The sequence below is a fragment of the Dendrobium catenatum genome, unplaced genomic scaffold, assembly GCF_001605985.2.
Source record: "Dendrobium catenatum unplaced genomic scaffold, ASM160598v2 fragScaff_scaffold_1617, whole genome shotgun sequence".
NCBI lineage: Eukaryota > Viridiplantae > Streptophyta > Magnoliopsida > Asparagales > Orchidaceae > Dendrobium > Dendrobium catenatum.
The window spans coordinates 451,528-510,718 of NW_021320079.1; the positions used below are offsets into that span (position 1 = coordinate 451,528).

A 59,191-nucleotide genomic window follows, 5' to 3' on the forward strand; every position below is an offset into this window, starting at 1 on the left:
ATTATTTTTTTTTGCAAAGTAGAAATTAAATATAAGATATTGATAATAATTTCAAAGCAATTATACAAATTATTGATTTTGAGTTTAGCGGCTGCAATGAGAAGGCCGAAGCTTTGATTATACGCATTTTTGTTTTTGTGTTCAAACTTAGGTCGTTGGAATGATAGTGTTGTCCATTATTTTTGTTATGTTTAGTCATGTTTATCGAGCTTGTTGCGGTCTGAAAGATTCGTGGCGGTAGAGTGAGTAGATTTTTTTGTCTTAGCATTCCGAAGTATCAACAAAAACAGAAAGTAGAGAAGTACAACATCAAATCTTTTTTACGTGAAAGTCCGAATGGGGAAACAAACCACAGGGCCTTGCCCAGCGGTGAAATATATCCACTAACTTGAGTGAATACAAGGGCTTGACCCGTCCCTACCGATTTTAAGAGGAGGGGTCGATACAGTGATATGGAATGACAAGTCAAGGTTTGGAGGATGGTTGTTAGGTTGTTAATAGTCGGCCAGCGGTGGCATCCGAGCCAGGTTGGGCCGCTGAAGGGTTACGCGGCTGAAGCTGGGCAGCGCAGACGGCGAGCGGTTGTGAGCTGGACATGAGCGGAGAACTGGCGACCGGGGTCGAGTCAGGCTTGCGATATGGAGTCGTGCCAGGGCCATCGGTGATTCCAGACTCGGAAGGGAGCACGAACTGCGGCGGTATGCGCAGAGAAGGTCTGGTCCGAAGCGGTTGCAGGCAGCGGGCCGGTGCGTGGCTTGCGACGTTGGAAGGAGGCCTCGTCCGGCAGATGCTGGCGTGCGCATGGGCGCTGGGGCGCGCGATTGGGCTAGGCGTGTGGCCGGCAGGGGTCGAGCCGCAGGTTAGGTGGCGCCGGACCGGGTGAAGGCGGCGTGGTACCGGGCGGGGCGCGGCCATGGGCGTTAGGTTGGCGGCGCGGGCTGCGCGGCCCGCGCGGGCCGCGGGGCGGGGCGCGGCGGGTGGGGTCGGACGGCGGCGGGCGGGCGTGACGCGTGCGGGACGCGTGCTGGCCGTTTAGGGCATGGCGGAGGCCGGGCAAGGTCGGCCGTGTGGGTCCGCCGAGAGGCCGTGAATGCTGTCTGATTGGCGTCGCCTTCGCAAGTGCGGGTCAAGCAGACGGTCGGCGTTCTGTGGTAAGATTGGCTGTCTTATAGTTAATAGTTTTACTCAACGAAAAGCTCCTTTAAGAGGGCGCCTATTTAAGATTAATAGTTCGACTCGTACTTTTGAGAAGATTTGGGGTAGGTTCAATAGTGTCATCAAAGTATGGCTCGTATTGATTCCCCAGATGTAAGATTGGTTCAATGTTTAGGTTGCTTACAGTGTCGAATTCAGAGACTTGGGCTCGTTGGAGTTCGTCTTGCGCCGGACGTCCGATTGATTATAAGCATGCCATATTGGACATACGGATTTCATGTATTCCATAATGAATACGCTTATAAACTCTCGCAAATGTGTCCGAGCCCCGATCTATGGACCATTGGGGCTTGAGTTGGTACCTAATTTCGGAGTGTGTTCAGTTCGTCCCTTGTAGGATGTTCAATTTGATTTAAGTTTGCTAAATTGGATTCGATTGATCCAAATTTAAATTTTAAGAAATTCTACACTTGACTATGCTCGAGTATTCGTACTTGATAAGGCATTTTGTGGACGTATCAGTTGCCCCCCTATTTTGGAACTTTGAATTGAATATAGCTCAAAAAATAATATTCGTAATTTCATTAGGCATTTGCTAAATCAAAGCCATTAATCGGAGCAAAAATGTTGAAAAAAAGTTCTACCCCAAATTTTTTTTTTGTATTAATAAAGCCCAAAACTTATATTTAGAGACTCCTGCCACCTGTTACTAGGCGCTATCACACGGTGACATTAGGGACTATCCGATCCCCCTCTGGCGCGCGCCTGCCGCCGGACCACCACCCGCTGCTTGCCTGCCAGCCGGACACCGCTTGAGCCGCCGCATGTCCACCGTATACCGCCGCACTCGCTCGTGCCTTTTCGTCTGACATCCTGCCGGTCTTTAGTCCTGTGCCGTGCGCCGGAACATTTAGACCGACTGTCCGTCGGACTACCGTCGCTGCCGCCGTTCTGCCAGACATCGCCCGATCGCTCTGCTGCCGGGACTAAGACCGCTTCGTCGGACTACTGCGCGTCGCCTACGCCGCGCTACATCGTACAAGACCAACTCCATACCTTTGGCTGTCTTCCAAATCAGTGTAATTCTGACCGCCTCTAAATGGGGACGCGGTCAACCCTTTGTAGAATTTCTATCAATAGTTTATGTGGAATATTTTCACCTGGGCAAGGCCCCGTGTTTTTCTCCTCTGTCGGGCTTTCCACGTAAAAAAAAATGATTTAGTGTTCTCTTCTTCTTTCTGTTTGTGTGTTGGATTTCGTGTTTCGTAAGTAACAAAAAGTTTACTACTCTCACCGCGCACGAATCTTTCAGACCGAACATGAGCTTATTTCAAACAAACAGGCTTATGTGATCTATTAACGAAATTTACTATTTACAGAGTTCATTGCTTAAATCAATGAACTTTATCGAGTTACTTACAAATAAGTTACGATATAGAAACTATTCAGGAGCATATCTATCAGAGGTGATTTATGAGCTACCAACTTAGCTAGTTTCAAGAACAAAGAGCTCAAAAAATGTTTTTTCTTGAAATAAAGTATTGTTTCAATGAGACATGTAACATAAAATAATCCTTGTTAGACATGAATCAATTAATATCCTTGCTTATTATATATATTCATTCCTTAATCATTATATAATTTATTTTAATTATCAGAATTACTATTAATGTTTATATTATTTTTTAAATTCATTAAATTAATATATATTATATTTATGTGATATTATATAATATAAGTATACTATTAACTTTTATTATACTTATATTATTATTTTTATAATGAGATATAACTTCTGACCCCATATCCAATTACATTAATTGAGCTTCTTAACAAGCTTGTTATGACTTGGTATTCGGCATGTCACTTGCTTTAATGCAATAATTTATGAATTAAAATTAATCAAACATATAGTTGTTCAACCTTATTTATTGACCATCACACATATCGTCGAGGCATAAAATTTGGAATTAGAAAAATCAGAAGTTAAATAAGGATGATCAAAATTGTTTCATACGTTTTTAAAATCGGGTTCATGCGGCCGGATTCAACCATAGAATAACTTTACAAGGTCGGTCACTGGTTCAGCCATGAAAAAAGATGATGCACCAAACAGTCAGAAACCAAGTTGGAAGCTCCTGCTCAGACCCGGAATTAGTCCGGGTCCTAATTTTTCTTAAAATCGAACAAATTTAAAACTTTTTTATGAGTGATAATATTACATAAGATTATTTAATATTAAATAATTGATAACTTAATAGTTAATATACAATATTATATAAAATCTAAATAAGTATTAAAGATATGACTAAATATTAGTTGAATATTCTCACATGACTCATTACTTATAAGGGCTCCTATCATGATGTAAAATTAAAAGGCATTGTCATATAACTATACAAAGTCAAAACATTCACAAGTGATGTGGACTTAAATCATACAAGCCAAAAGTTATTTTGATTTACATATATACAGCATATACAAGAAAAACATTTTTTAAAATGGTTTTTAATTAATTTTTATAATATGAGGATAATATCTATTTTTAGTTGATATATTTTTATTTTTTATCCATTTAATATTTTATAATTTTAATTATATATTATAATTTTTTTATAACATGAATAATAATTTATTTATTATTTTTGGGATAAATTTTCACTTTTAGTTATTATGAAGTATTATTTATCTCTTTACTATTTAAATTTTATATTTATATTTTTATTTAGTAAGATAACATAATTTTTATTGTGAGTATCTTTTTATTATAAATTATTTTTTCTAATAGTTGTTATATAAATATATTAAATCATAAATTAATAATAATTTATATTAAAAGTGATAGGTTATATATTTATGATTTGTGTTAGTTTTTATTAATTTTTTGGATAATGATTAATCATTTATTATGTTATTTGATTTGATCAGTTCAAAACCATGATCTTTCCTTCTTCGCGGTTTGTTCTCGTTCCATTTTCAGTCTTTTCATAATCTTTGCATTATCTTTTTAGAATTATAGTCAACTCGAAGTTGCTCCAAATGATATCCACACCAACGATACAAAGAAGTTTATCCAATCCTAGCATGAAGACGCCCAAATCAAGCACCTTAAGCATATTAAAAACTTCACACGATTACATTGGATGACCAATGAAATCTTCTCAAATTCGACATGCTTATAAATTTGAGTTGATGACCGGCTTCATGAAGAATCAACGAGTTTCAGATCACAATTCTAACATACTATCTTAATACGCTTATATGCTAAATAAGAGATTATAAAACCAAGAGAATCGATATGGAACCATGTACGTACTAGAGTGCTTTTGGATTAGGGATCAAAATTACAAAAATGCTCATGCCTACATAGCCCTCATAATGTAAAATCTCATTCTTCACAGTAGGGGGGAGGGCAAATCTGAGAGAACTAGAGAGCTCTCTTGTTATTGTCAAGCCTATCTGTCATTTATAGATGTCACCACCAATACTATTGCTCACTGCGCGATCAATCATCATCCCTGACAATCGAATGCACCACCAATTTAACTTCCACCAATTTTTCATAAAAAAGTCTAACACATTTTTAGCACTGATGTTGGGATTATAACTGGTCGGCCCTATGAAACACCTAGCTTCATAATTTAATCGCTATAGGCAGAAATTAAGGGCTTGTTGTTTTGGGTGTAAATTATCTATTTAGAAAACATGATTTTGCGTTATCGCCCAATAAAAAAAATAAACACACTTTTTCAAACTGTAAGAAAATAAGCGATGTCTTATATTATCATAATTAATATAGTGGATTAATTCAACTGGCAGCCTCATAGTTTTTTTTTCTTTTATTGAATTTTCAATATAAAAATATCGAGTCTGTATGATTATTTTATACATGCAATAATTTTTGTATCAACGCGTAACGAATAATACACCATTGCTACCGTGCTCAAAATTTTTTAGCACGTAAAAAAACTAAATTTATATTTAGATATGTGGTTATTAACACATAAAGATTAAATTGATTTAATATCAAACTCTCCATCAGCATAATTTAGGTATAATCCTTTTTTATCTATCTAAATCTTTAATTCTAATTCAAATTAAATAGGAAAATTTTAGTTATTGCTTTTATTAAAGCTTAATATATCACTTGTCACATAAAAATATATTTGAATTCACATTATTCTTAAATCTCACAATCTTCAAATCCAAACATTCAAAAAAAAATTCAAATTATGTTAATTTTAAACAAAGGATTTATTTTCAAAATTACTATATTAAAAAAAAACTGTAAATTAAAAGAGATTTTTTATATACGATTTTCGATCTACTGTAATAAATTACTAATAAATTTATATAGGAATATTTAGATAAACAAATGTTCATTTACCTTTTATCTCTACCAAAACTATGTTTTCCTATCAATTAGTACCATGAATTATTTCTCTGAGTAGTATTGTTAATTATGAAGATCAATATGAATGATTTGGCGAGACGTAGTGAACGGATAGGATTCGCCCTCTGTCATCTACAGGGTTACGGCCATGTATCTTGTAAGGCTAGTGGATCCAACAAACGTAAACACTGCGTGGATATATGGGCTCGTTGTTCTAACTCGTAGTGAAAGCAAAAGAGAATATTCATATGATTTCTAAAACGTCCGAATATCCAGGGTAAATTAAAGTTATTATTTTTAAAATTTATCAATTTTGGCATATTGAGAGTTTCTTAGAAAGCTCAAGAGGCTTAAAAAATCTTAAAGCTCCATTGAACCGCAACATTGGACGACCTACCAATGAAACACCACTGTCAAATCATCAGTATCGCTCGACCACCTGCTATTGAACCATCATCATTATGACCGTGCCATTATTAGATCATCACCATCAAACTTTCCTCCCTTCTGATTCAACCATGCGTCATTCAAACCCCATCTCACCCGCATATGGTCCATTCTACCACACTTCCTCTATGTCTCTTCGACAACCATCTTCCGAATCCGTCCTCAAACAAGCGTCATTTAACTATTAGTCTCCGACTACGTTCCTTAACTATCATTTTCTTGACTTAAATCGTTTGAACAATCGGTATTAATATTTTCTAGAAAATTATTAAAATTAATGATTCAACTGCAGTCAATTGGACTAACCGACTAGTTCAATATGTTATTTAATAGTGCAAAGGACCAAAAGATATTTATTATATTAACTTTACAAGCGAGAGAGAGAGAGAGGAGAGGAGAGAGAGAGAGAGAGAGAGAGAGGAGAGAGGAGGAGAGGGACTAAGCACATGCGTGGCAAGGATGATCGATGGAAAAGGTTACACACCTTTAAATCACAAGAGAGAGAGAGAGAGTAGAGAGAGAAGAGATGAGAGAAGAGAGAGAGAGTAGACTAAGCAATGGTGCAAGGATGCCAAGCAGTGCCAATGTACTTGTGCGATCGAGAGTATAACACAAGTGTTCAGGCCTAGAAATGATCGAAGCAACTCATGAAGTTAGGCGAATTATTGTAAGTGAGGGTGAGTAGGGTGCGACATCTTGTGACCCGTTGGTGATAAAAGTGGGAATGAAAACAAGAGTCGACAGGAACTTTATTCGGTCTGCCGTGGAACGTACGCTCCTCTACGGTTCGGGCCACTAATGTTTTAGCGCCACGTAGCATGAAGAGGAGAGAGAGAGAGAGATAGAGAGAGAGAGAGGAAAGAGTGAACACACCTTTAAAATCACAAGAAGAGAGAGAGAGAGAAGACTAAAGCCAATGGTGGCAAGGATGCCAAGACAGGCCCAATGTACTTGTGCGATCTGAGCAGTATAAACACATGGGTAAGGCTAGAAATGATCGAAATAGCAACTCATGAGTTTAGGCGACATAGTTGTAAGTGAGGTTGAGTAGGTGTGGAGCTCTTGTGACCCGTGGTGATAAAAGGCGAAAACATCAGCGACAGACGAGTTAAGAAGCACGAATAACATACGGTTTTCTTTTATTTTAAATTGAATTTATATATCAGATCTTATTATTAGATAAAATTTTTGAAGTATTATGTTTTTCTTAAATAAATTGTTTATTAAGCTTTTAGGGCCGAAAAGAAAAGCAGTAGAAAGCATATTTGATAAATTTGTTTATACTATTAAAACATTTGATTATTAATTATTCCGCATGATATTAATTAGATTTTAATGACATAATTAAAATATATATTCCTTTTTAAACTTAAAAATTATATTTATAAATATTACAAATTTAAACCAAACGTTACAAATTAAAATTATTAACGATAATTTCAATATTTAAATAGTAAAATAAATTTAATTATGTGATAATAAAATAAAACAAAATTTAATAAGATTAGTACAAATAAAACTTGGCGGCTCAACGTTACACTGCAGTATCAGGAACAGAGATTTCTGACAATAGGGTCCACCATTTAGTCCCACGGCGGCTGCTTGACTTTCCCAGTTTGAAACCTCCGGCGTGAGTAAATCTTTCCCATCTAATACCCTTACATAACCTACCAAAATTACACTATCGTGCCAAGAATTCACATTCAATTTATCCTTTGGACAGAGAAAAATAATAGAAGTACAGTAAAATAATCATTTAGATATTTTTAAGATTAAAAGTCATCCACCCTATATAAATTTAAAGAGTCTTAGACGCCCAATTATTTTGCTTGTTTTGGCAATACTTTATATTAGCTTTATGGAATTAAATTTAAAGATATTATTATTTATTATGAAAGGGTGGATTAAAAGGTAATGGATTTCATGAATTTCTCATAAACTTATGTATAGATGAAATAATTTGTACTATAGTAAAAAAAATTATTTAAATTAAAAAGTCTATATTGGCAAGCATTAGGTCCCAGTTAACAAGTAGAAAATAATAGAGGTTAGGAATATTCATGTTAATCTAATTTAATCATTCTTATTATATAAGGGTGATCCAAATGATTCGAAAAGGCTTGTGCGGATTATGTCTAAAAATTAGACGTCATTCTTTGGTATTCGTATCGTTGATGTTGGTTGTCAGCTAACATCAAAATGTGTGAGAAATATCAGGCAAACTCAACGCCCCAAATCCCTCGTCTTTTTAAAAAAAAAAAAAAATCTTATGTGGACAATATTTATTAGCCACAAAATATCTCAAAATCAATTAAGACTTACAATTGACTTTCCGTGGGTCCCACCTCCAAGAGTGGGCAATCGCACAATTTGTTCACCAGCGATGTTTCGCACTACACCACACCGCACCGAACCGCCTTGTGCGGCCCATCTTGTAAATCGCACGTGGCTTACGTCATCGTAAATTACGCTAGCATGTCTGAATTTAACACGTGTCATTTCAAATTATTAAATAAATAAAATATTTTTTAGTGCGCTTTCAAAGAGGCTGCTTTAGGAGGAGAAGAAGCATACGGCGTCTATAAGTGTTGAGAAATGGATAAGCATTTGACCTAACGAGATTTGTGACAGTTGTGAGTGGAAACTTCCATCATATTTATATAATGAGCATATTTACTTTTTTTATTTTTGGCCAAAGTAAAAAATATTTTAATATAATAATAACAATTTTAGTACATTATATGAGAAAATATCAATATTAGATACTGATTTTATCAAAAAAAATATTATGATTTAATTTATATAAATATGAGTTTATATTGAGATTAGTGTATTTTTAAATAACATATCAATCATATATTTCAGTGTAAATTCAAATATTCATGATGATTAAGTAATATTTTATAGCTATTACTCTATTAGTGATATTTATTATTTAATTTACATATATTATACAAATATATTAAGCATACAGTGTTGAAATTAGCTTAAATATATAAATAGCAGATCACATAATGAACTCAGCATAATTTGAAAATTTTGAATTAATTAATATTACATAAAATTTATATTCTAATTAAAAAATAAATTCCTAATTATTCTCTCACTATATTTCTCTCTCTCTCTATCTTCCTCAAATGATGTGCCCTCAAATAATAATGATTTCGAGGGTGAGAATAGTGTGGGAGTCCTTACTCCAAAATAATAAAAAATATATATTAAAAGTTAATATGCATTAATTATCAACAATGCCCTTAATCACATATAAAAATAAAACAAAAATAAAGTAAAATATTCATATATTTATGATTACTTAAGCTTCTAAATTAACATATATTTATTAATTATTCTATCAAGTTTTAATAGAAATTTTCGTAAAGTTTTATTATTATTTTCATGATTACAAAAAATAAAAGTCTTTAATTACAAGTCAACCCTTTCCAATACAAATAAATAAAAAGTCTTTAATTTTATTAGATATAAAAATCCTATAAATTAAATTATAAATTCGATGAGTCCAAATGGAAAAATTATTTTTAATTCACGGGCAGGCAAAAAATAAATATAATAATTGAAAGAATAAAGAAAACTTCGGGCAAGCGCGTGGGTCACGGGATATCCACCATTATTTTCGAGTTTCGATGAATTTTATTTCTTATAATTATCTACGAGAATAATAAATTGGTGATTTCTTATGTCGGCGGAGGGCAATTCTGTCCTTTAAATTTTAAAACTCTTTTTTGAAATGTTTATTTATTTATTGTTTTTTTTAATTATGATTATCCTTAAGTGAAAATTTTTAATAATTTAAAGTAACAGGGTTAGGAAATAGTGACTGAAGATATTAGTTTCGTTATAATTAAAAATATTTAATTATGACTATTTTTAAATAATTTCTGATTATATATTGACTGAAAATAAGAACAAATTTAGAAATCTCATTTTTGTTGGTATTGAATTGATTTATAAATTTTTTTTTAAAATATACATGATGAGTAAAAAATGAGCTATTTTCTAAAAATATATTAATCAAATATAAGTATTTTTTAAAAGAAAATAATAGCAACCATAATTTTATTTGCCAACTATTTTATTGTTATTTTCTCTAGAAATTTATGTGGTAGAAAATTGTTTTTATAACTATAGTTGTTAAATTATTTTTCCCATAGCAATTTCACAGCTAGGGGGGTGAATATTTGAATTGACTCGAAAACTCAATTCAAATCCGACCAAAAAATTTCAGGTTTGGATCAACCAGTTTGTGAAACGGGCTTGGTTCGGATTCAAGAAATCGACCAGTTTCAAAAATCGAGTTAGGTTCAGGTTGACCCGAAAATTTGGAAATGACTCGGGTTGACCCGAGAACTAGGACCTACTCACGCCTCATCAGGCCTCAGGCTAGCAGTCGGGTCAGACCAATAGTGACTTACGTGTCGTGTCAGTCACTCTCCTCGTGTCAGTCGTCAGGCTAGCGACATCGCATCAAGCCTCACATTAGTAATATGCTCCGCACTCGACGTCGAATCAACCCCACACATGTAGTCGCAGGCTGCACCGACACCGTGCCACCGCCTCAGCCCGCGTTGGTCTCTCATGCGACAGTCCGCCGGTCCACGCTAGTCGAGTTGACCTCTCATTCGCATCAGCATGCTGCATACACCGGCACCTCGCTTGTCGCAGTCCTTGTTGTAGCACTTATAGCTCAAGCCCTAACCCGCTTGTTAGCATCTGAGTTCGCGGGTCGGGTCTGGGTCAACCCGATAACTCATGTGAGTCGGGTCTGGATTAAAAATGCCGACTCGTTTGTAAATCGGATCAGGTTTGAATTGACCCTTTTAGACCTAGGTCAACGAGTATGACCCGAACCCTACCCATCAATCCGTTTTAACACCCCTATTCACAACCAACTTTATATTAAATATTACATCGATCTCAAATAGATACTAAATTGCATAGCACCAATTTCCCAAGCACCCAAATCTAATGCGATCAAATAATTAATTAGTCATTATAATCACATTTAATTACCACTAATAATCTTAATTAAACTAATAAAAATGTAGCAATTAGTGGGTTTTCTACCCAAGAAGTCTCAATATGACACGTGTCATCTTCAGAAACAACCCTCATTATCAAAATAAAATAAATAGCAAACACTGTTGCACGACTAATTCAATCTATCAGAGTACTAATTAACAATAAATTGTCAATCATGGGCTCCCATAATCACGTGTTTATAGAAGTAATAGGCCGCTTAACGGGTCTTAATTATTTTATAAAAATGTATTAAATCAATAACAAAGTAATTAATCTATATTCTTCCTTAAACCAGCTTTAATTTATTTGATAATCATAAGATTAGCAGAACTAATCTCACGACAAATGCCTTCGAATAATGTGATATAAATTATTAATTTAAAAAATAAAAAAATTGAGGACGACACCTGAATTATTTGCACTCACGTGCTGGCCTGCTTGAATAAGTCTAGGAGCATCCAACTGACCAAGCCCATGCTTAAGTGCACGTGGTTAAGATTATTTTATTAATTAGCTATGTTTTGTTTTTTAATTAAGGGAGGATTGGATTGATTGTTAGCATATAATCATTGTAATTAGTCAATTAAATATGAATTTTAATGAGGCTTAATTAGGAGTTAGATTATGCAAATTAGGATAAATTGTGTAGATTTAGAAAGTTAAAAAAGGTTTTGAGACTTGTGTATGAGCATTCATTGTTAGAGCTTAATTAATGCAATTAAACAATGAATGATAAGTGAATTTGACTTTATATGAATGGTGATAGTTGAAATTAGAGAAATATATTAATTATTTGTTTATTTTGAAGACGTGCCGTCGTGCACGAATATTTATTTTAAATCAAAATATATTTGCTTGTAAATAGAAGACCTGAATTTTTTCTATTATAAGAGCTCATCGACCAGTCTTCTTTGTATCATGTTATCCATTTTCACGATGATATAGTTTCAGTCCATTCATAGAATGTGAAGGTTAATAATATCATTCATTAGATAATTTTGATTGAATATGGTGTTAGCACTCTAAAACCTAAACCTAAAATATTATTTGTGGATGTGTCGATTGCGATTATGTCCTATGATGAATTGAAAGTTAAAGTGTAATCCAATGTGGTTGAAAATCCTGTGGATCAAAATGATTGGCTGAATGGGTATATTTCTTCACCTTGCGAGGATGAGTTGAATGAGCTGGTGGATGAGTTTCAAGAATTTTATAGTTTGAATGTGAGTCCTATTGTTAAAAAAACCTTTCCTCATGGTCGAAATAAACGTCATAGGCGTAAATCTTTGAAGAAATAATTTGGTGTTTGGATCTCTATCTTATGTTTTGGGCCTCTTTTGGGTGTGTGTGGCTAGTTGTTTTGTTAGTTGGCTGTGTTGTTGGTTTTGCTGCTCGGTTGGAGAGTTTTTTCGACTTATGTGGTGTTTTAGTTGGTCTATTGCGTTTGTCATATCCTTTGTGGGCTCCTTCTTTGTTAGGCTTTGTCATGAATTTATTTGTTTTCTGATTTTCTCTATGCCTTTTTGCAGGACCTAGACTTATTGGTTATTGTGGCTCTTTATGGGATCTTTGATGGTTGATACTTCTCCTTATTTGGGCTTGTTTTGTTTCTTACTTGGTTATTGTATTTAGTTTAAATCTAAGGTTCATAGGTTTTGTTTCAAATATTGTATTTTATAGGGCTTGGGATTCATTAAGAACTTGTACATTTGCTTTATATTAATGGAAGCCCCTTATGTGAGTTTTATCCAAAAAAAAAAAAAAACCCAAAAAAAAAAAAAAAAAAATTACCTGCTAGGAATTTGTTAAAGCAATCATTAAACCACCTTCATCTTTAAAACAGAATTAAATCTAAATAAATAATCTTTAAATAATGATTAAATTATGTTTAAGCATGCAATTATCATATCATGATCTAATAATCTTTTAATCATCTTCAATCATGATTTGAATAATATTCAAACACGATTAAACGATCAAATAATCTTCAAATAATGATCGTATCATGGTAAAATCATCTTCTTTCATGATTCAAATAATCTTCAATCAACCTTTTAACCATGAATGAATCATCTTTGAATCATGATTGAATATCTTCAAAGATGATTCGATCATTATGTGGCTTGAAGATTATTCAAATCATAAAGAAAAATAGACTTGTCATATATATAATTTTATTAATTTATATATATATTCTTTAATTTTCAATGGAAAGATAGGGAAAAAAAGGAAGGGGAACAATGAGTGCATAAATTTTTGAAGCCATGAAAGAATTTATATTAAAATATTCTTTCATAGAATTTATTTCACTACCTTTAGATTGTTTATAGAATCATATAGTACAAAAACATGGCGATTATTTTAAAGCAAAGGATTGCCCGTGAGCAAAGTCAAACTGGTTGCAGAGATTATTTGCTGCATTTATATGATATAAGATAGATTAAGGAGCAATTAACTATCTAATCCTCATCATTACCTTAATTCCTCACTAATCACAAGATTTCTCATGCTAGATGTTAAAATTGTATCACATGTGCATGTGGACAACACATATTTATACACTCAGAGCATTATTAGGGAGAAACTTATTTTTATTTTCTTTTCATCTTAATTATCAGTTGATTTGTTCATTAAAAAATTATATTATGACTTCATATTCATAAGCAAATAATGGACTCATTATTTTATTTATTCTTAAAAATAACACTGTTGGTGTGCCGAATATACGTACATTGCTAAGATGTAATATTTTTTACTCTACTACGCGTATATTTTTGTCCACAACAATTTGTGATATAATTTAGTATCTTAGCTTTGTACGAAGATCCATCGTGTATATATTATCAAAAGAAGGCTGATAAAAGAGATAAGGCTGAAACGATCTGTTTTTCTAGGATAGATAAAATAAGAGTGAGGCATTCATAATCTTAAAGGTGAAATATAAAAGAAAATTTTTTTTCTCATAAATTTGGGCAAATACATTTATTGAGAAAGTGCAAAATAGTTAAACTACTTATTCTAGTAAGAGAAAAAAATTCGCGATGAGCAATTTCTTACTCTGAGCTCTTTCTAGATTCGCCCCTACAACAACGATAATAATATCAAGCTTTTATCCTACTACGTGGGATCAGGCGCTATATTAATTTTTTAAGACCGTTGTTATCAGATAGTAAGCTCTAGATGAGAAAAGTAAAGGGTTACGTCAGGTAGTCGAAATCTAAAATAAATCTTATCGAACAATCATGACGTGAATCATTTTTCGATCCTCCTCTAAGAAGATAAATTGGAAACATGAGGGGTTAGCATTTCATGATGCTAATGAAGAAAAACTTTGAGAGATACAATTTTAGAAAATTGTGATGAGAAATACAATTGAAAAAGACAATTAGTCCTTCTTCATAATTTTCTTGGTTCATTGCACTGCAAAAGCAGGCTGTGGGAATTTGAGCTTGCAAAGCTTTGTCTCCTGCAAATTAAATTAAGAAAAATACATATGGTCCACAACCATGTTCTGGGAATTCTGTTTTGGAGAGAATTATAATGAAAATAGAATTAAATAAATAAATAAAGGACAACCTATTTTATTCATATATGTTATTATATATATGAAGACAAACATACAAAAAAAATATTATAATTGAGGGGCTGATAGATTATGCTTTAGTCCTATTTGGTCAGCTTTTTCTCTAGATTTCAGTACAATCGGTGCTGAGAAGTTTTCTATCAAAACAAAAATGAGTTATTTAGGCTTCATTTAGAGATTATTATGTGAGGAGTACGTATGTGTCTTGAGGACGTGTTTGGAGGTTAATTCAAACATGTCACAGCAATGTATTGGATGACGTGATGCATTCGGATTGGCCTCCTGATACGTTCGGGCACCGCACGTAGTAATTTTTCCTTCATTTGAGCCAGTTTTTAAAGCTTTTTAAAGTAATTTTTTAGTACAAAAATATTTTAAAGCAATGGTCAAAAGCTATTCAAAGCAAAATATCAGTTTTGTTTGTGATAATTTCTTTTATTATATTCTAATACAATTTTCTAGTTTATTTTTTTCAAATAATAAAAAATAGTGACAAAAAATGTCCCAAATAAAGTCTTAATTGGCTACATTACTAGAGTAATATATTCTTTTTTATTTTATTTTTTAAGTTTTTGATGTGAAGTAAGAGAATTTTAAAATAAAATTTTGAGGGATTTAAAATATTCAAGTCCCACTTGTATACTTCTTAAAATTAAGAGAACATTCTTTTTCACTCATGAATGAAAATGAAGATCCTATATATACTAAAATGTATTATATATTTATTTTTATTTACATAAAAAATAAAATTAAATAATATATTCTACACACTATGAAATTCATATTAATTAATGAGATTCGAGTGTGTAAGTGAGTCAAGCTGACTCGTGAGTAGGCTCGGTCTTGACATAATAAATGACTCATGAGCCAAGCTTGATGAGCTTATGAGCCAAGCATGAGCTAGCCTTGACTCAACTCATTAGCTCGTGAGCTAGCTCATTCAAATGATATTAATATAAAATGCAGTTAAAATATATTAACATTTAGAATTTTAAATACAAAGTTGTTAAAAATATTTGAAATTTATATTTTACTTTCTTATATTCACGGATTATATTGTTTAAGTATAAAGTTGTTAAAAACAGTCAAGATTGGTAAACCTGGGCATTATTTTTATCCTTTATATTATAATGATTATTTGCATCATAATTGTTTTTTTTCTCATAATAAACAAGTTCACTCGTGAGCCGCTCAAGCTCGTAGAATAAAGCTCAAGTTCGAGCTCAAACTCATTAATTAACCGAGTTCGAGCTCAAATCAATGGTGATCCAAGCTCAGCTTGACTTATTTACACCCCTAAATACCACATAATGAGACGTCTCAAAATACCAATAATGAAATGTAATTCAATCACAATGTTCGTATATACTTTTAGATAGCACATAATCTATAATTAATATTAATATGTACGCCGCTATTAAAAACTTTTCAACGCCCAATCTACATTTAGGCTTCGTTTGGGATAGTTTTATCACTACTTTCTAAAGCAGCTTTCTAGTAAAAAAAATTGAGTATTGAAAAGGTGTTTTAGAAAATAATAAGAAAATTATCTTAAATGAAACTTAAAATCATTTTTTTCTAAGAAAAATGGATAAATATATAAAAAATAGACTAAGCAAATCTACACTTTAGAAAATATATGAAAATAACTAATATTTATTTACAAAATAATTTAAAAAAAAAATGACCCAAACTTTATGAAATTGAAGATAATGTTACTTTGTGCTAAACGAACTTTTATTTGGTCCGGTGAACGTACGTAGAGCTACGTTCGGCCGGCACTAAGATTGCAGGTACAAAACTAGAAATATCGAGCAATACCAATAATAACGAAAAATATCATTATGTGAAGACAAAATACCGAGTAATACCGAGCAATACTGAGTAATACAAAAAAATACCGAGTTTTTTCTAGAAAAACTCGGTATTTTTTGGTAATACTCGGTATTGCTCGGTATTGGTCTTCCCAGAGTGATATTCCTCTTTATTATCAAACAATACATAACAATACCGACCAAATATCGAGCAAAAATTGAATTCAATTCTTTGACCGAACGTATATCTACGTCCGGTCATAGGACGTAATAAAAGTTCGTGCTAAACCATATAGCACAGGTTTACCAATCCTTCAGATTATATATCAAAGTGGTCGGAAGGCCCAATTTAGTTGGGCCTAAAACTGTAGCCCAAAATTATTACATATGGAACTGCAATGAAGTTGGGCCATGGCATCGAAATAGTGTTGAGTATTGTAACTTGTAAAAATGGCTAAGCATATTCAGCCCATTAAAGACAAGTATAGAGCATGTCATTTGATACAAAATACACCCTAAATGATTTGCTTGGATGGAAGGAAAATGAAGGAAATCATATCAAATTCAAATAATTTATAGGTTAATTACAAGTTTTTGATCATTAATTGAACTTTTCAATTTTAAGTCTTCGTTTGGTACAGCTTTCTTACTATACTTTTTTTTGGAACAGGATATTTATTCACTGCTGCCTCCTATAGAGGCGCATGACAGCGTAACTAATCTTTCGACGAAACCTAGTTGATCCAACCCATAGGCACCGAGCCCACGTTTTGTTACTCCCCTCAAAAGAGACGAGCCGCTTGAGAGGGAATTCTAACTTGGGTTGTGAGATTCCCAACCATGCTAGCCCACCAACCAAGCTAAGCTTGGTGGGTAATTGTACTTTTCAAATCATAACTAAATTTTTATTTGACTACTATTTTTCATATCTTTCAAGATATTTATATGCATGGAAGCTACTTTTTACCACAACTTTAAAAAAAAAAAAATTCCACATTACATATTTATAATCACCTTTAAAAAAATTGCAACCATCACAAACTAATCCTAACATTAGAAATCAATAATTACTTCTTGATTAAAAAAAATCACATTAATTTTCATATAAACAACTAACATATCACTAGTTTAAAAGATCCTACTAGTGAATTTACTCGAAGATCAACCAAATTGCGTACGTGCCCCATGCTACTCGGGTCAGAGCGTAAGCTAGTGATGCTTTCGGCTACTAGACTCTCGCCATCTAGGGTGCAGCACTCCACCGCTTCGCCTAGCAGCATGACGCTTGTATTGCTCTCCACAACCCCGTAAGTAAAAAAATAAAAAAAAAGTGACATGGTGTTATAACATCTTAAAATTGGATGGCTGTCCTAAAAATTAGTAATCCAACTTTAATGTTAAAATTTACTTTCATTTATAATAGTTTGATGGGCATAAATTCTTGCACAAAACTTTAGGTCATGAAGCCTACTTTTCAATTACCAAAGAGGCAATAATAATTGCCCTAAAGACCTACACAATTCCATCACTCACATCATTAACTACTATGGGTGATTCCAAATTTAATGGAGAAAGATTGGAAATTGCTATTAGACAATTACTTTTAGAACATTTTCCAAAAAAATTTATAGAATAAATTCATTATTAAATTTATAATGATTTAATACTGAATTCTTGAGAAAGGCTAAAGTATAATGATTTCTTTAGTTCAAAAAAAAAAAAAGTTTTAGTTTGTATAAAAAATAAATTATTAGTTTGTACATATTTTTATGCTTAATTTCATCCGAAATGATATTTTCTTCATTATATTTAACTGAAAATTAATAAAATACAACAAGAAAAATGATTCATATAATCGACGCGACAATTTTTTTTCGTGGGACATTAGAGCATATTCAGGTAAATTTATACACATCACATGCAAAAACTTCAAACTTAAAACCTCTTAGTTCTAATTCTTAAAGCAATTTCTTAATTTAATTTTTTTAATTTTTGCTAAAAAACAATATGAAAGCCATTTCAAATGAAGCCTAAGGCTTCGTTTGAGACTGCTTTCTTATTGCTTCTTAAAACAACTTTTTAATACAAAATTTATAAGAAAGCTGCTTCAAAGCTGAAGGCCTTAAGACTTAGGCTTCGTTTGGGACGACTTTTCTATTGCTTTCTAATACAAATTTTTTTATTTTTGTACTAAAACTCCGTTTTGAAAATCAATGAAAAAGCCGTCTCAAACGAAGCCTTAATGTGGTTATTGTATTTGTATTCTCAAAATAAATTGATAAAAAATTAATTTCTATTAAATTTGTCATAATCTTTTGACTTAACATTTTTTTTTTCTTTGTATTAAATGAAGCCTAGAAATTAATTCTTGCTCACATGCTCATGCAAACGTATAGTTGTAAAGCAATAAAACGCCATTACTGACCTTAGACGCCTCCCTCTATTTTTGTGACAAATCATTTAATGCCTCAACCAACTAAGAACTCCTCTTTAATTCCTCCACACCAATCTTCTTCCCAACCAACAATTTTTTAAATTTATTTTTTCTATAAAAGAGCGATAATCAGAGAAAGAGAAAATACTTAAGAAATTCAATGTTTGCAATACAAACTGTTAATTCAAAGAATGGAAATTGAACTGATAGAAAGCACACTCCATTTGAACTGATTAGAATGAGATAAAGAACTGTTGGCTGATAATGGCGAGCAGAGCGAGCTGCAGAGATGTGGCTATGGCCGTGGAAGCGCCGCCGCCGCTGGCGCTTGGTGCGGCTGCGATTGAAGTGGCCGGCGCCAGCGGACCTGACCCTGTGGAAGAAAGAATCCATTTCACTGTTTTATTCAATGATATCTGATCACATTAAAATAAAATTTAAATGTAATCTGTAAAAATTAAAATTTTTAAATTATTTTATGATCAATCCATTTTCATCTTAAAATAAATTTCAACAAAATGAAAAGCAAGGCTGAAATTCACCAGCAGAACAGAACTAAGTAAACTGCAGAGAATCAGATCAGAGCAACAGAGTTACAGAGCATGTATTTACCAGAAGGTACAGCTGCGCCGCCGCCGCCGCCGCTAGGCGATAGAGCTCCCGGACTCGCAACCGGAATCCCCAACGCTGCCGGGAAATCATCTAAAGTTAGAAACTTTATAACAAAATGTTAAAATCAAACAAGAAATAAATCCTGATCAGTACCACTGCAGAGAGAAACAGGGGGAGTCTCCACATGGCAGACAGTGGGAAGCATGAGAGCCTTAGTATCATCGATCTTGATTCCAAAAGTATTTGAGGTGGAGAGAAGCTGGCAAAGACAGATTGGGTTGCTGTCGACCAGTCCGGCGAGGGAAGGGCAGCAGCCTTTCTCCGGCACCGTCAAGTTGGCGCCTTGCACAACGAAGCTGAGGCATGAAGTAAGGTTTAGAAGGGCAGTGGTGCAGTCAGGTCCAGTAAACGCCGGAGACGGTGGAAGGGGGGAAGTCGGTGGGAGCGCCGGCGGGAGCGGCGGTGCGGATACCGGCGTGCGCTTTGATGCGTGCTTCGGAGGGTGCGCTGGTGCTGTCGCCGGAGAAAGGGCTCGCGTGTCGGAGATGAGAATGAGTAGTAAGAGTGGGAGGATGGTAGCTCGGCTGGTCGGCATCTTCATTTTCTTGTTCTGCTTCGGCTTCTGCATCTTCCTGATTTAACATAGATATATATGGAGTGAGGGTCGTTTTGGGCGAGTTGGGTCGGGTCGGGTCGGGTTATGTCTTGATAAGATTTTTAAGTACCGTACTAACTATTTTTTATAATTTTATTTTTCATACAGTTGTCATGATAATTAAGAATCATTAGCTTCAAGAAAATAATTATTAATTTTTTATTTATGATATATTTATTAAAAAAAATATTTTTAAATAACAATTCAACACTTATTTTAGGAATAATTATTAGGGGTGGATCCAACTTTTTTTAGGATAGGCAAAAATTTTTTTTTTTTGTAGGAAATGGGAAAAGACATTTAGGATTTATAAAATTAAGACAAATTTTTTTTTGAGAGAGGACAAAATACTCAAAATATTTCAAAATATACCCTCTAAAATTTAAAAAAAAAAAAATAAGGGTAGCATTTGCTCCTCGCCAAATCCAATGGGGATCTGCCCATGATAATTACATTCATCTCAAACAAACACTAAGTTAAAAGAAACTATAACAAAAATTATAGTTTTTGAAAACTATTAAAGAGTTTATATGAGCACATAAAATATTGTGATTTATATATTTAACAAAAAAAAAATTATCATTTGCATATATAATCACTCAAAATATAAAAAGGATAACACCGTCATTATAAGCCCTAAGTCCAATCATCATCATAAAAAAAAGGTCCAATCATCATCTTGTTGTTGCTAGTATCACCCTATGATGGTGCTGGCAAACGTTGTAGGCGGAATTCGAAAAAGAAGTAATTGATTCTTTTGGCCTGTGTCATTTGCTGTTAGAGCCTCCTATTCATCTTGTTTTGCTTTGTTGGCTGCTGTGTGTTTTCAATTGTGAGCCTTTTTTTTTTTAGTTCGGTCAATGATGAGATGAACTTCTGCACAACCATTGGATGGTCTAGGCTTGTTGGCAACCATGCTGGCTCTTTCTCTCATTCTGATTAATGGCCTTTGTTTGGGATATGAGATGATGCTTGGTTTGTGCTTGCTACCTCCAATGGATGGTCCTTACTTGACTTCTAGATGGTTGTACTAAGGCCCATGCAAGTTCCTGAGTCCATCTATTATTTGAATTGATTTGCTGATTATAGCTTTGTATTTTTTTGGTTTTTCTCTTTTGGGCTTGGTTGTATTGTCCTTTTTAGTGAATGAATTTTGGAGATGTTCCCTTAAAAAAAAAAATAGTATCACCCTTCAATATTGGATCCATCGAAGTTCTAATGCCACCCAGTAATAATTGTTAAGCCTTTACACTCTATCTTATTTCATTCTCCGTTTATATCTACTTGCTAACAAGTTAAATTCTCAACTATCGATTTATTGTCCGCTTTGACCTAATAACGTCACGATTTTGTCAGATTGGTATAACTACCTAGAGGATTGCTATGACATAAGCGCACTTAACTTTGAAGTTTATTAATAAAATTCCAATCAATACACTAAAACGTGTCTTTACTTTTAAGAGTTTAGTTTATTTTTACTTAAGGAATTTCACATGCTCTTCCCCTCCTTCACTCACGGGATCTTACAATCGAAGGCATCGACGAGCCCAAGCATTGCAATTTGGAGTTTCCATCGCAGATCGACGAGCCCATGCACAAAAGCTCACATCATAGGGAGAAGAATTTGATAGGTCCAATGATGACCCATTCGAGTTCTAACAAGTTCTGATGAATGTCAACTAGATTCTTAATAGAGTGCTAGGTGATATAAATATTAAATTTTGGATGTCAAATATGTAAATCTTAATGCTTTGAGTGCCATATATGTAAATCCCTAAAATTACTATGGTTTGTATATTTCATTTTCAGGAAAACTTAGGTAATAGCCTTCTTCCAATTACGACTATGATTTTTTTTTTTTTTTGACGAGTAAGCACTGTCCTTAGACCCGTGAAAATCCCAGTCGACCTAGCATGCAATCCACACCAATTTACACGGGCCAACGCTTTAAGGCTTTCACTCCTTGCCAAGGGCGACTATGAATTTAGCTCGAGTATTACACAAAAAATCAAATCAATTCTTAGATCGGATCGAGTTCAGGTAGAAATTAATGAGTTGATTAATAAGCTAAGTCCGGCTCAAATCAAACAATTAAGCTAAACAAGATTTAGATCAAGCTAACTCTACATAGAATAAAAATATATATGTAATAAATATGCTTACACTTTTCATATATATTATTAAATTAAGTATTTGCCTTAACATATAAAAAATTAAGCATCATTAGATCAATTTTTGCTCGAATCAAACTTAATGAGCCATATATCGAACGAATTGAGATCAAATCAAACCTATTTTAACTTGATTCGACTCAACTCGAGATCGAATCTAACTCAACCAGAGGCCGTATCAGCTCGAGATCAAATCGTTAACAACCCTATTAACCAAAAGGCTCTTCTCATCATAAAAACATAAAAAAGTTTGCTTATTTGCTACCAACAAGAAATCAAATGGATCCTAAAGGAGCATATGGAGAAAACATATTGGAATGGTAAATCACAGACAGGCTTTAAAACTTTCTCTTTTGTTTCTCTTCTGTTTACATCATCAGCAGCAGAATTTAGAAAGCCAAATGCAAAAGGATTGCTTCAGATATAAGATCAAATCAAAGAATCAAAACTGTATGAAAAGTACTTCTTTGTGATGCCTACAGTTTATGGTTTCTTGTTGTGGAGAGGAAATAATTTATAACTGTGAAAGGAACTTACAAAGCATTAATGGCACCAAGCTGCAGATGGAAGAAGAAAGGGTTAAGGCATTTATTGAGATGTCTTTTTTTAACAGCTTCGCTGTGTTTTTCAATTGAGTAGGTTCACATGTCTTTGACTCCTCAAAATTTTTATATTTATTTGATGAGTATTTTTAGAACTTTGTGGAGCCAAAAGTAGATTTCAAAAAAATTTTATAGGCACGCAGCTCATAGGCACGCAGCTCATTATGGTCTGTTAGTTAGGAGCTTTGGCTATCAACTAAAAAATCTTTGGTTCAAGTCTTACGTATTTGATGTGTGCGTGAATTTATATTAATTGGCTTAAATGTCCCGCCTCAATAAATAAATAAATTATATATACTCATTTGATTGATTAATTATTCTATGCGGATGCTGAACGTCATCCAGAGACCAATCAGAATGCGCCACATTACCCCTTACTTAGTACCGCTAACGTGGCACATTATGGTTGGTCTCCGGACGGCATTCTATGTCCGTCGTCCGCACAAAATAATTTCTCCATTTGATTGGTCCTATATAGAAAATATGATGAACCACCTAAATGAACAAGTCATTTTAGTTTTCACCATAATAAATTTCCAATTGTCTAACTTAAAAAAAAAAAAAGGAGTGATACTATGCTTAACATAATATATGTAGAAGAAATAAGATCAAAGAAAAAATTTACCAAAATAAAAAATTTAAGCTTCATATTAATATAAAATTTTTCTAAAGCTAAATAAGTAAATAGTCACACTTGCAATGAAATGTGCCTTGATTTTTTTTTCTTTACTTTAGTGATTTCTTTTATTATTCAAATATATTATACACATTTCACTTTTACTTGATAGTGCTTTAATTTTTATTCAAATTATTGAAATGTATTTGCTCTATTTAAATTATGATTGCTCATTAATTTTTATGTGGTTTAAATTTTTTTGTATGATTTTTTCAATTTTATTTGAGTCACTTGAATTGTAATTCTCAAATTTATAATATACACTTAAATAAATAATTTTTTTTTTACTTATTTAATGGTTTTTTTTATGTAAATTCTATATTTGCTTGTATGATTTACATATATCACATAATTCTAATTATATAAAAAAAACTTTGTTAATTTAATTTAATTTAATGAGTATAAATTGGATATTTAATACCAACACAAGTCCTACTTTTTCTTATTTTAATTTTTCCAAATAAAATAATTTGGCATTTATTTGACTACCATTTCTAATTTTATTCAAATAAAAATATTAAATTTTTAATTTTTCAAAAAAAAAAAAGATCAAAGCATGTATTACAGAATAGATGAATGCAATTGAACTGAACAAAGACAATTTTTCAAAAAAAAAAAAAAAGATCAAAGCATGTATTACAGAATAGATGAATGCAATTGAACTGAACAAAGACATCACAAACAAATTCACCAAAAATATTGGAAGAGTTAGCAATGCGAAACATGAAACTAGAAAAAGCTAAAGTCCGCAGCTCACCTTGATTTATTAGTAGGGAGCTTTGACTACCAATCATATGTGATGTGTGTGCGAGTTTGCCGTAATTGACCTAAATGTCTAAGAGAGAGAGAGAGAATAAGCTAAAGTCGACTAGTTTCATAAAGGCTACCCTTCAATTGAAGAGCAGAACAAAATCTCTACAATTGTCCAAAAAATAATAACCATTTGATGAAAGAAAAATTGGTTCATCCTAATGATATCAGATGGCCGCCGAGAGCTCTAATCTCAAATCTGATGAGTTCAATCTGTGATTTTTCTTAAAGCACAAACAATAAAAAGATTGCCGGAAAGTCTACAGGTGAAGTAATCAACAGAGCTGGCTGAGTTGATGATGATCTGTAGGTGTCTAAGAGGCACAGAAACGCTGGTTTTTTCAAAGAACAAATGCCTGTTTTTTAAATTCACTCTCCAACGGTCATACCAAAACCAAACTTGTAGTCTTTCTTTCTGTGATCGACCTGGAAAGAAAATTTCATTTAGAGGATTAAGGGAAGACAATAATATGGTATGGTTAAGCAGAGATTGTATATGTTAGAAATATAGAGCAACTAGAATACTGAAAAATGTGGAGAGTTTTACTCTCTTATCACTTATATGAAGGGTGGGCGGGGCGAGGAAGGAGATAGGCGCGGCGGCGGTGAGATGGATGCAGAAAAGACGATGCGATGAGGGCATGTCGACGTGAATAGGCGACGGGGCAATGTGGCACAAGATTTGGAAAGAGTTCTATTTGAGGGTTTTCTAAATGCATGGAAAATAGGAATTTTGAGGTATTTAAAGCACCTAAAAATTTTAGTTTGAATTTTTTTGTTAAACATCACATAAAAATGTTGAAATATAGATAAATGAAATGAAGTAAACTCCTAAGGCCTTCTCCAACCGAACTCCAAACACATGAATGACGTCGCTCGCGACCTCCAACCGAACGACAAAACTTCCGGTATTTGGTTGTGGGTGAATAGTGCGACGTCAATATTGATGTTGCACTGTTCACCTGCGTTATTTTTCTGTTTTTACTAGATTTGCCGAAGAAACGCGCGAAGGAGAAAGACGGTTACCTGGGCGCAAAATGGAGCTCGATTGGAGATGAATGACACCATTTTTTGTTACACTAAGGGCATCTCCAACCGAAAGTCCCATTTTCCACTCTAAAATGCCGTAAAATTCAAAATGCAGTAGTTCGTCTCCAATGGAACTACATTTTTCTTTTTTCGCACACTTCTTTGCGAAGGTAATCATCTCTCTCCTGTTTCGCACGCTTCCTACGAAGCTAAGCAGAGTGCGAATATAATCATTTTTTTTTTGCGTTAAGAGAACAATCCAACGCCAGTATTGGCGTCGCACTATTCACCTACCGATTTTTTGTGTGAGATTTGGAGTTCAAATGCAACGATTCGCAGACTGCATACAATGATAAGCAGTTCGGTTGGAGATGATCTAATGCTTCTGACCAAACATCCTTTAAGAAATTTACTTTGTTACTAGACCTTATTTTCAAGAAAACAGAAAACGATACACTTACCTCTGCAGAAAGAATGAAGTTTACACCCATGTTCAGCCTTTCTTCCAGAAATGAGGACACGACGCCGTTTGAATCAATTTTGCCCCTTAGACGACACTGCAATATGATTTTTAAAGAATGTAAAATTCAATGCGTTCGAATATTTGTATGATTTTAATTAAAAAGATGCAGAACAACAACAACAACATAAACTGGTCTCAAATCTAAATGATTCAAAGAATAAATAACGGTACCAAACAGACAATTCAAAGCCCAAAGGAGTTCAAGATTCTAGACGTTGTGTCAGAGCCTCAGAGGGATTATTAGTCATCAAAATTTTAAAGACTTGGTAAATGATATTTTGTCCATTTCTATCATAGTACATGCGAGTATTAAGTTGGGTTTTATATCATATAGTTGAAAACAATAAATTGATATAGAAATATGAAGCGGTTGTTGGCCCTAGCAGGCAGAAACTTTTTGGGAGAAAAATGAGTTTGACCATTGGCATATCTAGCTTAATTTGGATCCCCCTTTGGCTCTCACATTCTAAAAAGTGTTATTGCAATCAATGGTTCAGCTGAAATCAAATGATTTATGTGGTTAATGATTTCCATTGATCTTTGGTAAGCAATGACTTGGACAGAAGCTTTACGCAATTGAATTAGAGCTTAGTACTTGATACTTAATGATGTTTGAAAGCTTTTGTTTGAGAAAGAGTGATAACAAATGTAGAGAACGCTCGCATGAAAGAAAGATTGTTAAAGCACATGAAAATATTAGATATAATTCCACATTAAAGTTACTGAAAAGCATGCTAGTATAAAATATAGAAGTGATTGCCTCTCACCCAGGCATATAAACTTTTAGGCTAAAAAATAAATTTGACAATTAGTATATCTAAACCAACTTCAATCGCATTTAGTCCCCTCTCGCTAACAATGATCTACATAAAATGTCATAAAAACCTAAGATCACTAGGCCAAGAGGTTACAGTTGCCATACAGAAATATTTAGTGCCATGCAGAAAAAAAAGCTATACCTGTCTGAGAATGTAATCATAACCAAAACTAGCTGTTACATCTCTGGTCATCTGATTGTACATGAGGTCCGATGCAAAGGAAACCTGCAATAAATGTTAATCAGTTATAACATATATGATAAGGTACAGGAGAAGGGACACCTAAAAATTTTCACCTTCTCAGATACTTTCTGGACATAACTTAGCGCCACAACTCCGGTGCTTGCAACTTGCCCAGTTGCAACCTGCATTGATCAGAAGTTCACTATGTCATAATTACACCGCATGTCTTGATAGTTTCGAGCCATATAAACTTGCTGATGGCACTCCAGCATTAGATATAAAATATGTTTTTTCATGACAGCGCTCTTTAGAATTTAATTTAAACTCCACTAAACCTTTAAACAAGCAGCAGCAGCAGCATTTGCTGCGTAATATTATGTTATTTGTAAGATGTTAGTAGTTTACTTTACCTATATTTTTAAATAACGAATTCTTAAATGAATTTTGAGTCCAATTTTCAGGACATTTAAACGTCTCTCAAACTAAGATAATCTAATAGTCAAAGGAATCTGCTCAAGATCCTATGTAAAAAGGATACAGAAAGAACCAGCATACCATTTTATCTGTGTTGTAGCGAGCAGCAAAACCAATGCCAGACTTCCTCTGATGACCAAGCCAAAAGACTTCACCACCTAGTGATAAATTTGGAGTAACGCTCTACAGAAGATTTCAGCAACTTGGTCAGTGCTGCAGGATTGACATAATGATATCAACAAAATAATAAGCTTTGCTGCCATAACAACCTCAAAGAAATTTTCAGAACTTGCACATACAACTGAAAGAGAATCCTAATAAGGGGGTACAAAGTACAAGAAAATCCAAAGTAAATTATTTTCTATTAAGCTACATAATAATAATTGCATGACACCAAAAGTCCTGTGAAAGTTATTTCAGCTAAACTAAAATCATGTATCAATCAATCGTAACCACAAAAGTGAAAAACATTTATGCCCATGAAAGTAACTAGAGATCTGCCAAAATTCAATGGTCCAGTGTTGTAAATCTGAAAATCTATGCTCATAAGATATCAAAAATTCTGCTTTGATATACTCACAGTAATTTTATTTTCCTTTTTCTAAGTTGTTGCAAAACGTGCCTAGGATGAAGATCTTAAGGAATGAGTTGCGTTCACTAAAATTTGTGTTGTTTTATTTCAGTTGTTAGGATCTCTGGTTCCCGTACACCCGTTGGTATGCTCTTAATTCAGCCGCTTGAATCCAGTTCTCTGTGGAGTACTGCTCGGTTGCTTACTGCTGTTCATGTTTTCTTATTGGGAAAGTAAACAAGGCCACTGCTCCATTTCCTTATATGGTTGATATACGCATCAACACTAGCCCTTCTGAATATTGCTTGTACTGATCGCACTGTGGAAGGGACAGTCGTTATTGTCCTGTAATTTTAGTACTTGCAGGGCGGCACCATAGAGGAATAAAAAATTGTTGTTTGGCTATAATTTATTTAAAATTTGCTGTTTATACTGTTCATGGATGAAAACTTGTTTTGAAAATTTAGGCCAGATTTTGTGAACCTATCAATTGTAAGATTAATTGGATTGTAAAAAGCAGGGTCTCTAGACATATAAAAGGCATTCGATGGTTAATTAAAATTATATATTTCCTTTCAAACTTGTATGGATCAGACACTTTACTTAAAAACATTTCCTATAACCAATCTTATGGAATAAGACCATCTCAAGAGATCCGAAAGGTCTAGCGAGCAAGAAACATAATAAGAAGACACCTATGAAGAATTATGAGATGGTCTTGGTGGGCTCACTCACTCGGCATCCATCTTATCGAGTGAAATCTGACGAGAAAGAGTTATTTACATGTTTAGGCTGCTGAGTCAAGATGACCAACAGACAAGATCCAGACTGTTCAGCTTCAATCTTATCGGATTCGGGCCGACAAGACAACTCAACCGATGACAAGTTGTTATGGCGCCATTAGAGCTAGCATCCTGGATGTGGCTTATTGAAGTCTTTCGGCCAACAAGACTAGGTCAGCAAGATTGACTGGCGACTATAAGCATCCAACCAAGAGCATGGTGTCCTCTGTTGTTGGGTTTTGCTTGACCAACAACCCACTCCATGAAATGTGTCAAGAGTCAAGATCATGTTCTGACATATCATCTAAGCTTACATTGAACATGGATATAGTGACCCATGTTAGAAGAAATATGTAAAAAAATATATTACTTAGTGTTAAGTAGCTGTAGAAGAGTAATGGCAACACCAATGAGGAACAATAGAGGATCCAGGGTGACTACTCCGGTCAAGCCCACATGAAACCCCAATGGCTTGAGCTCGTGTATCAACTTACCAACTAGGAGAAGCCAAAATTGGTGATAAATACTTTCTATTTTGGCAACAGACTCCTGATTACATGGATAGATTCAGGTTCTATGCACTCATTCTTGAATCACCATGTTAAATTATAGAAGTCAATGCACAACCATTCGAGTCCAATCTAATGGTCCTATTGCTGATGAGAGATGGCCTTCAAGACTAAGCATTTATCTTTCTGTATGTAATTTCTAATTGAATCTTGCATTATCTTAGAGATGGATTTATTTCCATGGATTTCAGAGAAAGGAATGTTTAGGTTTCAAGGGGAACTAAGATTTTTCTTTCACAAGAACAGACATGTAATCTCTCTGATCATCTCGACACTCAAGTTCACACGACTAGTTGAAAGGGGTTGTCTAGCTTACCTATGCACTTCTATAACCATGGCAGGAAGGTTGACAAGAATGGAAAGAATACCGATAGTATGCGATGTCTTTCCAGCCAATCTCCTTGAGTTGGCACACGACATGAACTTTATCTTTGATTGATGTAGTTCAAAGGGTGACACCTATAATGAAGTGAGTTGAACAAATTGAAATGAAAACTAAAATATTTGTCAGAAAAGGGCTTCACCCAACCAAGTGTATCACCATAGGGGGCGGTAGTATTGTTCATGAGGAAAAAGATGAGAAATTTGAATCTACATAATTAGGGCTCAAATAAAGTGATGGTTAAGAAAAAGTACCCATTATCGAGTTTCAATGACATTTTAGACCAACTTCAGAGTGCAAAAGTTTTCTCTAAGATTAAGTTGAGGTTTAAATACCATCAACTCAAAATCAAGCAAAAATCTCAAAGATGCATTTCAAACTCAGTATGGGAACTTTTGTAGTGGTAAAGACAAAAGCTTGAAATGATCTAAGTTTCTTGGCAGATGAAGAAGCAGTATCAACCAACAAAAATTCTCCTTTTTTGATTTGTTGCAAAGAATTCATCAATCTCATGACTGAATTCTAGCAATGCCTACTTGGGGTCGATATCAATGAATAGATGAGACTCCTAGCCTCAAACATTATAGCTACAAGGGTCCAATTGGCAATTTTAATCTCCATAGAAGTTGCCTTGGTAGGCTTATTAATGAGAATGATCTCTTCAACCTTTTATATCTTGATCAGCTCTAACGAGATGACCGCCACAATTCTCTCTAACATTTTTGAGATTATTGCTCAAAGTTTCTTCATAATCAAATATTTGAAAGGAGAGTTGGAGGACCACCTGTTAGAATCAACTTTGAGATGGCTTGTTCTATGGTTACCTCCTAAGTTGATTAGGTGAAGTAGTGTAGCCCTTAAAAGAATTTCCCTTGCCAAATATTGAATGACGTCCTAACAAATTTCAAGGCTCACTTGAAAGCAAAAAATTTGGTGCTGCAATTCACCAAAGAGATCTCAAGCAAAAGGATAAGTGAATCCATGCCATAGCCTTCAACATGATAGCAACAAATTGGACAATGAAAACTTTCAATGGCCAGCACAAGGACCAATGTTCCATTGAAGTTTTCCAAGTGTTCTATGGGGCCGTTAAACCCTTTGTACTAATCTAGCAAGGGTGGCTTGAGCTTCATCGATGACTCTTTAAGGATCTCAAAGGAAAAAAAAAAAGAGGAATCAATCACATAACCATCGAGCAGGTGGTGGAAAGAAGGTTCCTCCATAAGTTGTTATCCCAGTCAATCAACAACCATAGAAATGTATGGTGTTGGGGTGCAACAAAGGGGTTGGCATCAAGGGAGACACAAGCCATGCGCCATGTTAGTAGCATTCTATGGTAGAGTCGGGGCTTCAAAATTGACTCTTGCAACTAGAGTTAGGGTAGTAGGATGAAAAGTTGCTTGAATAAAGAGGTAAATCTTCCAAGGGAGCTCTTAAAACTGTGACATTGTAACTTAAGTTTTAGCTAGATGTGATGAACCTTCGACTGCATTGCTATTAAAGGCATTAAACAAGTTGGTTGCGATAAATGGCTATAGAAACTTAAATGTTCTTCCATCAAGTTTTTCGAACATAGTTGAGATGTATCAAGGAGCACCATAGATGAATAGTGGATAATCGGTAGAAGGACCAACATACAATATTTAACCCAAGTCTAATTTATTCACTGAGAAAGGGAGAAAACCAAGAAGAAGAAAGGATGCAAAGGGAGTTTAGCACTCTAGCATGTTTAGTTGTTGATGGAAAGTTAGTCTGAGGTAGGAGAGAATAGTAAATAACATAAAGTGAGAAGAAAAGACAACACACGAATTTTTAAGTGGTTCGACATTGTTGCCTACATCCACCATAAGGAAGATAGTAAAATCTTCATTATTCAGTGGAGAGATTATATCACTCTGTTTACAAGCTATATCTCTCTCTATGAAGGGAATGGATTGAATTCCGAGGTTGAGTTCTTATTTTAGTCATCTAATCTTCCTACAATAAAATAAGGAATGGATAATTTATAGGCACAAGGAAGGTTGAGCGAGGTGCGTGTGAACAACTGCACATGGTTGGTACATTATAGCATGGAAGGGATCATAATTTGTGTTAGAGAACAACAATGTAGTCATTATTTTATACCTGAAGCTGTGACATGACGCCTTCAGGATGTTGGATTAAATGAAGATGATGATTGTTGGCGTATAGATGAAAAGATAGAATCTTTTAGGTTTGAGGAATAAACCTGATATGGTGCATCCAAGAGCTCCGGGCATATATGTTGGGAGTTAAACATGTTAGTGCCCCCTTAATAATATGATTGATATTTAACCAATTGAGGGGAATGCAAATTGGTAGATACCTCACAGAGCAGGAAATGACTTGGATTAGCACTGGTTCCTCCTGGATTTCATTCAAAATCTATGCGACTAGTACTAGCAAATCAACCGAAGAAAAATTCAAAATGCTTATTTAAAAGTGAAGGAATTCGATGAGGCATGCGAAATAAGGCATTATGGTGGAGCAAAAAGATTAAGCCATCAAGTTTATTTGTCCTACAAGCAGGAGCCAAACTAATTAACTTCTAATTGATTGGATTCAGGATGTCATGATAACACACCTAATGGTAGAGTTGTCTTGGCATCTCAAATATGGCTTATTGTAGTTTTGGGCCAACCCAACTAGGCCGACTAAATTGATTTAGCGATGTTGGGATACCACAAATAGTATGGATTTGCCTAACTGAATTGACTCAGCCCAATGTCACTTAGTTTTGTCTGATAAATAGCTCACTCCATCAAATGTGTCCTAACCAATTTCTAGCACATCAATCAAAGGTGAAAAGGAACATGGATAAAGAGAACCGCATTGGTGGGCAAATGAGGGAAAATATATGACGTAACATCATACAACCATTAGAAAAGGAATGGATAGGTGGATGTACTGTGTAAAGTGGATCTAACATCTCTGAGCCGCCATGTGCGAGCACAAATAGTTATCACATGTCACACCTCCTTATAAAGGACCAAAACACAAAGGGAATGTATTATTATAGCGAAGGCACTGCGGAGAGACTATTTTTGTGAAGTCAACTCAACATGAATGATGACCTAGAAAATGAGGAACGAACACTGAGCCTTCAGGCCTATAGCAAAAGTGAGAACTTTGAACCTATATTTATTAAATTTTCATGACAACCATAACTTGTCTATTTTATGAGTTTCCTTCACTATCTGCACTAATGACCTATAACCTATAAGTTTCCCTTTTATGTTTAATGCTTTTGTAACAACTTTCTTTCATGCATATACTTGCATCTCTGATAATTTATATGCATGAAATCGACATAAAGAATGAAACAACTGATAAATGAACTGTGTAACCAATGATATGAAATGCTTGCACAAAAATAGTGCTTAGTTTAAATACCTGAGATGTATTGTAGTGCAACAGGTCAATGGGTCAAGAATAGATGTTCTCAACTCTCAAGGAATGATAATTATCGCAAGCACGAAAATGTCAACTCTCTATCAAGGGGATTGATAGATGTAAGTGTCAACTCTCTATCAAGGGGATTGATAGATGTTGAGGCACAACACATCAGTAAAATGCACCTAAAAAATAAGCACATAGCATGTATGATGCCACTAACTTTATATCACCATGTTGCAATGAGTTGTTGCAAGGTTTTGATGCTTTATAGTTTTTTATTCACATATTCCAGTTTCCTCATAATTTCTCTCCCTTAAGTGATGAGCAACTACTTGGTGGAGCATATGAGAAGTTAGAAATACAAGTAATTCAGTTTAATACATTTGATTTGAGAATCAAAACAAAGAAATTAGGCCTAAATTTAACATACAAATGCACATTAAGTACCATATCATTTGAAAGAGTCTAAAGTCTCTTTTCATTACTTGAAATTATAAAACATATTTTGAAAAAATGCTAAGTTTATTGGATTTCATCATTTAGTTGGATCTACTTAGAATCAATATGAATTTTAAATTTTTTAAATACCTTCAAAATCATTTAGAAGAACTAAAAAAATGAGATTTTCATTTTTCATATTCAAAATGAGTGAAGAAAAAATAATTTATAAAAAAGGAATCCCTTAAAAATGGTAAACTTAATTAAAGCGGATCCCAAAAAGGAGGAAATTTTCACAAGTCCACTATAACCTCATATTACAAACCATTAATTAAATGCAATAGAAAAATACCATAGAATGAATACCTTCTATTTAAGAAGGCTTTCACTGCAACTGTCTTGAGTGCATATCGTCAAACAAGCCAAGAATACTAATAAAGATCCTTAAATCCAAAAAAAATTCAAAAACATTCGCATTCGAAAAAAATCAATACTTTGATTCAGAAAAAAGGACAGTTGCATTATTCTAAGGACAGAAAACAAGAACTCAATCCCATCAAAGAAATCACAGTCACCATAAGTGTTCTAATTGAGGATCTAAGATATATATTAACATGGTTCTAAAATTAATGCCAAAGTGCATACAATAATGCTCTCAAAGAAAGAGTTTATAACAAGGTTAGGTCCGTGTTATATTGTGGTTGTATTTTACCTGTATATAGTTGCCACCATAAAAGGCATTGTTTCCAATTTGAAATTGAGTCCGGAAATCTGAACCCTGCATACAAGTGCAAAAGAATAGCTTTAAAATGAGGCAATTATGGAGTTAAAAATGAGACGAGTATAGGCAAAGTGGTTTAAGCATGAGAACGCCTTTACTAAAAAATTCATATTGTTGCTACGGGAAAAGGCATTTCACATGAATATTTCTTTATTTTATAAACCAAATGCCAAAACCACCATTGAATGATGAAGGCAGAGAGTTGATAATAGGTCGATGACAAATCATAAAATTAATGCCAAACTGATGAAATTAATCTGAATCTGAATTTTAATGGTGCTCGAATGAGCTGCAACAAAATCCATTTATGGCGTGAATCAGGCAAGTGCTTGCTGATGTTACCTATAAGTAAAACACTGTAGCTTAAGCCTTAAATGCATTTGTGGTAAACTGTGGGGAAGGACTGGTTGAAATTTCATCACAAACAACAGACCACAACCTAAACCATTTGTGATAAAAAATAAGTAATATTTGACTACGTCTAAAACTAAGATTATATTTACCACATGAAATTTGGGATTTGAATAAAAAAACAAGAGAAGTGATGGACACAGTCATTAAAAGAATAATAAGCATTGCTTTTCTATAACAAAATAAATAGAAAGGAGAAAATTCGAGTACATTGGGGTAAGCTATTATATATTGGAAAGATTAATAATAGAAGTTGGAACTGGGATAATAGTGGATATAGATTTGAAAGAAAAAATTCTTGAGATAACTAGACTTAGAGATAAGGTGATTTCTATTAAGAAAATAATCTCTGACATTATAAATTTGGTTAGTGTGTATGAACCTCAAAGGTTTGATATAAAAAAAAAATTTGGGAAGAGGTAGATAGAAACTACAATAATGTATACTTGATGAAGAAAGAATGCTTATTGGTGGTTACTTTGAACATATTAATTTAAATAGAATGAACTAAGAGATGATTCATGAGAAATAAAATTGGAGCTATAAAACAAAGGGATAAGTTATTCTCAATTTTATAAAAACTTGCGATTTCAGAATGGAAAACACATACTTTAAAAAATAAGAAAAAACTTTTAATTTCTTTCAAAAGTGGAACAACAAAATCACAAATAGACATTTTTAATCGGTAACAAATGCTTTAGCGAAAAATATAATGTGATTGCAAGAAAAAGTTTTACTTAAATGTATGAAGAAAACAATTAAAAAAAAATCGCTACCATGAAGTGATGGAGTTTGATAGGCTAGAAGTTATTAATATTTCAAGAAAGGTTGTAACAAGAAGAAAATTAGAACTCTTTAGTTTAGCCAAACCTGACAGTATAAAATGGGTAGTTCCACTGAGAAGATTTTCATATGAGTTTAGAGTCCATGAACAAATCTTACACTAACAAGAAGTCAAGAGAACGGAGTGAAGGGGTCAAAAATATGTTAAGAAAAAAAAAAACATTTCAGAGAGTGGCAATGATTAAATACAATTGCGGCTTATAATGATTTCAAGACAGCTAAAAGTTTCGACAAATGTTTGGTGAGTGAAGCACAAGCTACAGCATTTGATGAAGCATTATAGGTTGGGCATTAAACAGAATGAAGATTTTCAAAATAATAATTCAAAAAAGGAAAAGAATTCAAGATTTTGATAAATTTAGATACATTAAAAGCAAAGAAAATAGGATCTTAGTTATAGATAAAAAAGATCAAAAAGGATGGAACACAGCTTTAAGGACTTAATGAGAGTTTTAAGGAAGACATTGTTTTAGAAGAGCGTAGTAAGAAAAAAAATTTTACATTAGATATTGACCTAAAAAGTGAAGTAGATTTAGCTCTAAAAAGATGTAATAAATATAAATTTTAGGTCCAAATGTGATATCTTGAGATGGGAATAATATGAGGGTTATTGCGACGGTTTGATATATAAACATTCACGAAATTTAAATAACTAAAAGACGTCAAATGTTTAAAGATTAAGCAATTTTTAAGAATAATGAATAATATACTATAAATTATAGAAGAACTAAAACTTACGAGTCCCATTATAAAGCTAGGAGATAAAATAACAAGACACATACTTACAGAAAATAACATCAATTTTGTGCCTTAACAACTAATGAAAAACTACAGAGCACAGATAAAGAATCTTCATATGGTTTAATCAATCTTGAGAAAAATATGACCTAGTGCTAAGAGAACTTATTTGGTGAACATTAAAGAAAAAAGGCATACATCAAAGGTGTGTTGACCTCAATAAAGATAGAAATGATGAAATACCAATTAGTATTAAAAGTAATTATGGACTCGTTAACATTTTCTAATTACAACAAAAATAAGTCTAGAATAAACAAAGTCAATACGTTCCTCTAAAGTTTATTAAGATGCAATGGATATTAAAAGTGGTCTCATGACGTATTCATTGTAAAGATAACACAATTCTAATAGGTGAGGCATCTACGATAATAAATAAAACGTTAGAACTTAAAGAAAATATTTAGAAGATAAAATAAATCATAATGAATAGAACAAAAGTTGAGTATTTGCAATTTTAGTTGTTGTGATATTAGCAATAATCAGATAATCTTATTGAAAGATAAAATGATATCGGCACAAGAAAAGTTTAAGTAATTTGGATCTATTATAGAGAAGAATCAAGACATATAAGAATATGACTTTTTGGGTTAAAGCTAAGTGGTTAGAATATTTTCTGATACGAGAATATCAAGAAGACCTAAGGATAAAATATTATAAAGTACTAATTAGGTTCGATGAAGTTGTTGTATGAATCTAAGTGTTGTCTAAGAAAATCATTGATCACTATGTTGAGCAAGAAAAAAATAAGAATGTTAAGATAAATGTGTGATAAAACTAAGAAGAATAAATTAATGAATAATAATATTATATTAATGATTAGATTGACATTAATCGAATATAAAATAGATGAAAATAGTCTCAAGGGATTTGAAGATGTACATTAAGGAAAGAGAAAAAAATGCATTCATTAAAAGAATAGATCTAAACTCATTCAGGACACAATAGGAATAAATGAAAAAATGGGATTTCATAAAGCAAATGATGGACCGGGAGAACCGGCCCCGCCTGGACAAGTGCGGGTCTATAGGCGGAAGAAAAAAGGGGAGGGGGCGGGCTGGCTGGACCAAAGGGACCCACCCACTTAAGTGGGGGTATTTTGGGGATGGGAGGGATTTTTCAAAGGGTATGAAGGGAGCCATTAGGGTTTAGTTTTGGGCATTATGAAAAGTGTAATCTCTTTCTAGTTTTCTTCTTCTAGTTTCCTTCTTGTTCTTTTCTAGGGTTTTCTTGTGGGAGATCTTGTCCTTCTCGAAGTGGACAAACTTATCTTGTTTTCTCTTGGATTTCTAATGCAAAGGTTCTTATTTTTCATCCCAACAATCTTGTGATTATTTCTCTTTGGTTTTGGTGGAGAACTTCCTCTCTTTTAGAGGAAATTAGGGCAAAACCGAAATTGTGAAACCCTAGGGCGTATCAGCAAACCACAATTAGTTGGAATAAGACTGATAATGAAAATGATTACAGCCTAAATGCACTTTGAATAAACAATAACTTTGATAATATAATTTCGAAGGAATCTACATAACTATCAAATAACATAACTTAAAATAATTTCAAAATACATGAATTCATCTAATTATCTAAAAAGGGGATTTGGATAGTGATAAAGGACACACAGACTTGATCTTCAAGTATAAAGAAGCGAAGAATAGAAGTTCAAAAAGTAACTAAGAGAAGGTTGTAGCTAATGATGATTATGATTACAAAAAAAAGACATCTAAATTTAGAACCATAATCGATTGAAGGTAGGCAATTTCTCCTTTTTTTTTTTTTTTTTTTTTTTTTGAGATCCTGTATAGTTAAGGACTCTCAAAACTAGACATTTGCTACCTATCTTCCAAAGTGATGCAAATTTTGAAGTTTATTTTAGTCAATAACATAAGAAATGAGCATTGAGGCAAAGTTTGAAATTGTGCAATCAGGTGTTCAGGCACTATCTATGAGACAAGGCATAAAGCTTAAGGTGTTTTGTGATGTAAGCCTTAACACTAGATCATTAAATTAATAAAAAAAGAGAAATAATAAGTAACATGTTAACATCTAATTAAAATATCAAAGTAAGATTTCCACAATCGATTCACAATAAACAAGTAGTTTAACTCACTAAGATTATAATCTATGAATTCAAAAGTCTCTCTCACTCTCATCAAGTAGTGGTTTCATTAGAATCATCACTATAATGAGTTGCTTTCTCTCATACCTTATCCTCAGTTGCAGCTGTGAATGCTAATGGCGTCGAGTGTGGGTGGCATCGGGTGTGAGTGCTGAATGCACCACATAGTTGATGAGGTGCATGCAATTTTGATTATCTATTTTGTTTGTTTAAGGTTTAGGTGATAGCGAGTTACTTCCTCTCTTCTCTTATCCACACTCGTAGTTGCGACAAGCGACATCGAGTGTGTGTAGTATGCAACTGAGAAAATTGAGGAAGGTGTGTGCGGTTTCAAATCCTGGTTTGTTTGCTTAAGATTCAAGTGTAAAGAAATAACAAAATAGGATTTATTTTATACATTAATTTATAAATTAAAGCATCTAAACCAATAGCTTTTAGCCTTACACCTCATAAATGGCGCAAAGGAGCACCTCAAGGCATGCCTCAGCCACACTGAGGCGTAAACCTCATAGCATTTTTTAAAATTTGTGCTAAGGCTGGTCTCTTATTAAGAAATGCATTGTGGAAAGCGAATTTGCATTTAAGGTTTAATTTTACATTAGTTGATTTTATTTTATTTTTTAAATTACAATTTTTAATTTTCTTTTTGTAATCATGTCTATGATGATAGCAATGAGAATAGGTTGTGTTCTCAAATATTCAAATTTCTACCCACTAATTTGTTTTAATTCAGCCATTAGTTCTCTATTTTTCTTATCATTGGTTCTATACTTCTATGATAATTCAACCACTTTTCAATGCTATTTTAGGCCTTAATTTGGGATGCAACAAGATTACTAGCAGTAGTTATTACCTTGAATTGAGCCGTGAATCAACCCTATTGATTCATTAATATAGCAATGAGGGATATGTGGCTCCTTCAGTGCTTGGTTGTTATATCTATTGGAAGCCACATCCACATTGTATTATGCAATATCATTCTTCGGGCCTTTTGCAAATTCCTGTGATTCTTTTCTACAATTAATTGCATCAGTAACAATAAAGCTTTAGTTTTTTCTTCAAAAAGCAAACTCCATCTGATTGAAAATTAAGAAAAAAAAATCTTGTGGTTATAAACAGGGATATCTAAGTCATGCCAAACAAGGTTCACTTATATTCATTTTGAGTTTTTTTTTTTTGCATTCAATTGTCGATTGGATGCGAATCCTTTTAGTGTGATATAATTAATAACCACCAACCTTCAAATAACTATATATCCTTGTACCAACATGAAAATTATTGTCCTATTCTATATCTTTAAACATTAGTCAATATGTGAGTGATTTGTAGTGGACGTATGATTTTCTTTGATTCTAAATGCCATGTAAAATTTCATTTGGAAACATTAAATTGTTGTTTACATGAATTTTTGTTTTTGTAAATTTTCATCAAAAGATATAGATATTGGTTTAAAGCAATGGCTCTCGAACTACAAATTTCTATTTTGTTTGTATGTTTTCATGCATTAAATCATAAAGTGATATTAGCAAACATTAGATAAAAGGATGTCCTGCAAAAGAATATGTACCAAAACCAATAGTTGCGTCATGATGTCAAATTAAAATATGACATAAAATTGAGTCAATCAAAAAAATAATAACAAAAAGCAATGTAAATGAGATGTGATCAGCTATGATTCTAGACAATTATAGCATGGCTATCAAGAGTTGGTGATTATATTTTAACATTTAATCGAAAATACAACATTGAATTTTTTTTTTAAATTTGATCGATAACTTGAATGAGTTTGGATGTTACAATGTATGATCCAAGAGTTACAACAACAAAAATAATAGGTCATGCTCAATATTTGCAATGAAGTACTGTAGCTAAATCTATGTAAGCTGTTATGAATAAAAAAAATTGAAATAATACTTTTCATTCAATGATTGTGGAGGCTAGTTGCATGATCAATTCAAGAAAAGCAAATAGGAGTTTATTGCGCATTTAAATATTATACCAGTTAAAGGTTTTGCAGTCGAATAAAATTTGCTTTTATGCTATTATCTTATCATTATCTATTTTATTAAAAAAATTAAGCAACTAAATTAAAGATGCATTATGCTATAATTCATTACACTGACTATGATTAATATTTCCTCTAAAACCTATAAAACCTACATCAACACCAGAATCATGCATGGTCAAATTTGATCTTATTGAAGAAATTGCATTTCAGTAACATTCTTTTAATGATGAATTAGAAGCTGAACAATATCTTTAGTAGCAATATGATTCAACATCAGATTTTAAGGAATCTGAACTTGCACCTATAACAGAACATTTCTCTAACCCCAAACCTACACTTGAAAAAGAATAAAATTTTGAGTTGAAATAAAATAGAACATGAAATTCTATCAAAATTGAATCTTCTATTATAAATTGAATATATTCCATCACAAGAACTTGAAAATTTTGTCTACTGTAGTTGATGAGCCAATTTAATAAACTGATAAAATAATTCTTCAGACATTATCTGCTAATATTATTTCTAAGATTGAAAGATCGCATTAAAATTACTATTCTTTTCAACACTTGATTTCTTGATTCACAAATTTATTTTTAAAAAAATTGATAAATAGAGTTAAATTGTGATAATATTTTAAAAGATTTAATAATAATGATCACCTTAAAGGAAACTAGAAATTTAAAAACCCATCTATCATGTCAAATCTAAATGTGCTCGATCAAAACTAAATCCAATATTTAGGTCATTTGGGTTACTATCCCTATAAGGGCTATCCATCTATATAATATGTGGTTTATTTATTTTTAAGTTTCTTCATTGACTTCCCCTCTATGAATTAATTATAAGGTCTTCAATTGAATTCATTACAAAATATATTAACATTTTAGCATATTCATAACTTGCATCATATCGTATTCCATCATTCATTAGTCATTAGCATGATTTACATGAATGCATTCACTAGAAACTTATGAGTACTGACAATTTGAAGCTATTTGCTAATATGAGAGAAATTCAACTTTGTTGACGCTCATCTAAACCTTTTCCATAAAAGGTTTCAAACAGGAATGTTTGAGAAATTCATTGCAAGAGAAAATAGATAATATAAAGCCCCACACATATTGGGACGAACACTTGAATGTTAGAAATTTCATGAATATATTAGACAAAGGATTATATAAAATCTCCTTGCATCAGCATAAGTCCTAAGTTGCTATTTTGCTGATTTATTTCTTGGTTATTCTCCTATTATATCATAAGTAACTGGACCACTTGCAGGAGCAAATTTGGTCAAATTTCATCCAAGATTTTTTTCAATAGTGGTATGAATTTTGATAAACGCATAATGTCTTGATTCTAAATTTTTATTAGATGACCATCAAATTATTATTATATTTTCTAATTTTCATTAAACGAGATGAAAATTTATTTAAAGTAATGAAAACTAAACAATGAATTTTGATTTTATGTAAATTATTTTGTGCATTAAAGTATATAATTGCATTAGGAAACCCTATAAAGAAGACATTCTGAAAGGAAAACCAAGAAATAATTAATTATGGCAATTTATCCCAATAGGTCTCAAACTTCAAATGAAAGAAAACATGTCAAAAGGCATTGACAAAAAGAATACATCAAATGACTCCATAATTTCACAAATAACAAACAAAACAATCCACTTAAATTTGAATTTTTTACTAAGCTTGAAGCTTTGAAAGCAAAATGCAAAAAAATTATTTCTTTAAACCTCAAAGAATTCGGTGCTTCAATTAAGCTCAGTGCAATATTTATTATTTCATTAGAATTTTGTAAATGTATAAGCAATGTGCCAAACAGTCAAAATGGTCTTTAAAAAAAAAATTCATCAACAAACTTAAACCATCTGTTCTTAATACAAAGTTACAGCATCAATCATAATAAAATAAAATAACAACAATAAAGCGTGATTAGAAACAATTCAAACTATAAAATTTTATTCATAGGACAGAAAATTGCATGTCTTGATTTCCCAAACAAATACAGCAAAAAATTCAAAAAAAAAAAATAAACAAATGCTACATGCCAACAGCAAGAAGCCTTACGGTCCCTGTTGATCATGAATGTATTTATAAAACAGAATTTTTTATGGTGGAAAAAAATCAGAGAGGAGAACATGACTATGATAAGTTGGAAGAGAAGATTTAAGAGAAACCCATGCTGGCAGGGATAACAATACTCAACCAACGAAATGTTAAATTGATGATTATGTAGAATAATTTTAAATAGGTATTTCAACATATGTTAATAATTTTTTCTTTTTGTAGGTGCCAGGCTTAATGATGTCCATGTGGAAATATTTGGCCTGGTAAACGAAGAAGGCAATCAAGATGAATTGCAAGTGTCTCCACAAGGCCCTGACAAATGTTAAGTGCCTTTTTGTGTTAATTTTGGTTTGAAGTTTAAAATAATGGTTTTATGCTGATCAGCAGCATAAACTACGCTTTAGACTATGCTTTTATTATAAAATTTTGGTGTCTGGTGGACTTAGCATTGTGGCAATGTGGTTGGCTTACATTCAAGATTCGCGATAATGTAGCTTTCGGAGTTTTGGTAATGAATTGGTTGTGGCTATTCCATATGGTGTTATGAATTGAATAATAAAATTCTTCTTGGATGATACAATTCCTTTCAACATGGCAACTTCTCCACCAAATTTTATTCTATGGGTTCCTATAATTGAGGCTTTAAACCTCTATACATATGTGAATTTAAAGATTGGATACGGGAATTGAACACTACCAAAAAAAAATCATTGAAGAAATTAAGGAGGCATGGCTACAAACATAAGTCACAGTAACATTTGATGGTTGGTCAAATATCAAAAATATAAAATTGATCAACATTCTTGTTAACAACCCTTTGGCCCTCTCTGTTTAAAGTTTATTGAAGCATTAGACCAGGAGAAATATGCATAGCACATTTTTAAATTACTGATAGGATTATTGAGAAATTAGAGAGCTTCCTATTGTCTAAAGTCTCACCAAAAATGCAAGTGCATATAAGGCGATGGAAAATAAATTGATGGAGAAGAGAGCATATTTATCAGCCTCCATGTAACACACATTGTATTGATTAGTACTAGAGAAACTTCTGGAATTGCCACAACATAAGAATGCTTTGACTAAAGGAAATAAGATAAGCAAATTTATTTACAACCATAGTTGAGTCTTGAATTTGATGGGTTAAATAAAAAAGAACTCATTACACCCACACCCACTAGATTTGTCATCATACTTAACACTGCAAATTATCTTAGAAGCAAGAAAACTTTCAGGGGCAATGTTCACTTCTCATAGTGGTTACATTGTGCTTGGGCAAAGAAACCTAAAGAGAAAGAAGTGATAAAGATTATTTTAAATGAGAGATTTTTGTAAAGTGTAAGTTGTAATAACCCAACTACAATGTCCATGGTTTATGTCTTGAAAATGGTGGATGCAAAGAAAAACCAAACAATAGGATTCATTTATAATCCTATGGATGAGGCAAAGGAATTGACCGAAAAAGGCTTTAGGCGGAGATGAGGGTAACTATAAGAAAATTTGAGAGATTATTGATAAAAAATGGGATCTTCAAACTTTGATATTCGCACAAAATCATATTCAACTAAACAATCAATATCAATATGGTTAGAACAAGTCTGCAAATCCAAAAATTAAATTTGATTTGTATTATTATATGGAAATAATGCTAAATCAGCACAAAGAGAGAAGGTTGGTCTCTAACTTGTAGCTTTCAGAAATAATGAAGGAACTCTAGATTACAACAAGCTAAAGACACTATGGTCAAGCATTCTCCGAGCAAGTAAAAAACTATTTTTTATAGACACTCGCTTTGATATCTTTAGGTTAAGTTTTTATATTTTATATGCTATGCTCATCATGTCTTCTTCTTCTTTTTATTAATCAAGTGGATGATTCAAATTACGGATGGTAATCTCAAATGATAAAGATTTGCTATTGAAGTATTGGCTCTTACATACTCATCATCAAAGTGTGAGCAAATGGGAGTACTTAAGGAGAACTCATTAGTTTACATAATGCATAGCATGAACTTAAAAGATATAAATATTTCAAAAGATGACGAAGATCCTTAGATAGTAATGATGAGCCATTGGATATTGAATGGTTTGTGGATAATAAAAATGGGCCTTCACCGTCACAATTATAAGAGGAATATTTGAATAATGACTTTTTAACTGAAGGAACAATAAACACAAAAGTCAATAAAAGTGATAAAAATTGTTAGTATGAAATTTTATAACATAGAAATTAAAAAAATCATCATTGCCATTATTTAAAATAATATTCTTATTGAATTATGTTGATCACAGAAGAGAAAGATGATTGTAATAGATGATGAGGAGGACTAGGATGATGCTAATATAAATGAGAATGAGAGAGACAAGACAGCAATCAACTATGGTCATGATTCTAAGAAAGACACTATAAGTGATCGGAGTGGGAGAAACTTCTGAATTTAGAGTCGTAAATCATATGCCTCAACACTTGCTTTCACGGTTGTAAACATTGGTTTCCAGTGAGTATAGATGTCTTGTATCAACGGTAATATTAAGTTGTCAGTGAGTTGGAAGAAAGCAGAATGGGATTGGGTCGGGACTTTATCGTAGGAAGAAAGCATCAGCATGATAGTGACAACGAGAAAAAAGATGGTATGGGGAAAGTTTTAGTTTTTGTTAACTATCTGCAAAAAGAATCATGATGAAATCCATAAGAGCCGACCCACCAACTAAATGAACAATAAAGGAAACCACAGGGGAGGAGAGAGAAGGAAATCTTTCAATTTTCATTCATTCCATCAATAAACAAATAAAATACTTTCAAAACTTATTTATATAAAAAGGGTTAACAACGTTAAATCAATTAATTTGGAATGAAATTGATGCGGACATCCAACCGTCCATGGCTATCCGAGGAGCTGAAGATCAACGGCTGTCATCGTCCCACGTTATCTTATATTTTATTTGAAAATTTTAATTTTAATTATAAATTTTCCATTTTTACCCTCACTTAAGAGGGTCGTCCTATGTAAGCCTTAGGGGCATATGTGTCTTGTTTTAGTTTCTTAGGCCTATATATAAAGGTCCTTTCTTGTGTAATGGGATGATGAATTGTTAATGAAATTTTGTTCTACTTGTTTGATCTCTTAGTGAGTTCATGAGCGGAGAAGCATCTCTTTGTGAGTTCTGAGATTCCCAAGATCTCTTTGTGAGTTCTTGAGGAAGTGGAAGGATCTCTTTGTGAGTTCCGAGATTCCCAAGATCTCTTTGTGAGTTCCGAGATTCTCAATATCTCTTTGTGAGTTCTTGAGGAAGTGGCGCTTGTAGATCTCTTTGTGAGTTCTATTGGAGGTGTTGCTCAAGGTGTGTAGCTCCGGATTTTCTTTTTCCTAAACCCAATTTATTTCTTCTCTACCTAACCAAACTCTCTTCCTCCCAAATTCCCTTCCACCGGCCCCCATAAGTCCACCGCCGGCCACCCCAGGCCAATCCATTAATAGCCCCCCTCATTAAGCCTCCCTAATTACCTCCTACAATTCTCTATCATCCAATTTAATTCTCCCCATTAAATTTGAATTTAAATTCAAATTCATCCCGCCAATTCCACTTAATCTGAAATTTAATTTCAGATTTCCATTCTCTCTCCCCAAATTAATTTGGGATTTAATTAATCTTGCCACCTAGGCAAGTAAATGGCATTTACGTTTTACATCAGAAATCTAGGTTACTCCTAAAAAGCATATCATCTAATTTAAAACAAAGATAATCCTAATAACTAAACACTATAAACCAAAAAAATCCAAAATTAAAATGCTAAAAATTCTATAAATAGTCCTTTTATGTTGAATTACCTATGGGGCAAGAAATCCAACTCTAAGAGGTCTCTGTAGTGATGTGCAGGTTCCCAACACATAACCAGTAAAACAACATTTTCAAAAACCAATTCTGTACATTTTAAATAGAAACATAGAGTCACAAAAAAAGGAAAGAAAAAAAGCTTCAGAGTAGACTACATAATGTGAATTCAAAATTCAAACATCAAAAGGCACAAATCCACATAATAAGTAGAGTTGAAAAAAAATATATAATTCAAGAATGGACCAGATAATGTGAAATCAAAATTTAACATAAGGGCACAAACTTGCATATAAGAGCAAAATGAACTAGAAATTTCAGGCAGCTAAAAAATGCATGCATGTCACCTCATCTATTAAATCACAGTAATAAGATGGCTATTACAGAATGCTCCCTATCATATGGGATAACAGAGAGAAGTTATCAGAATTAGCTGCATGTAATCACATGAGAAATTATTGCTGTAAATTTCATGCACAAACTAATCAGATATAGAATGAATGGTTTAAGTACTTCAAAAATAACGGTGTAAGTGATCTGAATTACAGCTAAAGAGAGAATGTAAAAAAAAAAAAAAACTAACCTTATAGTCAAAATTAAACATCCCCTGGGAAAAATGTGGTTCATTTGTAAGCTGGCCAAAAGAAAAACATAAATATATCAAATAAACTATTAAATATAAGAACAGCGTAGAGAACCATCTTTGGAAAACAATCTCAATTTCATTGATCAGGAAATACCTGGGCATTGACCTTCAAAGTTAGATTGTCTGTCAAGTCACACTTAACTCGTGCATTCAGTCTACCATCAGTAAGTACTCTTCCAACTAGCATCAACTGCATAGTTGTTTACAGTAAGATAACTATGAGAACTGATGCAATTAATGCTTCGTTTGGGGCAGCTTTCTTCCTGCTTCTTAAAGCAATTTTCTAGTATAAAACTTTAATTTTTGTGCTAGAAAGCTACTTTTAAAAGCAGTAAGAAAGCCGTCCCAAACGAAGCCTCAAAAAGCACAAAATGATAAAAAATAGTAGTATACCTTAGGGTCCAGAAAGTTGGCACCAAATTCATAATGTGCAGTAGGGACTTTTATAGTGTCAGTAGATTGTGAAGGAACTTCCATTGACCCCATAAACACGCTGATTGATGATTATTAGATCAAGAGCCTCAAGGAAAAAAAGCTACTGGAAATCACAACCATTACACTGGATCTTAACTACCTGTGGCTTAGAGAAAATTTTTGATTGAGGCCTTTTGTGAAGTCAAACCTCAATCCTTCAAACAATTCTGGCTTCAGGGACACTACACAAAAAAAAGGTGATGTTGCGGTAAAATATATGAAGTGGCCTAGTACACAGATGAGTTCGTAGCAACATAGTGATTAATCAGCATAGCACATTAAAAAAACCAACATATTAAGCTGCAATTTTTATTCAAGAATGTGACACAAAAAAAAAACCAATATAAATATTATGGTAAACTTAATCAATGGAAACAGATTGAAGCAAAACTTCAAGTAACAGATTATTAGTTAAGTCAATCTTAGATTGGCTAACCCCCTTTAGTTTCACTGAGTTTAGAGTTTCCATCGCCTAACCACATTCTATAGGAGATTTATCAAAAACATTAATGCCATTGTTACTCTTATCATTGATATCTTGAAGGAAGAAAAAAGTTTTGTGATGCATCTAGAAATGATATAAGCGTATCCTAAGCCAAGAAAATCACCAATAGCCATCTATAGTTAAAAGCTAAATAATGTCAGGCCGAAGTAATCTAACTAAAATACATAATTTTATGTCATAATACAGCCTTTGAAATATTTGAAGCACTAACTGATGCATAATGAATTTGTCCAACACATTGATCATGTCATGAAGTTTGTCAACACTTGACTAAGTTAAATTATAAGCATGCCAAGTGGGTAAAATTCCAAAATGATTATTCATTTATCCTAAAACATAAGCTTGAAAAAGACAACAAGCCTACAGATGCCCTGTCTGGAGTGGCATTAGTAATATCTTTATTAGAACTTAGAGTCTCCAATTTTGATAAACTAAAAGAAGATTATCCTATATGAGGACCTGACTTTCATGGGAAAGAAGCTAGTATGCATTTCAAAGGAAGACAATTATTTTATCATGGCTGGAACCAAAATACACAGCGCTAAAAATTTAAGATTAGCTGAACTCAACAAAATAGAGATCCAGTCTATTAATCATTTTAGTCGATGTAAAGCATATTTAAAGCATTCCATTTCCTCTAAAGAAGAAGTGACTTGTTGCTCCTGTCCAAAACAACCAACACCAAACATCTTAGTAGCAGGCAAAGCTTATGATTTCCCATCCCAGATGATTAGTTCATTGGCTCGAAGAAGCAGCTTGAAACACAATCTATTATGTAGAGAAAGAAAGTGATGCACCTCCAAACTTTAATGATGGTTTAAAATCAAGGATGCCAACAAATCATACCTTGAAATCACACTTATGGTCAATATTGCAATAAACTTGAAAGCTTTTGCAATTCCTATATGTTTTCTTATCTAAGCCACGATTCAAAATGATCATCTTTATATAGCGTTTGGAGGCTCTAAATGTCATCTAAATCAAGCTTTTTCTAGCATCAAATGTCCTAAACTTCAAATTCTAGGAAGAGACCAGGTGCACATTTGAAACACTTTTCAACATTATGATAAACATATTTTTAAACCAATTACAAATAATATTTTAAAATAAGAAGAAAAAATAAAGAGAGATCTCCAAGAAATACTTATTTACATGAAATTCAGTCTCAATAGTGTAATTTTAAACCAATTACTATATATGAAATTTTTAACTAAGAAAGAAAAAAACAATGAGAAAATTACAAGTAAAAACCTATTGACTTCATCCAATCTCATAAGTAAATCAGCTCAAATAAGTATCCTGCAACACATTATATCACCAGAATAAATTAAAAGATCCATACTCTCGATCATGCCTTAAGCCACATTTTTTACATGCGTGTTTACTTGCAGTGCTACAAAAGAAAAATATTGAACAAAAATCATCCAAACATGATGTTTGAAGGTTCTAAATGTTACCAAAATCAAGGTTTCTCATTCATAGAAGTTTACATCAAACCCTCAGACCATTGGAAAAGTACATTTGCATATTTCAATCACCTTTTCGGTATTATTATTATAAATTTAATCCTAAAACAAATTGTTGTACATGAGAAATGGCGAAGTAAAACGTATACAAAACATTCCATAAATCAGCTCATCATAAAAAAGCACATCAACCTGAAGACAAAAAACTGACAATTAAAAAGAAATTCATAGAACTCCAATCATAAATCAACTGAATAAAAACGTTCAATAAATCAAAGAAAACAAAAAGAAAGACGGCGAAATTCAAGAGGATCGATACTAACTCAACGCTTCCCGCTGAATCTCCTCGAATGGAAGTGGACATGGTAGATTCCGAAAGTCGACTTTCTTTATGACCTTCTCTTCTGTCTTAGGGGGCAGCACCACACCAAGTCCCACGGGAGTCTGAGAATGGGTTGGAGGCGGCGGTGGTGGTGCGGCGGCGTAGCTCATCGCTAATCCCATGCTTCCGCTGATCGGAAAGTTTCGGAGGCGAGAATGTGATCTGATACGAAACGTCAAAGCGAAGAAGAAAGGTTAGGGCTTCTTCTTCTTCCGCCTCTGCAAGGCGGAAAAGGGGTTTCTTTCCTCTGGTGGAGGCGAGAGAACGAAGAGCCCCGATTGCTATTTGGGTTTTTTGCGGCTGAAGAGTCCAAGGGTTTTAGCTTGAATTTTCCTCTATTAGTTATATGACTTTCAATAAACAAACACTTCTTTGGACACTGATTATGCAGCTTAAGAACATCTTCAACCAAAGTCCATATCATCATATGACGTCCCTCATTTGTCCCATTCGAACTCCAAATCACATGTCAAATTCCGGAACAATTATTAGGTCAGGTGAGCTGACGTAGTTCTACGTTCGGACGTCAATAATATGTCGCCACGTGTTCTCACTCTTTACCGCACGGCCCGATGACACAACCCGGACCGGAACGCAGGATTGCTATGTTCGCATATTTCTCGGTATTGCTCGGTATTGCTAGGTATTGCTCGGTATTGCTCGATATTGATCTTCACATAATAGTATTTTTCGTTATTGTCGAGCAAAATTGACCAATATCTAGCAATACCAAGTAATACCCAGCAATACTGAGTTTTTAGCAAAACTCGGTATTGCTCGGTATTGGTCTTCACATAATGGTATTTTTCGTTATTGCCGAGCAAAATCGACTAATACCTAGCAATGCCTAGCAATATGCAAACATAGCAATCCCGGGGCCGTTCCGGGTCGGGTTGACGGGCCGCGTGGTAAAAAGTAAAAACGCGTGCCACTATTTTACTGGCGTCCGAACGTAGAGCTACGTCAGGTCACCGGAGCAAATAAAAGTTCCAAATTACCAGTAGGTGAACATTTATTTCATTAACGTTGAAGCAAATGAGAGTAAATTTATTCTCTTAGTTTTATATGTCGATGATATCATGTTAACAAAATAGTGATATATTGTATTAAACTAAGATTTTTTTTTAAATAAATTTAAAGTGAAATAACTTAGGAATGCTTTAGGCATAAAAATCCATCATATACTTAGTTTATTATAAAACAACACATCAATAAAACTAAGAGACACCATAGTTAAAAGTAACAAATTTAATATACTTTGCTTCATATTATTGTTGGTGCTTAGAGGCCATTAAAGATAAATTGTGATGATGAAACCTTTGAGTTAAATTCAAAGAGCAATTGAATCTCATGAAATTTAAAGTATATAAAAATAATATTTATTTAATGTGGAAGATAAGAAAAGAGCTTCTTTTTATTGGTTTATCTTCTTAGTTTGTTGCTGCTTATTGGTTGGGTCCTAATTGTTGGTATGCTTTGATCCTTTGTTGTATCTTAAATGTTCATTTTTTTTTGTTCTTGATTGTGTTTCTTGGTTTACCAATTTTTTTCTCTTATTATTTCTTTATATCTCATATTCTTTTGGACTACGTTCTTTAGATATCTTTTGGCTATTGTAACCAAGTCTGCCTGTAGGTTTATTCTGGATGTGCTCTTTTCGCGCCACCATTTTATCAGTCTTTCTTCTTATTTGTACTTATTTAATACCTAAGCTTTGTGGTGCTTATTTTTGGGTAGGGGTGTCAATTCGGGTCAACGGGTCGGGTTCGGGTCGAACCTGGAACTGACACGGCACTATTAGGGTCAACCCGAACCCGACCCGTTTTTAAAAACGGGTCAAGTTTCTGGACCTGAACCCGACCCTATTCGGGTCCGGGTCAACTCGGCCCGACACGAATGACCCGGGGTTGACCCAAAATTGCTAGTTTTCGAGTCAAAAATCGAGTCAATTTCGGGTTTTCGGGTCAAAAATGAGTTTTCGTGTCACTTTCAGGTCAATTTCGGGTTGCTGGGTCAACCCGACCCGACCCGATTTTTAAAACGGGTTGATTTGCTGAACCCGACCCGTTTCGGGTTCCGGTTGACCCGAACCCCGGATTTTTCCGGGTCGGGTTCGGGTCGTGTTTCGGGTCGTGTCAAAAATTGACACCCCTATTTTTGGGTTTGGCTTCTTGTCTATCTTCTTTATATTTACTTCTTTTTTCTTTTATTTTTGGATTGTAATTAAATAAGGATTTTTTACTCTTAGGTTTTTTTTTTTTTTTGGTCTTTTTGATTGTAGCTCTTTGAACATTAGTGGGTTATTAAACCCTTTAATTACTTGTAACTGATTTTTTATAATTAACGCATAGGCCCTTCCTAGAATTTTCTAAAAAATATTTAAACAACAACAACATCATTAAGCCTTTAACCAACTATGTGAGGTCGGCTACATGAATCCATTTTTTCCATTGTGTCCTACTAAGAATCAGATTCTCATTTAAATCTAATAAAGAAATATCATTTCTAATATTTTCTAACCAAGTCATTTTAGATCTACCTGCACCTTTCTTAATATAAGCCAAATCTAATACCTCTACTTTACTTATTGGGAAAATATATCTGAAAGTTTCGTTCGAGCAAAAATACTCATACTCTGGACCGTAGAATACTTTTTAAGTCCGTTCCGGTAAAAAAAAACGATTCAAATAAAATCCAATCAAATTGAAATAACACATCCTTTGAAAACTTTATATGATAGTTAAGTTGTAGGCATGAATAAGATTTGTACAATTTTCGAAGATGAATCAAATTGATTAGAAAATAGTGTACTATACAATAGAATACAATTACAATAATTATGATACAAAATATTATATGTTAGACATAATTGTGTATTGGATTATTGTATATGATTATTTTGAATGGTGTGAAATGTAACTGAGAATGTTTATATTTTTTGAAATTTTGATACTTACTTGGCTCTATCTCTAAATTCTTATGATGAGATAAAATGAATTAAGTAGAATTCTTTCAATTAGATCATTGGGGCATGATACTGATGGATTTGAATTATGTTCGAACCATATTTAAATCTATATTTGAATTTGAACAAGTTCAAACCAATTTGTTTCGTGGTAACCTTCAATAAGCATTTCTCGAACACAAGAGGGGTAACTCCATGTGTGTTTGATATGTAACAAAAAATCACTTGATCAAGCACAAATCTAGAAGCATATCTGAATTGGAAACTTCCAAAAATTAAATTTGGGACCATCCAAACTATGATTTAAATAAACTAATAGTTAAATTGAACGTTTCAGTGAGACATACGACATCAAAATTGGTCCAATCTAAGCTCAAATGTGATCAAATCAAGGGCTTAAAGCATATTTGAAAATTTTAAATTATTAATTGAATGACCAAGTGATATCTAAATATATTATGCTTCTAGTTTAATTGAGCATATTTGAAAATTTTAAAACTGACATGTGAAGCTTTCTAAATTTAAAAAAAAAAAATTATAAGTTGTCAAATGATTTTCTTATATTCATTTGAATTTATATAGTATAATTAATTATATTTATTAGATGATATATTTCATTTAATCTTTTTTACTAATTTAATAAAAATAAAATGATTTCCATAATAGTTAAATTAACAAATTTATCACTTTTTTGCTAATTTAAATAAGCAACTAGACAAAAGTTCATCCAAAAGAAAAAAAGCAACATAGAATTAATTGCAACATCAACTAGCTATGGACACACAAAATACCCCCAACCTCGAAGAAAATACTCATGGCATCATCCTTCGCACTTCAACAATCCACTCTGGACGCTATGCCTATTTCCCCCTCCCACGTGCCATCCCCACTGAAGCAGACTCCAACATTAACAGCATCTTTGCTGATTCCCTTGCTAATGCCCCTCACTTTCCTGACATCACAATCCTTGACTCTCTCTCCTCGAATATCCTCTACCAAACACACAACTCCTTCCCCAACTTTTTTCATGTATGCAACCTCATCAATCGAAGCCACTTTGCATTCCCCTTCCCCTATCTCCTCACCTTTGTCAATGCTGCCATCCTTGTATGTGACAGCTCCAACTTCGAGGTTCTCGTCGTCTGCATCAATGAGCATCCGAACCCCTTATTTGTCAAAGAGGGAGATGACAGGACTAGTCCCCTTGTCATGTATAAATTTTCATAAATATTTTATAATATTAGGGTTTGTGAATCACTTCTAGTCAAATTACTTGACGAAAAAAAAAAACTAATAACAATACATGAATTTAACTAATAACCGTACTCTTAGATTCTTTGATGCTTCACCCAGAATATTAAGGTTTTGTTTGGGACAACTTTCTTGCTACTTTCTAAAACGGTTCTTTAGAAAGGAACAAAAAAGCTAACAATACATGAAAGGTTCTTTAGAAAGCAACAAAAAAGCTGTCTCAAACGAAGCATATGAAGATAATTTCTTAGCTTTGTTCCTTTGTATAGCCATAAAGATTCTATGTATTGGTTATATAACCTTTTCTCTATTGAATTAATGGTTGAAAATAAACACCAATATTATAGATAGATTAATTTTTTTCTTCATTCCAATTCAAGGAGACATATTACAATGGACCAAAATCATGAACCAAATCCTTTATATATAACTTAGGGGTGTGATACAATCCAAAAATCCGACACAAACACGACCTGAAAATTTTGGGTCATGGTCAACCCGTTTCAAAAATCGGTTGGGTTCCGGTTGACTTTGAAATCACCCGGATTGACCTAGCAAAAATGCACTGGCCACGTCGATTGCCCGTGCTGACTGCGTTTGCCCACGTCGCGTCAATTCTCTCATGTCGCCATTGCGTCGCGTCAAGTCACGCTGTTGATGCTACCGTTGCCTCTGTCGTGCCGCTAGTTGTCGGCGCTGCTCAGCTCTTGAATGAGAACGTGTCCCTAGGTTGGGACTGGTTAACTCAGTAACCCGCGCTGGTCGGGCCTGGGTTAAAATATCTGCCTCGTTTGAAAAATGGGTCAAGTTCGAGTCAGATCAACTAGTGTTGGGTCAATTTTGAGTTCAACACTCCCGACCCGTGACCCGATTTGACAGCCCTAATATAACTCATAATCTTAAAATAGATTGAACCTATCACTATACATGTATATGTACATATAAAAAAACAAAAATTGAACATTCTATGGATCAGAAGAAAAATCAAGATATCGAGAATGATTTTTATGCTTCCTTATCATTAGGGTATCGTAACAAGCCTCCTTAATCTTTGTGTTTAGCATGCTAAACAATCTCTTTAGACTATTTCTTTATTCTGAATACTTTGAAATCTCAAAATTAATGAAAAATTCTTCGACTGCCTTTATATAAATTTCTTTTTTCATCTAAAATAATTCTCTTTTTGATTAGCAACCCATCTTATTGAACCTATGAAACTATGTTATACAGCCCTTAATCAATGGATCAATCAAGATCATATCATAATTTTCTCAAAGACATTGGCCCATAGAATAATCCTAATTATCTGCTATAATCAATTGGAGAAGTGCTTATAATTTTTTTTATAAATTTTTTGGTCTTAATTTTCACATAAAATTTTAGTTATGTAAGCAAATAGAATATAGTTAAGATATTCAAAACCGATCGTTATTTTAAGGGATTTTTTTTTCACATGCAAAAATATGAAAGAATGAAAATCACAGAACAAAATTTTATATAAGAAATCCATTAAAATTTTAATTTTATCGCCTATTTTATATTTTTGAATTAAAAAATACGAACAAAATCACAATATATATTTTTTTTTTATAAAAATTCAAACCAATTGCTTAAATGGGTAAATTTAAAAATCAAATTTTGCTTTTTGTTAAGTTCTATAATTTTTTTTTATTTAAGAGAAAAACTAACCCATAGTTGAGCAAAAAGAGGACCATAATTAACTAATTTTGCTAATTAATTAATTAATTCAAAATTTTATTATTATTATTTTTCTAATATTGACCCATAAGATTTTGACAAATAATCATTAAATCTTAATTAAATATTACAACAAAGCTGGGACACCTAGCTAACAGAAAAATATTTTTAATATTCTCTCACTTAGCCCACGTAATGTAATTCAATTTAATTATTTAATAATAACAATAAATATAATGTGCAATATAAGTCAAATATATTTTTTAAATTAATCAAATTATAAAATCATTATTTAGTAAAAATTAATAGAGATCATAAGGTTTGTACATAATTAGCGATATATAATGCTCACTACATATCACAACATTAATTTATGTACTCAAATAATTAACAAGAATTGGTCGTATGTCCTCAACACCCCTTTGCTCTAACCTTTGATCAACTCCTCCAAAAAAAAAGAACCTAGTACACACAAATAGGGGCATTTATACCTTTTACTTGTGCTTTTTATATCCACAAGAAAAATGAGGATCACATCCAACATATTCCTTAAAAAGAAAAGAATCGACAACATCATCAACTAGCCATGCATGGCAACCCAAAATACCCATGGCATCATCCTTCACACTTCATGCAACTTCTTTGGCCGCTATGCCTATTTTCCCCTACCACAGTTCTCCCCCAGTGATGCTGCCTCCAACTTTGACAACATTTGCACCGATTCCCTCGCTAATGCCCCTCACTTTCCCGACATCACAATCATTGATTCTGTCTCCTCTAATATCCTCTACCAAACCTACAACTCCTTCCCCTATGTCTTTCATGTCTATAACCTAATCAATCGAAGCTACGTTGCCTTCTCCTTCCCCTTCCTCCTCACCTTTGTCACTGCCGCCATCCTTATACGTGACTGCTCCCACTTCAAGGTTCTTGTCGTCTGCATAGATGAGCACCCAAACCCATTATTTACTGAACAATGAGGTAATAGGAATAAGCCCCTCGTCTTCTACATCTACACATCTGAGAGCGATAATTGGTCACATGTCCCCATCGATTATGATCTCACCTCTAATCGTCTCCTTCCAAACAGAAGAAATCCAGCTCACGCTGGTGAGAACACCGTATACCTTGATTTAACCAATCGTTTCCTCGTCACCTATGCTTATTGGGAAGAAAAGATTGAGCCAATACCAAAGTTTGTGTCAATATGGGAGAAAGAATCAATGTATATCGACAAAGATACGAGGTACTTTCAAAGTAGTGGACATCTACATTGTGTAAAGTTTAATCCTAGAACAATGCGATTTGAGGTATTCATATGGATTGAACCACCAAAAGGATCATGGAGGCTAGTGGCCAAAGGAGAAAAAAGAAGCACATGGGAGAAGGTTGTAGGGATTCACCCTGATGATGTGGGTTATTTGTTTCTGAGATCAATCGAAAAAGATGACATTTCGTTAGTTAATATCAGAAGGAATTACTCACATATAATCATTGATGAAAGAGGACCTATTTGCAGCTCACAATGTTTTGTTAATAGGATGAATGACGTGTTGGAAGATGCAATTTCAAAAGGCGTGCAAAGTTTAAGTTGTAGTGTTTTGCATCCTCATGAGAACATTGAAGGGCCAGAAGGAGAGGTTTTCATTATTTCACGTTCTGGATCACAACTGGTTCTTCCTCCACAAAATATATTTTAAAATTATTGGAGTTATTTTGTTTGAAGATGTTATTAAATAAATTTTATCGTGTGTTTAATATTTATCGCATGAATCTATATCATTTGTTGAGCATTTTTTATGATATATTCGTTTATTTTATTTCTCATATTCATCTCTTCTCTTCTTTTAGATAGACAAATTTATATTGATATCATTGATTATCCAAATAAAAATAATTTTTTTATGTTAGCGACAATGAATGGATTTTTAGAAACATTTTTTAAGGTCGTGAGAACCTGCAGCGTTCAACCTGCGATATTTTCCATCGTCATGACGCATGAGAAAGTTGAGGGTCAGAACTCAGAAGTAGAGGATTTCATTGCTTCGCTTTGCTTTGCGGAACACAGTCGGTTTTATCTCTGATGGAATGGAACAATTATTACGTCCTCCGACCGGATGCAGAGAAACATCCGGTCGCAGACAAAAATCGCGCGGTATCGAGGTGTACCGAGTTTTTTGAAAAACTCGGTACACCTCGGTACAAAAAACTCGGTACACGGTACCGTGCGATTTTTGCCTGTGCAACAGAATGTTTCTCTCATTCGGTGGACCGAACCAAATAAAAACTCGATGGAATGAGCGTTATAAGTTCAATTATAGCGGCAGATGCAGCAGCAGAAAGCTTGAACCCTAATAAATCTACCTGCTAATTATTTAGGCTTCGTTTGGGACGGCTTTTTTGCTGCATTTTAAACAGTTTTTTAATTAAAAAAATAAAAATTTTATATTAGAAAGTTGCTTCAAGAAACAATAAAAAGTCATCCCGAATTAGGCTTCGTTTGAGACGGTTTTCTTCCTACTTCTTAAAGCAACTTTCTATTAAAAAAAATATTTGTATTAAAAAACAGTTTCAAGAAGCAGTAAGAAAGTCATCCCAAATAAAACCTCAAGCAAAATAAATTCCTCGAGAGATATGCAAACAATAATTAAGCTGCTTAAAAAGCTCCATTAATTAATGGATGATATATCAAGTTTACCAGTCTCAAGTAATTAAAATTATCAACTCTTGCATGCCAAAATTACCAAAATTTATATTTCTACAAGTAGTATTTAAAAAAAGTGATCAAATTAATAATTCATTTGCAAACATTTGATATGATATAAAATAAATAATTATATTTATTTAAAACATATATAATTATGTACTTTTTTTTTGCAGAGAATAAATTAAAAAATTAAATTCAATTGATTTAGAAAATAGTAATCATAAAATTAAATTACATGGGGCCGTTTTGAAAATGAAAAAAAAAAAAAAGTGTTCACCAACTATTTATTCATCTTTTTTTTTGGATAATTTAAATAAATATGTAAAACTTCCTAATTTAAAAACATCTAACAAGTTGCCAAATGATTTGATCATATTCCCTTGATTTTATGTAGTGTAATTAATTCTATTTATTAGATAATATATTTCACTTGATCTTTTTTAGAAATTTAATGAAAAAATAATTTGATTTCCATAATAGTTAAACTAGTAATTTTATTGATTATTTGCTAGTTTAAAATAAGCAATAAGGTAGAAGTTACTCCCAAAGAAATAAGTATCATATAATCAATTGCAACATAAACTAGCTATGGCGAGACAAAATCCTCCAAACGTACTTGAACAAAATATCCATGACATCATCCTAGGCACTTCATCCATC

The 59,191-nt window shown here is 33.2% G+C and overlaps 2 protein-coding genes across 2 annotated transcripts; both read right to left on the reverse strand.

Annotated features, from left to right (window-relative positions):
- Positions 1 to 18,989: 18,989 nt before the first annotated feature.
- Positions 18,990 to 20,104, reverse strand: LOC110093136 (non-specific lipid transfer protein GPI-anchored 2). The gene is made up of 3 exons (XM_020817927.2): positions 19,629 to 20,104; positions 19,476 to 19,550; positions 18,990 to 19,236 (listed from the first exon to the last, which is right to left on the reverse strand). The coding sequence occupies exons 1-3, from the start codon at positions 20,101 to 20,103 to the stop codon at positions 19,097 to 19,099; spliced, it is 690 nt and encodes a 229-aa protein (XP_020673586.1). The 5' UTR covers position 20,104; the 3' UTR covers positions 18,990 to 19,096.
- A 4,326-nt stretch (positions 20,105 to 24,430) lies between these two features.
- LOC110093138 (mitochondrial import receptor subunit TOM40-1) lies at positions 24,431 to 50,237 on the reverse strand. The gene is made up of 11 exons (XM_020817930.2): positions 49,852 to 50,237; positions 47,658 to 47,739; positions 47,477 to 47,576; positions 47,178 to 47,273; positions 47,021 to 47,071; positions 34,285 to 34,350; positions 27,498 to 27,599; positions 27,056 to 27,124; positions 26,901 to 26,984; positions 25,880 to 25,975; positions 24,431 to 24,815 (listed from the first exon to the last, which is right to left on the reverse strand). The coding sequence occupies exons 1-11, from the start codon at positions 50,030 to 50,032 to the stop codon at positions 24,759 to 24,761; spliced, it is 984 nt and encodes a 327-aa protein (XP_020673589.1). The 5' UTR covers positions 50,033 to 50,237; the 3' UTR covers positions 24,431 to 24,758.
- Positions 50,238 to 59,191: the final 8,954 nt, after the last annotated feature.

Coding starts and splice junctions, on each gene's coding strand:
- LOC110093136 (XM_020817927.2), bottom strand. CDS start 20,103: ATGCAGAAGCCGAAGCAGAACAAGAAAATGAAGATGCCGACCAGCCGA. Junction 19,551..19,628: donor CCCTGTTTCTCTCTGCAGTG/GTACTGATCAGG, acceptor ATTTCCCGGCAG/CGTTGGGGATTCCGGTTGCG. Junction 19,237..19,475: donor CGGCGCAGCTGTACCTTCTG/GTAAATACATGC, acceptor TTTCTTCCACAG/GGTCAGGTCCGCTGGCGCCG.
- LOC110093138 (XM_020817930.2), bottom strand. CDS start 50,032: ATGGGATTAGCGATGAGCTACGCCGCCGCACCACCACCGCCGCCTCCA. Junction 34,351..47,020: donor TGTTTAATTTTGACTATAAG/GTTAGTTTTTTT, acceptor ACTTGTATGCAG/GGTTCAGATTTCCGGACTCA. Junction 26,985..27,055: donor TCCAGAAAGTATCTGAGAAG/GTGAAAATTTTT, acceptor CATTTATTGCAG/GTTTCCTTTGCATCGGACCT.